Raw genomic sequence first — 70,852 nt, 5'->3', positions numbered from 1 at the left:
GACCGTATTGGATTCTCACTGAAGACAGCGCCATATTTTTTTAGAACCACTGATTATTTGGGATGCGCACAAGTTCGTCTTCCCCCGCGACAGTATATTGCCTGCTCTGACCTCCAAGATACGTGCAGAGACGCCAAACTCTCAGGGCCTGCGTGACGCACGAAACACCGTACTAATTGGCAGTGCGAATGTTGCGCTGTATCTCAGTGTATTAGCGTGTCCGACTCTGAACTGCAGGTTGCCGCATGTATACATGAGTTCGATCGCCAGTGGCGGTGCTGGGCACAGCTGAAGCTCTAGCCTAAACGACAACAAAACAAGAACGACGGCTTGACGACGTATATTGACCCTTTTTGCGGAGCAGTTTGCTCTAGAAGAACGAGATGGCGCTTTCGGCGGTGCGCCATACGTTGCCTGAGCGAATGCGCACGAATACAAAATCGTTACTGCTTCTGCCGCCCAGTTACTGTGCGATCAGCTGTCGGAAATGCAACTGGGTTCGTTAATGCACGGTTCGCTAATGCACGGTTCCCAATTCTTGCTGCAAAATGTGCAAAGTAAAGGGAAGACATGTGCGGTAGCTAGCTGAAAAAATAGTGATTCGCATATTAAAGAATGAAATCAACCTGTGTCGCCACTGCTACATAAGGACCTGCCTGTGTTGTCAGCCCTTTCACGATGCACGGCTTTTCTCGCGGATAAAAAAAAGATAATGCATCCGCCAGCGCTGTATAGCTAACCTCTAAAGAAAGGACTTCAACTCCGGAACGTCGGTACATAAGAGTGAGTACCGCTCGTTACAAAAGGATGTAGCGCCACTTACTAGAATAGTAAATTTCTCGCACGTTATCTACACACATCCACCCCTACTCGCACACAAACTTATGCCCACCCTATCGCTAACGTATCAAGAATAAGTGAATGGGCGCACACTTGAATCAATGTGCAGAAGCATGAGCGACGGCGACGGCACCGACAAGACACGAACGTTGGAAGCTGAACGTTTCGTGACGGTCGACAGAGTAAGCGAGGGACTAGCGATAATACGTCTTCGCTACAATTTAAGCTACCACAAAGTACAGAACATTTACTTTCCAAGCTTTGTGCGCAGTAAGAACAAATATATCGCAGCAGAGCACACCCACGAGCGATTAGGCTGAAAATAAACAATCAGATAGGAGCCACACCGAGGAACTTTACTGAGTCAGAAACAGGAAAAGCCGCTGCTTCAAAATGTTTGCCAAATTAAGAACGAAGAGCACATTGATTCTGATACAATTCATAAGCGGAAAGTTTGGACAGCTTAGAATACATTTCTAGCCCCGCTTTTAGTGCAAGCACCGCATACGCTGCTCCCGCCGTTTGGACAAGGCGTAATGAGCTATGAAAGCGCTTACATGTCCTCTGAAGCTGTGGCCAAAGCTTCGTGTCCTCCACACAGTCACCGTCTACGAGATGCGTCGAAACGGAGGTTTGCTGTGGCGTCACGCGCTTGCATTGTTAACACGGAGGCAACGGGGGCGGCTGAGGCAAGCAATGGGCGCGTCACCACGTGATCAAACATGGCAGCGCCCACGGGAGCGCCGTGAAAATGGTCAATAACGGGAAAGACGGCCAGACGGACTGGCATGCAGCAAACCCAGCTTTACCACGCTGTCGTAATGGTAAAAAAAAAAACAGGGCTGTCGCTGCATTACGTTGGCCAATAACGCTGAAATTCCGTAACCGGAACCGCCAACGCGAAGCTGCGCCAGTTGGCTGCTGGAAACTGGCGACGCCGCTATATATCTGCAAACCCTCCATGCTATTAGCCTTCGCGCGCGGTCCCTCTATATGAGCACTTGTTTCGTTTTACTAGCGTCGCATTACCAAAACATTTGCCGAGAGGCGCATTTATTATCATATATTGGGCCACACCTCCTATCCCGAAGCGCGCCGCAGCCTCCCATGGGAGCCCGGCTGTACTGGCAATCGACATGGTCGGTAAGCTTTGGATGAAAAGCGGTCCACAGCCAACTGTGAGCGACATCAAAACGGGGGTTATAGGAGTTGCGATCGAACTGTGACTAGGGGTTTGGAGAGGATAAACACTATTAAGAAAAAAATGCCTTTTGAAATAAAAAAAAAATAACTGACAAGCTTTATTTTATTCAATGAAAATGTAACTCCCAATTAGTTCTCAATATAGAGATGGGATGCGCAAAGCAAGGGTGATTGCCTTTTATTTTACTAACAATAAGAAATTTCTTTTATTAGCATCCCTGGTAGAAAAAGCAGGCATTCACCCCGCTGCCGAAAAAACGCGCTCGTAAAGTTCTGCTACACCATGCCTCTCTCAGATGTTTTGGTGTTTTGGTCGTCAGTGTGATTTCTTAATTTTGGTGGCGCAAATTGTACGCTTGCTGAGCGCGGTCTTTCTTAGGTGTGTCACATTGTGAGTCGGTGAAAGGCTTTCATGCGGAGTGAGGGAGGAACACCGAAAAGTGTAGGTTTCAGCGGTCTTCGTGCGACTGCTGTGACCCACGTGCTCACACCTGAGGAGCACCTGAGGTTACCCAGTGTATCCATTGGGTACGTCCATGCGACGAGTTTCCAAACGAGCAAGACTTCAGCTCACTTGTAAAACGTTGGTTATTTTCTCGTGCGCTTCGTATTTTCCGTCCTCATCATGACACGTTTTGTGCGAATGATTGATTGATTATTTGATTGATCGATCGATCGATCAATTGCTTGATTGATTTGTCGTAGCCGTTTTGTCACATTGCACTACAAGGTAATTGAACGCACAGCAGGTTGCGCGGTGTGCACAACGCCAGGCAAGTTACTGAGTTATGTCTCCACCAAGGTTTGTGCGCATGCATCTTTCCTACGATCAAAAAGGCCAGAATATAAAGTTGTCTTCCAAACAAACATCACCTTTTTTATATAAACTGTAAAACAAGCTGTACCAACCGGAACATACATTGACGCTAAACACAAATCAAAATCATTCCCACCTGCCCGCTGAGCAAAAATTAAAAAACGGCATATATTCATGACAGATATGCAAAACCGAGAATAAGCTTTTTAAGTCTAAGCAAAAGCTTTTAGCAGCAGCAATTTTTAAAATTGCCTGTTGCAGACAGCACAACCCCTCGATCTAAATTACTCGTTGAGGCGGCCATTACTCCTACGCGAAATGGAAATGCCTAATCGAATAATTAGCATAATTATGCTAAATAACTTTAATGTAATTATTTTAGACCACATGTTCAAATCTAAAAATTATAGCCGGTGAGTTCGCAAGGCGTATCCACTTGGAACGAATTCTCACCAGTTTCGAGATATTAATTTTCGAAGTTTCCGAAAAAAATGCATTGACGTTCGACTTACTTTTTTACACAAAACGCTCTTTTAAGCATTGAAGCACAAACGGTACTGTAATGCCAATGTTAATAGTTCATATCTCGAAAGTTAATATCTCGAGCCTGGTGCAGTCGAGAGAATTTGTTTCAAGTGGAAACGCCTCCAAATCACGCTAGCTACATTTCGTTGATTAAAAGCATTATCATCATCATCATCAGCCTATTTATGTCCACCGCAGGACGAATGCCTCTCCCTGTGATCTCCAATTACCCCTGTCTTGCGCTAGCTGATTCCAGCTTGCGCATGCAAATTTCCTAACTTCATCACCCCACCTGGTTTTCTGCCGTCCTCGACTGCGCTTCCCTTCTCTTGGTATCCATTTTGTAACTCTAATGGTCCACCACCGATCCATGCTATGCATTACATGGCCTGCCCAGCTCCATTTTTTTCGTTTAATGTCAACTAGAATATCGATTATCCCCGTTTATTCTCTAATCCACACCGCTCTCTTCCTGTTTCTTAACTTTAGGCCTAACATTAAAATATGTGCCATAAAATCATTCATATGGTACATTATTTATGTTAATTATTTAATTAAGCATTTTAATTTCTCGTCGCAGAAATGGCCGCCTCATCGAGTAATTGAGATGAAGGGTTAGTATTGGGTTAGAATCTCAAACAGGCAAATTTTTGAAATTTGGTCCAGCTTAAAATAAAAAAAAGCGTTACACCTCGTTGTAGTATGTTTCTATGTTCGCTAGTCTATCTAGTCTCTGAGCTACCTTGTCTCGGTTATCCCGCGCTCTTGGCAGCTCTCCAGTTAATTACTTTTCGTGCTGCTTTGCACGCAGCGTGCCTATCACCGCGCCTCTGGCTTCCTTGTCGTGGCGCTCAGATACTCTGTTTTCTTTCGTGGTGCCTCAGCTTCTCTTGAAGGTCGTGAAAAAGGCTAGGAACGGCCTCAAAAATGCTGTCGCATTAATTATAATATATGAACCCGTACTCTTGCCACGGTGGCAACTCTAAGTGTGTTTACATCGAACAGTGCGTGTTGTCCGAGCGTATACCTACATCGGACGTAACTGTGGCCAACTTAGTATTTTTTACAGTCCTTGTGAGCAATGCTTAGCATCACTTTCTTATTGATGCTGGCTGAGTAATTAAAATGCGTAATTAGCTTGTTGTTAAATAATCGATTCAGACGCAAAATTTCTGATGGAAAAGCTACGGTGGCCTGTTGAGAAATATGCATTCAATGCGATCCACTGGCAATACGCACTCCAGCTTGGTTTAGGTGTTTAGGCCTCCCAACAAAGACGCGCGACATTTGAAGCATACAACTAGACGCTTGCGTGCAGCGGCATTTGTGCACTCATGCAAGTTACGGATGAGCAGTCATTGTTGCAAGTGAAAGCAATTGTTACGAGGAAACGGCCACGACCATCGCTTAGGGTGCATTCTGGCCATCCGCCACCACAATCTGCTCGGCCTTTGCAGTGCGGCAGTAGCAAAAATGCTGACAATGCCTCGAAATTTGACATGCGCCCCTGATAATTGACTTTATAAGGCGCTGAACTGCTTGTTTTAGGACTTGGCACGAGCGAGCTGAAACATTCTGTAAAGCGTGCTTTCCCCTAGAAAGCATCTTATTGCGGGAAAGTCAACTTTCGCAGACGCATCTCGCTGACACACGAATGCTCTTGAGACACCGTCTAGAGAATGCTCTTGAGACACCTTTTAGCGCAGGCGGCCAGCCAATAAGTTTGAATTTGAACGTATCATGGAGGCATATGCTGTCTTCCGTCAAAACTCGAGACTTTCGCGTTGTATTTTTCTACGCACACGTAAGAGTATATTTACACAGTCATAGTAAATGATACTATCAATAATATCAACTGCGGCCCTTAGAGACAGTCCATAAGATGTGCGTCAGTCGGAGGTACTAACCACATTGTGCCACTTTTTGAAGAGTCTGCACTTTAGGCACATTATGGCGTCTGACTGCTGAAATTTGCACAAGGCGTCTTTAACAAAGGATGTGTCAGCTAGCTCATGCCAAGACTTAAAAAAAAATTTTGGTGTGTGCTACGCGAGTACAACCAACTCATTACTGTTTACTGTCTTATTGAGAAACTCGAAGTATTTCTTATTGTGAGCGTAGGTTAATACTACACAAAAAATATTTAACCAACATTTATAGCATCCATTCACAAGGCCTTCAATAGAGGCCGCATTAGCGAGAAATATCCAACTGATTTCTTACCATGAAGATAGCTGTTGTGGTTTTATTTTTTCGGGGCTCCAAAGAGAGCGCGCGAAATCTGGAAAAGCACCATGTGACTCGAACACCATGTGACTCGAACAAATGATCAACACAGTTCAAACATACTAAATAGGCTGGAGTTAAAAAGTAAGGTTTTGAGGTGAAGACTACGACCGTCGTCTCGAATGCCATCGCCATCCGCCTCCATAACCTCCTAAAAAAAGAAAAAAAAAGCTGATTTGGCTTCAAGAATTATCAAGCCCTATTTATCGCTATGATCCTTGGCTCCTCTTGCACCATCAATTCGGTAGACAAATTATCGTGGCAAAAGTGGAAGCCCGGACCGTTGTCATCGATCGGTCCATTTGCTTACGGCCTATTCATACATCCTACCTACGTGCAGCATTGGTAATCGGTTCAAAGCATGTTTGAGGAGATTAATGTCCCCGCGTGCAAGCTCCAAGCCACGTGGTAGTTCTTCACGTTTAGTGCACTTTCTTCTAAGACTGTAAAAAAATAAAACCGCAACAGATGTCTTCCAGAAAATGAATGAGTTGAAATTTTCTTTATTAATACACTCAATAACTTCTCCATTGAAGGTATCGCCTTTAAATCAATACTTTAAATGCTAGCTAATTAATATTTTAATTATTGGCTTAACTTTATAGTCTATATATACATGTATATATATATATATATATATATATATATATATATATATATATATATATATATATTGCATTATCCTAAAAAGGACAGTCAACAATTCTGAGTTGGATGTATTCAAGTGGCGCACACCCAGTTTGGTGATGCAAGTTAGCTGTAACTCCCTGCATAAAGAGATGTGCGACCCGTCGCTAGTATATACTTGGTCCTTCCTGGCGGGCGCGTGAGTCCCCACTTCTATTTCCACAAGGATTATTTACTCACAGCAAAGGATCTGTATTAAGCACGAAACGCTTCTTCGACCTATTATAGGACACGTTTCAGTGGGTGCATCATCAGTCCAATGAAACTGGCTTGCATTCCAATGAAAGTTCTTTGGAGATCGAAGAATTTCAATTCAAATAGCGACGCAAGTAAACGTGCTCAGTGAATGCCACAATGAAGAAATTTACTTTGTGCCTCACTTCAGCAGGTGGTTTAGAACAAAGGCCACATTGGCTAGCTGTAGCCTGTAGACCGACACCCTAAACGTTTAACTAAGTGCAGCCCCTGAAATAACCATGGTGTGAAAAGTGCACACCGCAGGCTCATGGGGGGTGTAAGACGTGTTGGCACAATCTCAGAGAGAACAACAAATAGTTTTATTCCGCAGATAGTGGCGGCTGTGTAGGAGCATTTTGCACTCCATTAAATGACGAATTGCTGAATGTACATATTCATATATATGTACTTCGACCAGTCGGTGGACGACAGTACTGTGCAGTGCAGGGCATGAGGGGATGACGAGGAGAACATTGAACACATTGTGCTCCGATGTGATCGCCTGTGCCCTCGTCAACCAGAAGGCACCACACTTGATTTTTTTTTTCAAGATCTCAGATGCTCATTCTAGTACGCAGTGTCGAGATGACAAACACCGAGAGAGAACGCCACTCGTCTCGCGCGCCTTATGGCTCGAATTTCTGGCCGTAAGCAATATTCTTGGCGAATAATGACTATAATTTGCACCGCCTATTGTAATCAGGTGTTATATGTCTCACCTGGTTATATGTACGTTTCTGGGCCAGACTTCGTGTTTCTTCTTGTGTGTGATTTTTTAAAGTATTTATGCGTTTGATAGTGTTTTATGCGACATCTTTTTTTATTCATGTAGCCTTTCTTTTGTCCAGTGTCGCCTTGTTCTTGCATCTTTCATATATGTTATTTCTGTGTGAAAAAATTAATAGCCGTCCATATTTAAAGGTGCCAATATCTCCATGAATAACAGGTGTACTAGGTGTTTCCTCGAAGACGGCCAAAAAACATTGGGATCACCTGGGGAAAATAGCAGAATTCTAATCCTTGAGCTGGATTACACGAAGAAGCGGAGGCTATTTGCGGGATAAATGTAAATGCATCATCGGATCATTCTTAAAGCTCCCTAATTAGTTTCTAATTGTCTTATGACACATATTGCAATTTATAAGTTGTAGTCGGTGAGACTGCAAAGCATATCCACTTGGAAAGAATTCGCAGGATGACATAAGTTACGAGATATGCACCGTCAAGCTTGCGGTAAATTAAAGAAAAGGGGGGGGGGGGGGGCTTTACGCATTGAAGCCCAAATGTAACAGCACCACCAATGTATTTCTTCACACAGTTGGGGAATTAATATATCGAAACTGGTGTCATCCCGATAATTAATTCCGAGAGTATACGCCTTGCGGACTCCCCGGCAACAATTAGTAAATTGCTATATGTGCCGTAAGGTAAATAGTTAAAATCTTAATTAGTGCCTCTTATTAATTAGACAATTATGCATTTAGATTTGTTTTGCAAATAATGTCCGCCTCTCTGAGTAATCTAACTCAAGGACTAGAACTGATCTATCTGCCACAAGTGATCTTTATAAAAAGAATTGGCAGTCCTCGCAGAAACACCCAGAATGAAGAAGAAGCATTCCTTCGCGGACCAGTTCCTCAAGCAGTGCATATATTCCGAAGACCGTCACAGATTTGTTACGGGCGGTTACCGCGAAAAGGCAACTAATCACGGTAGCTCGCTAATGTCATTCAATGGGGTGTTCGACGCTTATATCTACTTCCGGATATGCGATATACCTGCAATTTTTGGCACTCCGCATCATGCCAGATGAGACGTCAAGAACTCCACGCTACCGCGGGCTTATAACATCCGCTTACTGCCATCCGATGCACGGGAAGTTATTTCGGCCCGTTAACTAACAAGCAAAGAGAGCCTTCTACGAGGGCCTCATTGTTTTTTTTTTGGGGGGGGGGGGGGGGGAGGGTGATAATTAACACACGCACCATATATGCAATTACCTCTACTTCATTTGACACTCCCGATAACGCAAAGTGTGCGTGCCTCTTCCTGTTCATTACACATGCCGCTGCATTTTTACCATTTGTTCATTGTCCTTCATTAACTACAGCGGCGCGAAAGGACGACGTACTTTTTTTTTTCGCCTTGTCTTGCGTGTGTGGTTGTTCGGTCTTGTAATAATAATAATAATAATAATAATAATAATAATAATAATAATAATAATAATAATAATAATAATAATAATAATAATAATAATAATAATAATAATAATACCAACAAATAAAAGAAAGTAGGAGAAGGAAAAGAGACGCGGATGCACATGGGATGTCGTACCAACAAGAACGAATCGCAGCGCTCGTTAGACTCCTTGCTCTTGCGTTGCTTTGGCGAATCACAATTTGCATAGTCCAAGCAAACCAGGGCTATGTACTTACGCTTCTTTGTCGTTTTGTCGGTCGCCACACTCTCTGGTATCTGTTCTTCCATAGCGCTGCACTGAAATACACCAGAAAACGACCACGCGCACTCAAGAACTGTGATAACCGAGTGAGCAAATCAACTCTCGTGTAGCGACGATTGTGGGCAAAAAAAAAAAAAGAAAAGAAGAAAACAACAGAGAAACATTAGGGAGCAAGTTAGTCTTCGTGAATCCCTAGGGCTGCTTAGTTTATCGAGATGCCCTTTTCTCGGCCAGGGAGGGTTGGACACTCGCGATGTCGCGCAGCGTCGAACAGGAAAGGTGTCGGCATCGGTGGGTGCATCAGTGATAATTTCTGCATCCAAAACCGATATCAGGAATAAGGGTTGCTCGGGAGCAGCTTAACCAAGTTATTATTCCAAGTGAGCACGCTGGCCTACTTTAATATGCATGTGACATTACGGCAGATGTAATTAAGACAGTTCTTGGTGCCATAGTTCAGGCACGCATCTGAAGAAAAAGAGAGAGAGAGAGAGCGTGAGGAGGTGGCAGAAAGGGAGATAGGCATCGTCGGCACGCGTTCAGGAATTTACTCTCCGGATTTATTTTATTTTGGGCTTGATTATGTAACAATTACTTTTATGTTAAAGCGAAGCTTTCTTTGCGAACTGTCGTGAACTTGCCTGACCGTCGCTGCTGGGTGCTGCTGTGTTGCCGAGTAGCTCACACTTGAATTAGGTGCCCGATGGTGGGATCGAACCTCAGTACCCGAGCACAACAGCCCGATGTTCTAGCGATATAGCATCAATCATACGTATAATAACTATCGTGCCGACGCCGACTAGCCCTTAGAGATGATTGTCACGTGTGTCACTTTGCGTAGCACGGGTGACGCACAAATGAAACGGGAAAATTTAGAGCATTTGATTAACCGCCCAACTTGAGCTTCGCGTCATATAGATTCCAAGATGTGCATTGGATATGCTTGTTTTTGTTTTTATTTGGTGGCCACCGGGGGCGGTATCGGCCACTCGGCTGAACGGATAAGGAATGATCAGAACCGGAGGAATAGAATCTTTACAAAATACGGCCTACTGTTTTACACGCCAGAGCCTGAGTCGTTGTGAAGTGCTTGCCAGGCCCACACTGCTGCTTATTCGCTTGAGGGAAAAATTCATAAGAAACTGCGTCTGCATGCATTCAACACGACGCTATTCAGTTTTTTTTTTTGTTCCTTTATTGACCATTTCGACGTCACTGCACACTCAAACAAGGAATGTAACAACGTTCTTGTCAAGAATCAATTCAAGCAGCATGTATAGAGATAATTTTAAAAAAATTCTTTACACTTGTGTCACGCAAACGCTGTGATTCTTCAAAGACGATATGCACCATGAGTAATCATAGCACACCTGGGGAAGTAGCGGAGACGCAGTTGCGAATTTTTACAAGCACAGGTAAAAAGAGGGAGTAGGACATGATTGGAGACAACGACAAAGAGTCATTCCGAGCGATGGCTTCACGAGAAAGTTATGTCGCTCGTCTTTTTTCTCTGAGCTAGGCGCGGTTTCGGGAACGCAGCTAACCTCACCACACCTCCCTAGTTTCATTCGGTAAACCAGAGAGAACGATCCCGACGAGAGAACAAACCGATAGGTGGGCTCGTTTCCCGTCGGCGTTACTTTAACATTGCATTGTTTACCTGGATTTATTGTGATATAGAATGACGTTGCAACGTCAGCGAATCGCTAGCTGCAGTGAATTACATTGGGCTGGATACGCTTGATGTTGCTTCATGCGAATATGTGTCCCGTTTTGCTCATTCGCACCACGAGAGATTATAGTGTAGACCAGGGGTGCAATTCTGGACATTGGATATCGTCGAATTCCTTCAGGTTGCAGGTTGTCAAATTCTGTAATGGCGGCATTTTGAGCCAATCAGAGAGGCCGTAGCAGTCCTTTGGGCCAATCAGAGCTGAGAAGATGGCTGATACGACATTATGGCGGAATTTGACGATGTCCAGAATTGCCATCCCAGAATCTGTTACTCTTTCACGTCTGTTTAGCGCATGCGCACTTAATCTCTACCAACGTTACCAGCTGTCGGCAGCAGCCTGCGCTAGGCTGGCAGTTTGATGACGGGGCAGCTGACGTCAAAGCCATGGCGAGCGAACACTGGCAACAAGCATGCGATAGGAACGTCCCAGCGTTATGGCGGTTCTTTCATTCTTTCCTGCGGTTCCCTACAAGACATGGCTGCTCCCTCGAAGCACCGCAAATTCAGATTTGTAGCAGCTCTTGCGGTAATCACCGTGCGCCGCTTTCCTCACTATCGCGTACTCGGCCTAGACTGAGAGGAAAAAGAGGAGGACGCTTGAGGAAATCACCAGGAACGTGTATACAGTGGCGGCAGTTTAACACTTCAACACGGCAGTTGACACTTCAGGTTGGTATTATTGGTTGAGAGCGGTCTATGGGCTCATGCTGAAAGCTCCGGTTACTGGAGTGCAATTGCGTCCTGTATCAATACTGTCACGGAGGCTATCCTGTTCGCATATGCCTGGTGATGGGAGTGAAGTGCCTTAAGCGAAGCGCTGTAAAAGCGAAGTGAGGTCACTGAGGCTTTTGACATTAGCCGAGCTAAAACCACTGTCGCACTGTCATCTTTAACAACAATGAGGTTTCATGGCGGATGCCTTAAAATGATGGCTGGTAGAGTTGACAGCTGGGCGAGAGTTGGTACGTATACATTGCAGCCAGCAGTTTGTATCAAGGCTAATAGAGAAGATAACTGCACGAAAAAGTTAAACACACATAAGGAAGAAATCACGGAGCAAAGTTGAGGCAGTACACGTAACGATTAGGCCGTAAGAGAACGCATCCTTCGAAAATAGACGAGATTCACTGGAGCCTTTAGTCACTCGGCTCTTTCCTTTCGTAAGTACAGCGCACACAGTTCCCTCATGATTAAAAACCTTAAATTGAACACAAACACATCCACATGAAGACCGTGTAGTGTACACTATACATTTAGCAAGCTAAACGTCTTTAAGAGCGGTGTAAGAACACGGATAACATTACCAGCCTTTACATTGACACTAAAATCCAACTGCGGTTCAAGTATGCGATAGCGGGGTGAGAGCACCTCTCGGCGCTTTGCCACGATGCCACGTAGCACAGCGCCGTAAGCGCACACTTTGGTCTCTCTGAACAGGCATGTGTTGGTTCTTGTGCCTGGTCTTGCCACACGCGCAGTGACAGTCAAACGCGTGGCCTCTTCATCCCCCAGTGAACACGCACGAAGAGAGCAGAAAGCAAGAGAACATGTGGAAAAAACATTCGTGAAAGACAACCGTTAGAGTCCTTGCACTCTCAAAGTTCCCAAATATCTACGACGCTTGGTGTCGCACGTCATTCGACGGTACACACACGTACGCCAAACCCCTTCCAACTTTCAACTTGGCACCATGAGGGCCGCAATACTGCTTTAACACTGCTTTAACACGCACTGGGTACGTTTTCCGGCACGCCCTGAAGTCACTGTAGCACGACATTCCTCGCTGCGTCTCTACAGCACCGGCTAATGAGTGTCATAAGTGGAACACACGCACGCACACACATACTCACGCACGCACGCGCAGACACATCAATGTGTACAGTGAAACACCTGTGACGCGTCAGTCGAACAGGCCGGGCACTTTTCTTAGTGCGACACCAGGGCTCAAGTTCAGTGTCGAAGATCGGTGGGGCACGGCCGTTTGATCCACGGCGTGCGGTCGTCTTTGGAGTGGCGCAGCTGTGCGTCGGCGCTGCGGTCATCGGGGTGGTTGCACCCAGGTTCAGTCAGCGCCGCTGGAGGTAGTGCAGGAAAGCCGGGGACGCCGTAGTCCCGTCTCGTCATCTTCCCTGATTCACGTGAGCCAGTCAGATTTCGCCGGTGGCTCCATCACACCTGCGTGCTCGCTTTGAGCTGCGACGAGTTCTTGAAACTGAGCCGGAACGAGTGCCGCATGGACACTATAATGGTCGAGTTGTTGTCTTCCTGCTCGTACGAGGCAAAGCGGCTTTTGGGAGACTTGTAACGGTGACCACCGCAGGTACAGCGAGTCGCGAACTCACGCTTGAAGCGCTCCTGTGGATACGAAGGAGGGAGTGGTTGGGAAGGGTAGCGAAGGCAAAAAAAGAAAGAGCGACATATTGGTTGGGTTCGCCGAACACAAGAACAAATGAAAAGTGCAAGGTTCCGTCAGGTTGAAGGCAGCGAAAAAGAGGCAACCGCTTTTCTAATATAGGGCGTAAATATGCTGCCCCGCTTCCTTTGATAGCACGCGAAAACCATTTCTGGATTTTAACGTTGCACGCCATCGCATAAGGCGAATACCGCGAGCGGAATATGTTGGTAGAGTGCTCAAGGCTGATCGACTGGCCGATCTATTTGGACGAAAGTGGAAATGTCGGCACCTATTCTGCCGATGGCTTCTCCACAAGCACTGAACTGTTCAGTGATTAAAGGATGACAAAAATGAGGTGACATGAGAGCATTCCGGAAATAAGCGACGATATGCCGATTCTCTCGTAACATACATAGTTACCATATTTCGTGCTTCCATTTCGTGTTCAAAATTACCGAGAGACTGTAAGATAGCCAGGCCATGTGAGACTCTGTTTTAAAGAAGGGAAATCATCTTTTTTTTATTTTTAGAAAAGTATCGTCCAATCTCAACAACGTGAGTTTGCTGTAAACTAATTCAGCACATTATTGCAAAAAGCATCAAATAAGGTTCTTCCGCAGAATAGTATTCCAACGAACTCTAAGCATGATTTTAGAAAAGGATACTCCAGAGTTACACAACTAGTCATGGTAACTCACTATTTTGATCTTCTATTGATAATAACAACCAAATTGATTTAATGTTTCTAAATTTCAGTAAAGCTTTTGATAAGGTACCTAACGATAAACTAATACTTACGCTCAGAAACTGTCTTTTCTGAATTACTTACTTCGACCAAAAAACAATATAATAACAATTACAGGTCAGAAACACAACCAACTTTAATAATAAGAGATGAGGAGCAATGGGAGACCCGGATGTTCCAATGGTAGCTCGAACCCGGATGTTCAAGCAAGACTAGTCCAAATGGCTGAAGACGCCGCTGTGGCCCAGGTTCTAAAGGGGGGAGGGGGGAGGCTTCTAGTCATTACGCCCTCCTCTAACCACATTTTTGGCAAAATAAAGTCATTTCTCTCTCTCTCTCTCTCTCTCTTGGATCGCAGAATTTAACCGATCGCGAACAGTTTATGGGCTACACTCGGTCTATGGGCTACACTCGGGCTACACTCAGTCTACCTTCCAGGCACATCTGGTAACCGCATGCCAGTGTATTGGGCCCTTAATTTTTCCTGTTGTATGTCAATGACATTGGTGATTTTGTTAAGCCAAATGTTCAAATACGACTATTTGCGGATGATTGCGCTTTGTTTAATGAGATAACCAGTATTACCGACGAAAATGACTTGAATGACAGCCTGAATAACATTTTGCATGGGTGCAAACAGTGGCGGATCACCATAAATGTAGAAAAAGTGTTTCTCTTCACATATCTCTTAAGAAAACATCACTCTCTTATACTTGCATGTTATGCTTTTCCACACTTAAAACGAGAATATTTAGGGGTCACCCTGGTAAGCAACCTATCCTGGAACTTTCATGTTAATATAACTGCCTCCGCGTTTCGTAAACGTTTATTTTAAATACAAACCTAAAGAAGCTCCACCATCTGCAGTTAAACTCCTAGCTTATTATTGCTTAATTCGAACGAAGCACGAGTACGCCTGTATTGCCTGGGACCCCTAGCTCAGTGCAACATAAACAGCCTTGAACGAATAAAAGGCAGGCTGTGCGGTTTGTGTACAACAACTGTTCGACCTTCGGCTCTCCTACACAACTAATGGGATTTCATGACCTTCCGTTACTTGAATTGCGTAGGAAAAATTACGGCTGGAATTTATTAAGGCGAAAGCCTTATATGTCTCATCGTTCAGTCGACCTTCAAAGTCCTTGAGCGAAAACGCGCTGACGACACAAAAGGTACAAAGACTATCATCAACAATGGCTCATACCTCCGTGAGCACTTATACCCCCGTAAGCAAGCAAGATGTATCATTAAGATGGGTTATAAAGTGAAATAAGATGAGTGATAAAGCGAATTAGGATGGGTGATAAAGCGAATTAAGTGGATAACTAAGCGAATGAAGAGGGATGACTAAACGAATTAAGTGGATGACTCAGGCAAGTTAAAGGCAATAGAGTTAAGATTGATGACTAAGCGATTTAAGAGCATGACTAAGCGGATTAGACTAATGAAATAAAGAGGATGACTTAGTGAATTAAGAGGAAGACCAGCGAATTAAAAGGAAAAGCGAAGTAGACTAAGCGAATTAAGGGGGATGGCTAGGCGAATTAAGATGATGAGTAAACGAATTAAGAGGATGACTCAACGAATTAAGAGGGATGACTAAGCGAAGTAGACTAGGTGAATTAAGGGGACAACCAAGTGAAATAAAAGGGATGACTAAAGGGAATGTGTACGGCATGTATCCGTCTTTAATGCGTCGGCACTTGGGCTTTCGCCTTCAAGTCGTTTTAGGGATAACATAAGAGACCCTGTGAATTTCTTCCCAACTAATCAATAACAAGATGGCACTCGACCCCTCAATGTATAAGTCTACTAATGATGAGACCATCGAAATGCTCTACCCCCTATTTTGCCCGAACATATTTAAATATTCATTTCTTCTGCGCCCCATCATGACTGGAATCTCTTTGCTTCGTGACAATTGTATTCGCACTTGTGTACTTTTGGTTTCACGTTTTGTTCATTGTATTCTTTTGCTTATTTTTGTCCTTCCTGCATATACCTCGTGTGCGCAGTGTGTATTAAATAAGCACCAAAAATAATAAATCACTTTTTTTTCAAACTTGCGTCATGTTAGCCACACGTTCCGCTATTGCAATATTTGCAGTAAGGTAATTAGTTAAAATCATATTTAGTTTGGTAATCAGTCAATTGTGCATTTCGATTCCTCCTGCAAATATTGTCCGCCTCTCTGAGTAATCCAGCTCAAGGACTAGAATTGTGCACACTAAACATAGTTACGCATGTCACTTCGCAGCCCTTGCCTTAGTTACGTGACGTCGAAAGAAGCGCGAATATCGAATGTGTATACTTGCGCGATACACAAGCCGCTTAAGTAAATGAGTATTACTTTTTATGTCATTTAATATATGTCATCTGGTATATAGTACTTCGATCCAACGCACTCAGGTGGCGCTGCCGAACGGCCTCCGCCGTTTTAGCAGCGGATAAACCAACGGAACTAAAGAAGGCGCCAAAAAAAGATATTTGTTTTTGACAAATGCAAGGGAAGCGCATTTTATTGTCTTATTAAAATGAACATAAATGTCTAGCTTTTTATTGTTACTTCTTAAGCCTAGATCTTGTTGTTTGAGGGCAAAATGCTGCAGGCGAAATGCTGCGTACAAGCCAGAGAAATGATAGATCGTCTTTTAATGCATTGTAACACCCTTTAGGCCCGAACAGACGAAGTGAGGACAGGGACCTAAGAAGCACTGGGATTTTCAGAGCCAAATGAATATGATCGTTAACACCTGCAATATTTTCGTTCGCTTGCTTTCTTATGTTAGTTCGGAGGGAAGGAGTCACTGTTGATAGAAGGGCTCTGCTTACTGTAGGATTATAATCTCATCTACTTTAGTTAGTAAGTTCTTTAGTTGGTAAGTTAGTCAGTTAGTTGGTTGGTAAGTTAGTTGCAACCAGCTATGATTGTAATGCGCGAAAACAATGGTGTAACATATTACGCGAAGCTTTAAAGGTACACTAGTCTGTAGGATCGTTACATTTTCGGCGTAGATTGACGTGCTGAAATTGTAGACACTGAACTTCAATTTGTGTTGAATACATGAAACATGTACGGGCTAATGATGATGTCGCGTGGTCTTTACCCTGCTTCCTCAAAGTTACAGCGACCATCGACCTTTCACAACATCAGTATAGACCTGACTTTCAGTTTAAGAGCCAAGCATTTCCATTACTTTAGAGCGTGTAGAGAACATGGATACTTAAAGACTTTACAACCATCCCTAAAGGTTTATAAAGGGTTCTTCGCCAAATGAAGCCTGAGATGAAAGATAAACTTTTAAAGGTTGCTGAAGTAACTTGGTTCTTTTTTTAGTACAGGGGACATGACATTAAAGTGGTGTACACCGAATCACCGCACACTGCACAAGTAGGCCTCCCCCCCTCTGCCTCTCCTAAAGAAAATTAAAAAAATAAAAATTAGCGGCACGTGAATGGCCTAGTCTAGGTCGACAAAGTACGACTTCATAAAATATTTCTAGTTGGTTGCAGCTTCGCAGACTGACGGAGGCTTGACAGGTTTCTTTCCTTTTAAATTATTTTAATCCTGTTGACTATTCTTTTACTGCATTGCTAAGGAGACTGCTGAAGTCTTGCAGGCTCACGCCTAATACCTCTGCTTCCGTTGTAGCAATTGCCTAACGCATCTCCTCTTACCTTCTCTTTTACACCAACGTCACTGGGTTCTTAACCGAAACTTACTTCTTAACCGGCAATTTGGCATTTCATACAAAGGTTCCGAACTTTGCTCAGTAACCTGCTATTACTTCCTTCAAAGATTAAAGTGCCTTCGATGCACCCTTACAGAATCTATAAGAGCCACTTTTTTTTTCTACGGGGCCCTTCTGTATGTTTTTCTAAAGCCGTCATTATTGCGACACAGCTCTGCTGCAAGAATGATCGCGTCTCTGGGAAGGGTGACGCTATAGGCCCACATTTATTTCTCACCACTAACTGGTCTAGCATAGTTCTGCCCATGGAGGGAGAAAAGAAATGGAAGGGGGTGGGTGGAGGGGAGGGGGTGCGTTGCGAGACGCTGACACTGAAGCCAAACCAGTCGGCCCAACACGTGAACGGCACGTCAGAGCGCGGGGTAGGTTTTAGTGCCCCCGATCCGTACGTGTTCCACACGCTCTGCAGGCAGAGCAGCCGAACGAGTGCCGCCTCGATGTCAAAAAAAAAAAAAAAAAAAAAGAACTACCGGAAACCAAACGCTCTTGGCCAGTGCGCCGCGACTCGTAGGTCACGTGTTGGGCCGACTTTCCGAGGGAAAGAAAAAAAAAAATGACTCGACATCCCGGCCCTACGAAAGTGTATGTCCAGTGAAGCTGTTGCAAAACCGCCACTACAACTGCTGATGCAATGCTTTATTGATGGTTCTTATGCTTGTTTTGAGCTTGTTCTTTATTGAAACGCACGCTGTTCTGCACGTTATATGCGTGATTATAAATGTATGCACTGTTCGCTTCACTTTGCTGAGTGCTTGTAGTCTCTGCATTACGAGGGGGATGGGCCATTGTTTTTTTTTTTTTTTTTTTGCTTGCTTGCTTAGGGGGTTATGAACCATTTCTGATGATGATCATTTTTTTTTTCACGGACAGGACACGAAAAATGCTGACCACCGAGAGGCTAGCAGCTTCGCTGTGAAGGAAACGAAGGGAATGGCTTCAGGGAGAGTTGGCTTGCCAAGGCAGGCTGCGTGACCTAGCACTCCGTGCTAGTTCAATTCAGTCATCCATGATTCCGTATACATCCTTTATAAGCTTCTGTATAGTATTTCGATAGTACTCCGAGGAAGTAACTCAGTAATGATTCTATCGCTGTTTTATTGTTGGGAATTTTTATAGGTGGGAATCGCAGTTTGCCGCTTTTATAGATTTCCAGGGAGCAAAAGCGGACGCGCAGAGTGCAAAATTTTCCAAGAATATAGCGATAAAATTGTTGGCGGTTATTTTTTTCTACCTAGAGTACGCATTAGGCACGAGACTAAATCTGACTGTGACCTGACAAGGGCGTAGCATGCATGTTTCTTCTGAGCTCCACGACTTTCGGGAGAGGAAGATGTTGGCATATTGCGGCTTTTATCTGGAAGCTTTAGGTCGGTGCAAATTCCCATTTCCCATTCAAATGAATGTGAAACGCACAAATGCTGTTATGAGACAACCGCTGGACCGATTTGAATGAAATTTGTTGAAACTGAGAGAGAAGCTGAATTCTACGCATTTCTCACGCATTATATTATTTAGGGCCCCGCGAGGTATACGATGGATGCTACTTTAGATCTTGTTACATGCGTAGATCATGACAGGAGCTGTGAGAGAATCACCATTGCAGTGTTTCTAGACATAAAGCGTGCATTTGACACAGCCCGCCACAGTCACGTACTGCATGGGTTAATTCAGTTGGGTATAGTTGGCCGAACACCGAGATAGATTGCGGAATTCTTAAGAGACAGGGAAATATATATTGAAACTGCTGATGGCAAAAGCACAGAGCATAAATTGAATCAAGGCATTCCACAAGGTAATGTGCTCAGTCCATTTCTATTTAACTGTGTTATGGCTGAATTACCCCATATCTTGCCTGCTACCTTGAATTGTTCACTATATGCAGATGACTTGTGCATATGGGCATCTGAATCGAGTACTCAAGCCATTCAGCAAAAGTTACAAGCTGGCCTAACAATGATTAATGATTTTTTGAAAAGTAGAGGTATGATTATTTCACTTAAGAAAACTTCTCTACTTCCTTTTACAAGGAAATTCCTGAAGAGATTCCAGCTGATGCTACTCTCAGCGTTTGCAACTTGTGCGACTACACAAGTTCTTGGGTAATATTATAGACATACGGCTATCATGGGCTCCTCAAATAATATCATTAGAGGAGAAAGTCAACTCCCTAATCAACAACGTTTGTCGGTCAAAGACGATATATGGCCTTTGAAGGTAAGCCTTATTTAAGATTTTTTTAAATGTTTATCAACATGTGCACTGTATATGTACAGCGATTATGTTCGTGTCGATGTAAAGGGTTGGATATATTAGATTGTACGCGCACTCTTTAAAAGTTTTATTGAGAAATTTACTAGTAAAACAGTGTTCTTGAGGCAAACGATTAGTGGCAACCGTAATGGATGCTGCCATTTAAGGCATATGTGAATCGTGTGAAGAAATCGTGCAACAATGGAAATGTGCCCAAGCATGTCTCGGGGGCAATTTATAGTTGTAATTGATCTCTGTTCGTTGCTGTGCCATATTGACTTTGAGGGCTGGCATTATTTTTTTTTTTTTTGAAATCGAAACCGAACTTACTTTAGACGGTGCACTGACCTACTCTTCGTTTATGTTTCGTTTTAATAAAAGTGCTAAGCTTCTAACATAACGTTGCTTTTTACTAATCGCACGTATATTTTTCATGCATATTTGGCAGAAAAAGCTACTACTGTATGTTTGTTGGATGTTAAATTTATCACGCAACTCTGTTTTATTCTGCTTAAAGAAATCTCCTAATGCTGAACTATAACTGGTACCGTGACTAAATCCAAACAAAGGATTAGCCCTGCACTAAGCTAAACCTTTCACCAGAGAGCTCTATGCCCACCGGAACACACGCCGCTATTAGATTTCAGTTGCGATCATTTGCACACAAGCGCCGGCTCTCTCTCTCTCAAAAAAAAGAAGAAAACATTTAAGGATCATCTCTAAAAGAAGGCGCTTAGAACGAGGGACAAAACGAAGATCGCAGACAGGACGCATGCGCCGTTTCCCTTCTCAGCCTTGTGCCTCGTTTTAAGCACCTTTTCATTGATGAACCAGTAGTGATTCACCTAGTTTGCTACTGTCGTCAATGAGTTTCGGAAGCCTCGTCTATATAGCTAACGGGTTGCCGAAAACATGTGTTACCCTGCATACTAGCCGCAGCATAAACACTATAGCAATCGCTGCAGGACTGGGTTCATTTGAACAGTGCTCTCAGTGCTACAGGCTGAACTTGTACCTGAATTTACCGCTGATTCTCCTGGTGGCGAAATCTGGCTATGGTGAAATAGCGCAGAGTTGTGCCACCATTTTTGCACTCTTAGAGGTTACAGAATTGCTTAGACTGAATGAAAGACGCCGGGAGACAAAAAAACTAACAAGTGAACTGAATAGTTATAATCAGACAACTCTACAAAATAAAGAGACAGCAAAGGAGTTGCGCCTTTTTTTTATAGAATTGGAAATAAGGTATAGAATAGGAAATAATCGTTTTATTTTGTTTTGTCAAATCATGTAGTATCTGTGTGCAGAAGACATATCAGATGGGGAGTTATCGTGGTTTTCGTGACGTCGCGTGACAGACAGGTGAAGTGCGGGTGGGCCGAAACGTTTTTGACCAATCGTGGAGGGCTGTTAGCAGAATTGGAATAGAAACATTTGGAAGAGCTTTACGTTATAGCGCCCCTAGTCTCCAAACTGACACCTTAGGCACTCAGCAGCTTCAATTAGACAACTAGAACATGTATTTAGATAGATAGATAGATAGATAGATAGATAGATCGATAGATAGATAGATAGATAGATAGATAGATAGATAGATAGATAGATAGATAGATAGATAGATAGATAGATAGATAGATAGATAGATAGATAGATAGATAGATAGATAGATAGATAGATAGATAGATAGATAGATAGATTTACGTGTGTCTGCCAACAGCCCAGAGGCGTCAGGTACGGTACACAACGTGGTGTACAAAATATTTGCAGCAAACAATAAAGCAATATTTTGAGCATACAGTGAAAAAAGTAAAAGTACCACTGTTATGTAATATAAGCAATATACTAACTTCGCCCTGATATAAGTCGATACCGTCATCAAGGACAGATGCCGCTAGAAAACTTCGAAACTTCGCTGCACCACCTAGACTCTTCTTTCCGCCTTCGCCTCCCAGCTGGACTCTGGCGACGCGATAAACTGCTGCTTTGTCGAATATGGCTAGAACTGGCTTTTACGAAGTCTCGCTTTCCGCATCGGACGGGCCGACGACGACTCGTGTGATGACAGTGGTAGCGAGGATACTCCTCAGCGCCTCCTCCGTTACTGTCCTCGCTACAATTTACAGAGACGATCGCTCGAAATCGCGATCGCGCGCTTTGATCGAAGACCTTCAACGCAGGAAACCATTTTAGAATGCCGACATCACAAGCCATCGCAGCGGAGGGTGACGAGGAGGGCACTGTTGCAGTTTTTAAGGGCAACAGACTTGGACAAGCGGCTGTAGCCTGAACGGATGTTTATAGTGCTACAAGTACCCCTGTGCTGTGCGGTGATAGTATGCGGTGACAGTATGTTGTGATAGTGACCGACTGTGATGTGTATCTGTGCTCCCTTTCGTTCTGTGTCTCTCTCTACTTTCCTATCACTTTACCTCCCCTCTTTCCCCAGTGTAGGGTAGCAAACCGGATCTTCCTCTCTAGTTAACCTCCCTGCATTTCCCCTTCCTTCTGTCTCTCCTCTCGCCATGATATAGTTAGGATATTATGAAGCAGAAATGAAAGCACAGATAAACAGGTACATATAAAAATATCACTGTGTAAAAAACACTGTGTTGTCAGTTTGTTGCCTAATAGTGAAAAACTGAACTGATGAACTTAAGTGCCTGAGTTTAATCGTTCGCACACACAACCTCCGCCAAGAAGTATAAAGCCCCGGTGAGATCAACGTTCTTGTAGCAAACTTTGTAAAATTGTAACTCTGAAGGCACTGAAAATCGCTGTTTACGTGCGCGGACTGTGGCTTGTGGGCCAATCAGGGTTGCTTGGCCGCACGCATGGTATATACTACAACTGCTTCAATTAAAAAGCCCGAATTATTTATTTATTTATTTATTTATTTATTTATTTATTTATTTATTTATTTATTTATTTATTTATTGTTGATGTGCTTCATTTTGCCCCGCTTGCCTTCTCAGTTTGCGCGAGGCATTGGGGTATAATTAATGAGGCATTTCTGATTTTTTATTAATATTTTATACCTTCATCACCATCATCAGCCTATATTTTATGTCCACTGCAGGACGAAGGCCTCTCCCTGCGATCTCCAATTACCCCTGTCTTGCGCTATAGCGTATTCCAACTTGCGCCTGCAAATATCCTAACTTCATCATCCCATGTGGTTTTCTGCCGACCTCGACTGCGCTTCCGTTCTCTTGCTATCCATTCTGTAACTCTAATGGTCCACCGGTTATTCATCCTACGCATTACATGGCCTGCCCATCTCCATTTTTTTTCTCTTAATGTCAACTAGAATATCGTCTATCCCCGTTTGTTCTCTGATCCACACCGCTCTCTTCCTCTCTCTTAACGTTACGCCTAACATTTTTCGTTCAATCGCTCTTTGTGTGGTCCTTAATTTGTGGTCGAGCTTCTTTGTTAACCTCCAAGTTTCTGCCTCATATGTTAGCACTGGTAGAATGCAATGATTGTACACTTTTTTTTTCAACAATAGTGGTAAGCTCCCGGTCAAGATTTGGCAATGCCTGACGTATGCACCCCAACCCAATTTTATTCTTCTGTATATTTCCTTCTCGTGATCAGGGTGCCCTATGCGTAATTGATCTAGATAAACGTACTCTTTCCAGACTCTCGAGGCTGACTGGCGACCCTGAATTCTTGTTCCCTTGCCAGGGTATTTAACATTATCTTTGTCTTCTGCATGTTAATCTTCAATCCCACTCTTACACTTTCTCGGTTAAGGTCCTCAATCATTAGCTATGATTCGTCCCCATTGTTGCTGAATAGGACAATGTCATCTGCAAACCGAAGGTTGTTGAGGTATTCGCCGTTGATCCTCACTGCTAAGCCTTCCCATTCTAAGAGCTTGAATACTTCTTCTAAGCATGCACTGAATTGCATTGGAGAGATTGTGCTCTCCTTGCCTGACCCCTTTCTTGATAGGTATCTTTCTATTTTTCTTGTGGAGAACCAAGGTTGCTGTGCAATCCTTGTAGATATTTGCCAAAATATTCACGTATGACTCCTGCACTCCTTGATTACGCAATGCCTCTATGACTGCTGGTATCTCTACTGAATCAAATGCCTTTTCATAATCTATGAAAGCCATATAGAGAGGTTGATTGTACTCCGCAGATTTCTCGATTACCTGATTGATGACATGGATATGATCCATCGTAGAATATCCCTTCCTGAAGCCAGCCTGTTCTCTTGGTTGGCTGAAGTCAAGTGTTGCCTTGATTCTATTGGAAATTACCTTGGTGAATATTTTATACACTATAGTGAAACAGCCTAATGGGTCTATAATTTTTCACTTCTTTTACGTCTCCCTTCTTATGGATTAGTATAATGTTGGCATTCTTCCAGTTCTTTGGTACACTTGAAGTCGTGAGGCATTGCGTGTAAAGGGTCGCAAGTTTTTCAAGCATGACGTTTCCTCCACTTTCGATTAAATTGACTGTTATTCCATCTTCTCGTGCCACTTTTCTCCGGGTCATGTCTTGCAAGGCCCTTCTAACTTCATCGCTAGTTATAGAAGGAGCCTCTGTATCCTGTTTATGACTACTTCGAATGAAGGTAGAATTTATACCTCATGCTTCGACTAATCACCGTGTCTCTATGTTTCCTACCGCGAAGGCAAGCACCCAAGGAAAAGGAACATTAATATTTTTGCTCTTTAAGCAATAAAAGCAAGACATACATATCAGGATTGCTGTCTCGTTTTTGTCACGCCCTTTGTCCCGTGAATGATGAACAACATCGCTCGCTTATTGCGCACAGTCGTCATCGAAGTTTCCCCTCTGGCGGCAAAACTTTTGACAAGAGCGCGCAGTCATTATCTCGAGACCGAGGGCGCATTTGGCCCGGGGCAATTTAAGACCTCGATGTGGACGCAAAATGTACCTTAATAAATATCTGACACACCTTGCGCTGCAGACAGCTCAAGAAAGTGCATCAAGCGGAGGGAGAAAGCAGAAAGAAAGAAGAATGCACATAATGGCCGGTATACACATAACTTGCAGACAAGGGTCCCCTGAAAGAGAAAACAAACTTTGCGCACGCTTTGGTTGGCGTGCCAACACCGTGTGCCACATAAATTATCGTGGTTTAGTGCAGTCGATTCCGTTTTCTTTCATCCTTGGGCAAACATGCAAGTTTGGAAAGGAAGCTAAGGGAAGCGCCGTTCGTGCGTGTTGCATGAGGAAAGAAGGCAGGTTGGAAAAGGGAAGTCTGCACCGTTCACTGCTTGTTTTTTTGTTTTGTGTTTTTTTTTTTCGCTGGAGTCCCTCCTAGCGATCCACGTACCTGTGTGGTTTGCCCGACTATAGCCATCCTGTGTACAGAAAGAAGCCGCGCTTGCAGGCTCAAAGCTCGCCCTCACCTCTCTCTCTGCTAGGTTTGCGGGGAATGATCTGGACAGAGAAAAGAGCCCGCATGGGCAGAGGTGGCGTTACAGGAAGGGAAAACCATGCTGCGACCAAAGGCGACCTAAGAGCGCCGACGTGCTTGGTTAAGAGTAGCAAAAAAATAAAGAAAACAAGACAGGGAGAAAGTGGGAGCGGGGAGAGGTGGGGGGGACAGGAGAAGCAGCTAAGGAGGACGGAAGCATCGCACGTTCAGTTCTATTTGTCAGCGCTAACGACATTATCCAGTCGTCGCCTGCGTGGCCCGCCGATTGTTTTTGCATTAGCTCGCCGCCGTTGGACAGTTTCTTTTGCGTCCTTAAGTTAGTGCTCTTCGCGGGCGAGTCCACGAGAACCACAATCGTTCTTTCTTTGTCTGTTCTTTGTTTTTCGTAGACAATCGGGCACTTTGGTGGACGATCGAGATTTTTCTTGGTTTTTCGCGCAAACACTTATTCGTTTATCAGGAGCTATATTGCTCCGATACTGCGACCCATGTGCGCCAGTCTATTTGCCACCGTCATTAGGGTCATCACCAAAGTAAAGTTGCAAAGGCCAGACGTTTCGATCCGTTGCTGTACGTAGTCGTTTGCCATCGTAAAAGGAGATTCTAGTTCCACATAATTCGAACTGGAGTTAGGGAGGCGGCACTTTTCCGGCATTTTGCAGACATTGTGGGCACCGGATGCCACCAAGGTATGCGCTCTCTGTTCCTCATTCGCTTGCACCTTTCGTTTTGCTGGCCCGATCGGTCGGGTTATGTTCGAAACGAATTTCTATTTTACGTAACAAACGCATCTCGCACATACATATATTCAAGCCCCGATTAGTGACAGCGGTGAGTCTCAGGCACGTGTCGCAGGGTACCAGTGCTTTCATTCGTTCAATGTCACTGTTTGTGTTAGAAAGGAAGTTCGCGCGCAACTTCCATTCATAGCAACAAGCGCCCGCCAATAGCGAGGGCGGAGGAAAAGCGATAAAGATAGCAAGTTCTTCAGTGAAACGCAGAGAACTGGGCCGGCGCGTACATAACCGCCTGTAATTGCAGATAGAGGGATCGGGTACAGAAAGGCCTATAGGGGAGTAGTATGAGGCTGGAACACGGAGATCTTATTTCGAAAGCGGCCAGATAATGAGCAAGAAGTTCGTGTACTAATAAAAAGCTGTGAGAATTCGGCCCCTGAAGTCGAATTCACATTCGCTATGGTGATTGGCTGGTGCCTATTTCCTACGCGCCACTCCTGGATTGCGTACGAACTTTCTTGCGAACACGGGCTCGGAGTTACGAGCAGGATTGAAATTACCCTTGCACTATGCAGGCAGAATATAGACACGAGGCGAGTATTTTTCTTGCTACAAAATTGAATTTGTTCACAAACCTTTTCTTACGTAAGAGCCGTTCCTGAATGGCCAACGTTTAGGCGTCCTGGCTGACTGCCTTCATTGTTTCGTATTTTGGACACCCCGATTAGCTGGCGCCAGTTCTTAAAGGGACCCTAAAGAAGAGCACTAAATCTGCTTAGATCGATAATTTATATTTTGAACGCTCCTTTTTCTTCGTTAATTTTGCGATAATAGGTTGAATATTAGCAGAGAAAACGAAGTTCAAAGCTACATTTATAGAATTTTACACAAGAACCCCAGCGCCAGTCCTCCTAAGACCTCTTGTACAATACATTGCACATTGCCCTTCTACATTTTTTATAATTTCACTCGCAAGTGGTTACGCAAAGTATTCATTCCGGGTATAAAGTGTACGGCGCTTGTGTAACAGTGAAGAAGTGGTTTACTCGCATTCTTGTCATCCGCTTTCGAGGAATTTCACACTCAATTGACCTAGACTGCTGTGTCGTCCCATACGGCCGAAAGCAAACTCGAGGTGTGCTTAGAAATCACTAAGATTGCGTGGAAATACCGGACGCGCCAGTCACATGGCAATGTACTACACGTAGTTCCATATTCATCTCTACGTTTAAGCAATGAAATGCAGTTTTTACCATAGCAAACATGAGGAGATGAGGAGATGTTCACGTACATGGAGACGCAGTTTTTGGCATCCAACCGTGGTACTTAAATTTAAAAATATATTTTTCAAGCTCATTACATAACAGTAGACAATAAAAAACCACCTTGAAGAGCGATTATATCACATAGTTGTGTTCGGGTCTCAGGAAGATATACCTCAGTGTGACGTCACGTATTTTCCAAGTATGTTAACGCATTCGGGCCGCGTTGGTCACAATGTAGTCCATTTTCACCGATATGAAGAATTAACTAGACCCGAGCAGACTCCGTCAAAATCCATGACGTCACAGCAGGCGGGTGTGGGAACCTCAAGGAGGGGTCGCCACCCATCTTTCTTCCTTGCGACTTTTCTGGCTTTCCACGTCTCCTCTCGAAGTAAGAGTGGCGTTTGTTTTAGGTATTGCAGAAGGGTTATTTACTAACGCAGGTGAAATATTTTTTTTTTCTCTTTAGGGTCCCTTTAAGAATCGCTCACATGTACACGAAATGATTTACCAACGATTACGGGTCCAGCACATGCCCCTATTCAGATGAATTGTGTTACGTGAGTGCGTTTTTTTTTGTGTGTGACTGGCCAGCTAAGCGCCGCTGTTCGATGAGAAGCGGTCAGCGCGATGGCGAGGTGAAAGCCAGAGCACAAAAAAAATCAGGAGTCGCGCCTGTACGCAGGGGAAGTTTGCTGCCTTCAGCTCAACACCAAAGCGGTTTGATACTCACAGTGCGAGACAAGTCTGGGCTATCGGGCGGGCTGATCATTTTGAATAGATACTATACAGGGAGCTTTTTTTTTAGACAATACAAATTCTGTAATAAAAATGCCATAAGCACAGCGAAAATGGCCTTCTTGAAGACGAGTTCCTATAGGCGAGCCGGACATGCATTACCGCTAATAACGTGAGCGTCAGAAGACAAATGAAAAAAAAAACTTAGCGGACGCTTAAGCTTCGCCTTTAATAGTGGAACGCGATTACATTCAAAGATCCCTGACTGCTTCTCACGCTATTCCCGGCAACTGCAACTTTTGCAGCCGTAATGTTTACCTGGATACGCCTGGCGGCGAACGCCATGCATTTAGGCGAGCTCTCTTATCTTCGTCCGCACGGCGCTCGCCGCCGCTACTCAAACGGAGCTCAAACGACAGCTTCAAAGGGGTTCTAACTCGATAGCGTTTAGGGCCCCGTGTCGCAGAAAATCCGGCGTCGGCGTCGGCATTGGCACCCGCGGCCGAGAAAATCATCCCCAACCACGCAGGTCCTCCAAATATATTTTATATACCACTAAAGTTGCTCACACTTTGTGTTGCATTCTTTACGAAGTTCTTCCTCGGAATTTTGAGAGTGACAGCCCACAAACAATTGTCACGCAACTAAACGCCGACAGCGCATGCCTTTTATGCTAAATCTTCTCAGGCTGAAATGTTAAAGGTGCAAACAATAAAAGAAGGCCGGCCCAAGAAAGAGGCCGCGTTTCTACCAGAAAGCACGCCTTCGTGCATAGTGTTCACCGCCAGCGTTTCCCGGTAAACATTACGGTTACATAAGCCGCAGTTGCCGGAAAGTGTGAGAAACAGTCACGGATCTTTGAATGCTATCGTGTTCCACTCTTGAAGGCAAAGCTTAAGCGTCCTCCAAGTTTTTGTATTTCAATTTCCGCGTAAAAGGATTATGTTTTCTCTTATATCGAAATTACAATTCGACGCTATCAGGTTTGTAGTGTAAGTCGTGCATTAAATTTTTTTGCCGCATTTTACTTCGAGAAATTCCATTAGTTCAGTAACGCCTATGCGCCACGCGGAGGGCCTGCGTGGGTCGGGATGCATGGTTCGGGGTGGTTTTTGTCATACGGACAACGCCACGCACACCGGACTTTCGGCAACACGGGGCCCTTAACGGCGTTAAAAAGAATTATTAATGAACTTTTTTATTAGTGCCTTAAGGGCAGTTGCTAAAATGAGGAAATTGAAGGCAGTCACATTTCAATGCAACCTAATTTTTTTTATCCTGAAAGTCGCACCTCATTCGAGATATTTATCATCGAATTTCAACAGTAAATCCAGGCAACATCGACACCGAGCGCCGCGGGAGCGCAGTAAAGGCGGCCCCGCTATCATATCAGACCGAAACGCCTCGTGACGACAAGTGCGACGAAGTTTGAAACTGAATGTCTCGGCCAGTCGCGGCACCTACTGATATGCCATGCTTTGCCTGGAAAGCGTGTACGGCTGTGTTTCGGGTCAACATTTGCCACGGCATGCTATCATTCAAACTTCGCCCCACACTTGTATACGGGGCGTTGCCGTCTGACGCGCAGCGGGACGCGCTCAGTCGCGATATTGCCTCGATTGAGCTCTGGAATTGGTGATGAAAATCTCGTATCAGGTGCTATCTTCAAGATCTTTAAAAGACAGGTGTGCACGGAAAAGTTTCACTGCCTCCAAATATGCCATTTTTCGATGGGGGCGAAATGCGAAAACACCCGTGTACTTAGATTTAGGTGCACGTTTAAGAACCCCAGGTGGTCCAAATTTCCGGAGTCTACGGCGTGCCTCATAATAAGATTGTGGTTTTGGCACGTAAAAACCCATAAATAATAATAATATGCCATTTAGACAACTGTCCCCAAGGCACTAAAAAAAGTTAACTAATTGGTTTTTGTTATTTAGACTTCTGAAGCTCACGTTATTAGCGGCAAAGTAAGTCCGCCTCCTCAATAGGAACTCGTCTGCAAAAACGCCATGTACGCTGCGCTCATTAGTTTTTAATAAGAAACATGTATTGTCTAAAAAAATACACTCTGCATATACTGTCCGTTGCTCATAAAAAAAGTGGGACAGTAAAACTAGGCTGCTAGAATTGTCATAGGTGATGCAACCTGACATGCAACTAGTGCTTGCAAAAAGCTTGCATAAAGCTTGCATAAAGCTTGCATGCAACTCGGCGCAAATGTTTGAAACAGCAAAACACCTGGAAGGAAGCGATGAGTGGTACTCACGTTGTAGATCGCATAAATGAAAGGATTGTAGCAGGAGTTACTCATAGCCAGCCAATGAGTACAGAACCATATGATGTTTATGTACTTGTACCTGCATGGAACATGGAACGCAGTGGTAGATTTAGATGATGCAACACACACACACACATACACACTCGATATAGTCGACCTGACAATGGTACACGGCACTTAACGAGGCTTTAATGGCCATGGTACACTTGCAGCGCGACTTCGAGCTTGGATCTGCGGCACAATGTCGGTTTGTGGAAAAGCACCACCTGCGCATTGCACGTTACGAAAGCGCTGCTGGTACGTGTTTCCACGGTCCACAGGCCTTAACAAAATTTTGTGAATAGCTTTATTGCGTACGTGCTGCTTGCGCGCATTTATCTGGTCAACGTGTAGGCCATAATTTTCACCCAGCACCTGGATTAGCATGCCAAGCGATCATTCAGGCTAAGATCTCGCGCTTATTGCTAAAGTCTGTATCATCCTCTCTCTGTCTTTTTTAGCAAGGCTCTCAGTGCGCATGCAAACCCTTGGCAATTGATCATGGTGATTGATGTTCTCGGTGTTGCCTCCCTCGGCATCAGTGAGCCCTCTGTTATTCTGTACAAGAAATGACTTCACTTGTTCGACGCACTGCTATTATTCTAGATTTTTCCTTTGTAGGCATGGCATTCTCATCTGGTTTTCCTGATACTGTGGGGCGCAGGTGTCCGTATATAGGCCCTAATGGCGGCAAAATAAACTCAGTCCGTAGCAGCGCATTTGTTTCTTATATGTGCCCTTACGGCTGCGTTCGTCCATATTGTACGTAACATGTCTTTTGTTCAGGCACCGGATTTGTTTGCGCAGAATCTGCGTGAGTGGCCATTAAGAAGAAAATGTTCCGAGACATATAACATACGAGGACATGAGAAGTGCTACCTGTCGGCCAGGAATGCGCTTAAAAGATACCGATGGGCTAGTTGGTGAGCCAGGAATCAAATCCAGGCATATTTCCCTTTCTCATGACAAATACATGTAATATACTATGTGCAGAGTGTCCAACTATCATGCACCAAGATTTAAAAATCTGCAAATGCCACGTAGATGAACAGACCCAAGGTGATGTTGTTTGCCGTCGCTTGGAGATTGCATTCAGCCTCATTACATTATTAGTCTTTAATAATGATTCAACTTCTCAAATATTATAATTACATGAAGAGTTTCAATGAGAAAACTAGAATGCAACATGAAAAACGCCCGATACAGCTTTCTGTTGCGCAGTAGGTGCTACATAAAAGTGTTTTTCCGAGCGTGAAAGAAGCCCGCGAATGCACCCAACGTGCCTCGAGCGGCCAGTCGCACGGCAATTTTGCGTGTATTCGCGGGCTCGATGGTCCGGGAAGACGTTGGTGCAGTCTTCAGGGTTTGGGCTCGATGGGAACGTCCGGTACATGAACGCAAAAGCACCTCCACCAAATGTCACGTTGTAGTGACGGAGAACAATTACAGGAGCACAACGCAACTCACGGAACTAAGTACTGATTGGGTGAAGTTGTGTCCATTAAAACAAATAGCACTCGGAAAAATGATAGCGGAGAACCCACTTGTCGATCGCCGAAATCTAATCTGCGGGTCTAGCGTGTCTGCTTTTATACACGACTCGTCGAAGGTTCCAGCGTAATCGCGGGTGCCCGCATGCCTTCCAGAAAGCACTGCACAATTCGTGTCGCGCGTACAATCTGATGACGAAAGGTTCTGTGACAACAGACAACGGATAGAGCCAGCGATAACATTCGAGATACATCAAATACAGGAAGGCGCATCTTGCGCTGGGCGATAACTTTGAACGTTTGTTAGCCGGTGAAAGACGGTCACCGAGAAAAGCACGCGTGGCAGTAGTGTAGCGGACAAAGACGAAGTTGTGTGCATTGCAAAAAAAAAAAAAAAAAAACGCTTTTCTTGAGGTGGTTGTATCTGCCGCTGTCGCAGTTCACAAACGCAAGGAATCGCTGAAGTCTGCTGATCTTTTAAATTTTACATTGGTGTCCTTTTTTTTCAATTTTAAGTGATATGCAAACTTTCCCGGTTATCGCCTTAACGGTTTGGCATAACACAGTGCTCATGGTGTATCTTCGAACACACAAGAAATAATAAAAAGCTGTAAGAACTCACTCACTCTCTCAAGAAACCAATCAATTTATTTGTTGCTCGAAGAACAAGATTTGATAGTGTGCTGTAATGTCGGTTCAAATGCACAAAGATGTCGTAATTGTGCAGCTATACCGCGTGTGCCAGCTAACGTTAGCCAAGCTGTGCAACGAAAAAGGATACATATATATATCAGTGAAGTAAAGAGTAACAGGAGCCGGCACAGAAGTAGTTCAAAAAATAGAAGCACGTAGGAAAACCATAACAAGACTTTACTGACGTTTCGGCCGGGGTCCGGCCATCAAATCCGTCGGCTACTGTACATATATATATATATATATATATATATATATATATATATGTAAAAACCGCGGTGCACTATAAAATTATAACAACTACGGTTTTCGCTTGTCAGCGTATTGACAAACGAACATCGTAGGTCTTAAAATCGTATCATGCACCGTGTTTTCTAAATATTTTATTTGTCGTTGAATAGATTGGCTAACGTTAGCTGGGACATCCTATACAGGTTGTTTCAACGAACACTTAAAAAAATACTTAAAGGTTGCCTGTGCCAGATAGCACCATTCTAGTTAACTTTACGGACGCGAAAAATTGAAATGCATAATTGACTAATTAACAGGAAATCACTCATTCATGTTTAACTAATTAACTTATGGCCCATATTGAAATTTACAAATCCTAGGCGTGGAGTTCGCAAGGCGGATATACTTGGAGGGAATTGTCAGGATGACACCAGTTTTGATATAATAATTCCCGAACTTTGCGGGGAAATGCATTCGCGTTCCACTTACTTTCTTAACAAATTGTCGTTTTATGCATTTAATAACATAACTGGAACGCCAATGCATTTCTCCGCAAAGATCGTGAATTAATATTTCGAAACTGGCGTCATCCTGATAATTCGTTCCAAGTGGATCCGCTTTGCGAACTCCACGGCTAGAATTTGTAAATTGCAATGTGGGCTTAAGTAATTAGGTAAAAACTTGATTATTGATTTTTTGTGAATTAGTCGATTATGTACGTCACTTTTTTGTGCAAGTAATGTCCGCTTTTTCGAGTAGACTAGCTCAGGAACTAGTATTATCCTAACTGCCACAGGCAACCTTTAAACAATTTTGAAAGTGTTCGCTGAAACACGCTGTGTATGAAAAAAGCCCGGCTTTTTAAAGAGAAATTTGGTTAAGACTCTCTAATAAAATTGAAGTATTTCGCACTAAAGCTGATCGGCTCAAGCACTAATACTGTGCCACGTTGTGAGATTTTTTACTACACGTATTGTGAATTACGCACAATCAGGATATGACGTTCTAGATAGGGGTGCGCACTTACTTGTCAATCTTGGGGAACACTTCCCGGAGAACATTGTAGAGCTGGTAAGGGAGCCAACAGAAGGCGAACAGCGCCACGATGACAAACAGCATCTTGATCACCTGCGTTATAGAAGGAGATAACAGATCGATGGATTCACTCAACGCCTCGAAATAAACAAACATGAATCAGACGATCGTTCGGGCAGCAAAGGTTCCGGGACCTTTGCTCCCCCGAACGATCTGTCGTCTAAGCGGCTGAGAGAAGTACACCGAGCATACCGTTGAGAGCTGAGAAGGATGGACAGCGGTGCAGAGTGTGCCTTCAAGTGTATTTCGGACAAGCGAAGCATGTGGTTACAACAGGCGGGTTTCGCTTATGTCTCAAAGTTATACCCTCGACTGTGAGAAGCACAGCAATTGAGAACTCTGAACCCAATGCGACCTACCCCTCTGCCCCGACCCCCTCCTCCGCCCTTCCAAGTCTCTCTTATATGAACAGAGATCACCGTGCCCAATCGTTTTTCGTGTTCCATTCTCACCGCAACGTGGTCTCCACGGTTCTCCCAAGAATCGAGCGGTGCTCAGCAGATGAATGTCATAACTGCTCAGCCAGAGGGCCTGGTATTATAGTATACTTTGTTGAAGTGTCGCAGAAGAAAGTGGGTTGAATCGGGAAAGGCATTTTATTTCTCGTGCTGGAACGTGACATAGCGATCGACGATGGTGATATTGTATCGATTCTGCTTTCCATCGATGCTGTGAGCCTACGCTCACAGCATCGTAAATTATTAAATTAGAGCCCGCCACGAAAGCGCAAGATAGTGAGCAGGCAGGCAGGCAGGCAGGCAGTGAACTTTATTTTAGGTCCTGAGGAGCGACTCCGAGAACCCCTTACGGGGGAGGAGCCACCTGTTCAAAAAATATAAAAAATAAAAAAGAACGAAACAAGGAATCAAAGAAAGAAAGTCTTACGTACAGAATTATGAACGTTGGTATTTGCATTTAGATTTTAAAAAAATAGTAGAAAATGAAGTGCCGGACATTATACGTAATGCTACTCCACGTTTTATCTACATTTCATTTGAGTAATGAAACTTTGACTGGTCGATATGCCTGAGCATCCAGTCATATGCAGGCATACAGCGATTATCAGCGCAAAAGTGTTTTGCATAGGGAGTACCTCGGGCACAAACAAAAATATTATACAGTTCCCGGCGCACAAAGCAGCTAGCAGACAAGCTACAACAAAAAGAGAGGGAGATATTCATATGATATTTTTTTCAAATATTTAAATGAATGGGCTAGCCTCGAAAGCACAGCGTGTTCTAATCTGATACGACACTGGAGCCATTACCACGCTTGCATTATAGTACTCTCCTACGGAGCGCCGTGTATCCCGAGTGTAAAATGGTAAATACTTCGGCATGTAACTTGAACAAAGACCTTTGCTCTTTATCCATATCTTTTCGAGCAAAGCGAAACTTCGTCCGACGAACCGCTACTTCATTCAGTTTAACCCCAGCTTTCGCAGCGCGCGTTGTTACTTTTCTGCGACATCACTGCTTACGCTTATGCATACAGAAATGATTTGTGATGGCGCACACGCCGCGTTCACGCTGGGCACGCATTATAAAACCTCGCCAAGGGCTTCGCGCGACACAAAAGAGGAGCTTATACAAGAACCACTTTTGCATACTTCGCTCGCAAAACCACGGCATTTCGGCCCACTCAGGATACCGAAAGAAGCGCAATCTGATTCGTAATCGTATTGTTGTATGGGCGGCCCCGCAAGAGCGGAGCATATACGGTAATCTAATTCCGCTGTTTTCGAAGCACCCGTGCTTTTTTTTTTTTTGTGTGTGTGTGTGTGGCACTTTTCCGGTCGCAATGTCGTGGTGTTCGCGAAAGAAAAAAAAAAAAATAAGCGCTCTCCCCAGGACAGCGCTGCTTGCTCGCCGCAAATGGCATATACTGCCGTACATCCCCAGATTAAAAATCTGCCTGGCTTTTGCTCAACGAAATGCCGAAGCGAAATCGTTATATTTCGTGAATCGTGATGATTAAAGCAGCAGTTTCTGCCGCAGCCTTACCCAACTGGTGCTTAATCCCCTTTCACGTATAATGATAATAAAAAAATTGTCCCCCCCCCCCCAAAAAAAAAAAAACAATTTCAAAAAAAGAAGGTTCGGTGTATGTCCCACTTCTGAGAAGGCAGGAAATGAACGCAAATTATGCGTCAAAACATTTTCCGAATGGGGACTTTAATCTTTGGCACTGAACTGTTCAAGCCGTATAGACTAACGCTCCCCTCAAAGCAAGCGGCCAATATAGAAAGAGCAATAAAAAGAAAAAACAGCGAACTAATAACTGGAGAAACAGGAGTGGTGAAGAAACGCTGTTTCTCTCTGCTCTTCCAGCAACCGGTCTTTGTGGGTACCTATAAATGAGTGGCGCGGATTAAAGCCTGACAGAGTTGTATAGCGACGATTATTGTGGTCTTTTGGAGCGGGACGGTTCAGTCGGCTACATATGCACACTGCGCTTAAAAGTGAAGTCCCTAACGCCGCTTTTAATACATAGCATGAACGGCACTAATACGTTACTCGGGCGGTCGGGCATGATGGTATATAGCGCCAAAGAAACAGCATATAGTCTATACTCTGGTGAGGTGGCGAGGACCCAGTTCAAAGTTCTCCAGCTTTGAACGGTGGCCAGTCAAGCTTTCTTGGTGCACAGTGGAACATCCAGAATGGGAAACGTAGGCGCATTTCCTGTCGGGTCATATAGGCGCGGATTCTCCCATTCGTGCTAAACAAAAACGAGGGTGAGGAGACAGCGCGCGAAAATATCGCGACAGTCGATCGAACATGCCATAACGCTCCAAGGCTGCCGGCATAATTGAAAAGGCACGCGTGCGCCCCATTAAAACGGCAGTGTCGCTTTGAAGCGTCATTAAAACTGTGACTGTATGTATTTGGTTTTCATAACCCGGCAGTGGCACGTCGCGAAAGACGTATATATAGCGGCAATTTAAGCCCACCGATACCGCTAAGTCTGTATAGCCCAGAGTGTACGTATATTCACGCGTGAAAGATGGCCAACTTTATAGGCGCCCAGGGAAGCCGACCCTGTCGCTTCTACGCGGAGCGTCGCTGCCGCGACCACTTTTTTTTCTGCAGCGGCCACTGTATATACACTGCCGTCTATGCTGCCTAAATTCGTTAAACGACTCCAGATTCCGTGTGCTACAAGTGTTTTTGGCAATATGCGTCCCCAAGAATGCGGCGCGCGGTGCGCCTAACGAGCGTCGTCCCATTTGCGGCGGGTTTCCAATTCCCACGTGAAAGCGTTGCCCCTGCTGGTAATGAAACAAAAGCGCCCTCGCGACCTACCCGCGTGCGACGAGACTCGGGCCATGTACCGTCACGCCTGGCGTGTATACATGGTATATATATATATATATATATATATATATATATATATATATATATATATATATATATAAAGTTACCCAGTGCCACTGCAGACTCCCCGGCATCGCAGAGTCGAGGCACGTCCGTGTATTTGAGCGGCCGCCGCCGCCACAGAGTGCCGTTTCACTCACTTTTCAGGTGCGCGGCTAGTTTCTTGCCCAGAGCGGATATTGCAGTGTTCCTCGGGTGAAACAGGGGCCGGCCGTAGTGCACCCAGTGCACTCGAAGACGGGAAGCGGTGGCGTCCCCGTATACTCGTGCTCCATCGAGGCGGAAGAGAGCACTTAACTCAATGACTGCACGTTATACCAGCCGATTGCGGACGGCACGTGGTCAACTCTCAATGCCGCAGTATATATACTGCACTGCATGCCGTTCCAGGGCGGGCTATATACTGCCGCTCTCTGCTACGATTTCGCTCGGGTTTATTCGTTGACGCCGCCATGAGGGGGGGAATAAAGTATCGTCGAAGAGACAATATCGACTACAGGCAAGTTTCCCCGCAGCGACACCAACGCCGATCGTTCACCTTGCGGACAGATTCGAACACAGACGGTCGCGTCGTGTTACGTCGGAACGACTGGCACGCCACCCGCATAATTCTACAGATTTCCAAACAATTGACAGCGGATAAACAAGCACAAAAGTGTCCACGGGGGTAAGTCGTGCAATTTTTCTTTTCGCGTATAGCTTCTTTTCACCCAACTTGAGCGGTAAATTGAATTTTGCATGTGCTATGGGAAAGCTCTGTAAGCCTCGTACGTATACAGACAACCCGTTCGCTCACTGCTGCCCCCTATCAGGATGAAGCGCGCTGAACGAAGACCGGATCGCAAACAATCAGGCATGCTTACGTGCGCAATGCTGTTGTTTTAGCCTGTAAATGCGACAACATGTATTGGCCGCAATGGAACAAGATCGTGAGTATTTTCCATGATTTGTATGCGCAGTCTGTAAGGCGGTCGCGTCTCTTAAGAACCACAGCAGTAATAGTTAAAAAAATAGCGGTATCTAAAGGGCGCTTTTTGGATGCAATTTCGCATTAAGCACTTAGTTTATTCCTTTGTACTTCACACGCTTTCGCAAGCCTTTATACTCCTAGCACGTAAATGTCGCCCAAACCACCGCAAATTATCATTTGGAAAAGTATGCTGTTCCCCTGCTAAGCGGCGCTCAACGATTTTCCGCCACGCAACGAAAACAAAGGTCTGGAACGAGCTGTATAAAGTTTGCCGTTTTGAACACGTGCAATAACGTGAAAAAGGTACAACAGAAATACCGCTCTGCCTTGTTAAAGTGCCTGTAGACGTGGCGAGACGTTTTGCTACTGCATACAAAGCCTTTCTAAATGGTTACAGAAAATATTGCGGCAATGTTTCCGAGGGAGAGGAGCACAAAAAAAAAGGAGTGATCGTCTGTAGACACATGCATCTACCAAAGAAGTAAATGCTCTCGGCACAAGGAACGCTATGAGCGTGCTCTGCATTATATAAAAAAAGTCAGTACTCGTCTTTTATTTAAACATATGTAAGCACAATGGCTGATGTAGTGCCCTGAATTAGGCGTGTATACCTCAAGCTCGGTATTTTAGATCTTGTTACTGACGTTAGAAACACACTTGGCTCAAGTTAGCGAATTTCTTCCACGTTTTTGTCTCTTTTTTTCGACGCCTATGCGAGAGGCGCAGACAGGTGCAGTAGACACTCGCCTTGATGTTTCCACAGTGGGGGAAAAAATACAAGCGTGTTCAGCGTCGGATAGTTTCTGGAAATTGCACTCGGGTCTACAAACTGCCGTTTTTTAACCAGTTCACGTACTGCCGTTCAATATCGCTCCGAGAAACAAGAAGAAGAGTACCGTACCGCAATGTAAGCAAACCGTCAACGAAGCGCGCCGACACGTTCACCAAAGCAAGGTTTTTTTTTTTTTTTCACAAAGGCGGTGCTCTTAATTATATAGACGCCTGGCGGAGGTTGTCTAGTCTACACTGTGCAGAAGTAAAGCACAATATTTTGCTGCGACAGCAGTTAAAGCTGCAGGGCCGCGATTTTGTAGCGATGCCTTCCACTCGATTCTATGCCACTCTTGTAATCCATACCGTTCACCGCCGGCTGATCTTATTGAGAACGCGGGCGGAGCGCCGGTATGACCACTGACGAAGCGCGCAACGCGCGAAAAGGAATATAATCGGAGAAGGCATCGCTACAAGATCGCGGCCATGTATTCACAGGACGGACCGTATAGCTGATTTACTAAGCGGGCAAGCGTGGCGTATACGTAGCTCTGTGCAACCGAATCACGTCGCGCATAAGGGCGCTGTATATAGCCTGCATAGCTTCTCGAGGCACAATTTGCTGCAGCTCAGCCACAAATGATGCGCTTTCGCGGAGTGAACTTGCAGTTTCGTCCGTCCATGCTAAGACGTTCGCGGGCTTTCATATATCCAATCACTTCGTCACGGTTTTCCGCGACGGCGTTTGTGCAAACGTCTGCTACAAACAAAGAAATCGCCTAAAAAAATGTCTTCAGAAATGTACTGATGTAAAGGGAATGGTCAAAATTGATTACTAAGAGGCGTAGACTAATTACTGAGCACATCCTCCGTGGTGGTACAGGTTGACTACAGAGATGAGTTGCAGATCTGCTGCCACAACTAGGCTCGTGACACGATCGTGCTCGCTACAGTTGTTCTCCCCTGCAGCACTGCTTGGATACTGCGTCTTCGCTGCATCTATGCGAAGCAAATTTAGGCAACCAAATTTCGTTGTGACAGCCACTCCGTCTGCCACGGCAGCATTTACACAAGAGAGCGAGAGAGAAAGAGAGAGGTAACGTATAATGCTGGCTGTAGGTATAGACAAAACAAGAGTCAGGCTCTCTCACCCAGCAAAGGTGCCTGTGTTGGCCGCTTCCACCAAATATACTGCGCCTAACAAGGCATCACCATCGGCGGTTTCATGATAGGTGCCTTCATCCTCGTTTGCAACGCCTGCGGATGTTCGTAGTTCTAACAGGGCTTACAGTTAAAGCACCTATCGACGAGCGTGGAATTGTTGCAGCTCGAGTTTCCCGGCAAGAACAAAGCCCATTTCGTCCTTCGCCTTAAAGTCGGCTGTCACTTGAGCTTCTATCGCAAGTCGGAATGACGAACTCGTTATTTATAAATTTGTTTTTTTTTTTTTTACTTTCTTCGTTGGATCAGTCGGAGAGATCGTTAGGAGCAACACAAACTACAATCTGCATGTTTTTCTTCACTGACTTCTGAAAAAGAAAGTTAACATTAATGCATACAGCATCGAATCTAGCTAACCGTGGAAAGAAACCAACGCATAGGATGGTTTCACACTTGTGTTTCACGAACTTTTACTGTCTCTAAGCATTGCTCGTATACGTGACTCCAAAGAAGCGAATTCCCGTACTGGTTGGTCCCACAGTGGAAGCACAGCACTATTCTTTTCTCGGCTCCATCCACCTTGCGAATACAACTATCGAGTCACAACGCACATAGCATAAGTCTCACCATAAAACTACCAGCCTCGGTCTGTGAGAGTCCCGCTGTCCAGTAGGCTTTGTGAAAAAATGAAAAAAAAAAATGAAAACTGGAGTACGTGCATTTTCCAGGAGCTTTATTGCCCAGAGCCAAGAGCAAATATCTCAGCCATTAAATGCGGAACGCAAGGATTTCGAGAGAATGGAAGGCACTTTGCAGGTTGGATTTAAAAGTTGATTGTTGTTTTCTGGTTGCCCGTCGACTATATTGTGTGGTTGAGGTAGGGAATTCGCTCTTCTTGAACTTATTTTATCTCTCTCCGTCCGTGCGCGCCAACAATGTCACATCTCACCTCTCGCCGCCAGCCAGCGCTCTCTCTCTCTCTCTCTCTTTCACATGAATCACCTTTGCGAAATCGAGAAAGCCGCTCGTAACATCTTTGAAAAGCGCCCCACTGGACGGTGTATGGTAACACCCCCAGAGAAGAGCAGAGTTTCTCTTCCCGTTTTTTTTTTTTTTTCTTTTTTTTTTTTCGCGCAGCTCTTGTGAAGACGGCTCATATATATTTCCTCAAACGCAACACTTTGGCTCACGTTACGCAGAAACAAAAGAGAGAAAATAAAATAATAGGAAAATAAAAGCAGACCGCGTCCCCCGTGGCCGGGCATTTCGGAGTTCCGTACGGAAACCAATATGAAAGCACGGAGAGAGGCGTGGAGAGGTCGGGTAACGGAGCGAACCTTTCGTTTAGCTCCTGCTCGACGCTCGCTTCGCCGATCAGGAATCAATTTCTTCCCCCGCATCGGTCGCAGTATAGGGGCGCCGTTACACAAGTTCACGACTGCGAGTGACCCGGCACGTGATTCCCGAAGGAATGCGCGCGTGTCGCAAGCCGTCCAGAATGGCGCCCGTCGCTGGCAGCTACAGTTTTGATTCGGAGCTTAAAACTGACGCTGCAGACGAACCAGAAACGAGGATGAAGAAAAAATAATGAAGTTGAAGCCTTCGTGGTCGACCCAACAATGACAGGAAAACAGAAATGAAACGAGAAGAAGAAAACTAGGGGCATGGAAGTGCGCCCTTATATAGCCGGCACTATTTGTCTGGCTCAGGTCCCCTCTATGGCAAAGGCGGGAGGGGGGGATGTGCGCCCGTTTCGACACCCAACAGCCTGGGGCGAGTCGAAGGATACTTATATTCCAACGACAACAGGCTCCCTCTTCTTCGGTGATCTAGCGTGAGCCGCGTATACTACGAAGCAAAGACAAAAAGAAACAGCGACAAAGTTGATAGCAGGATGACTCTGCACTCGGCATGTACAACGACTCGGGGTTGTGGAAGGGCATAGGCTTTGTTCCCGGCCCTCGGTGCGAATCGTTGTCTTGAAACCCCTGCTTTCTATACATAGCGGATGTCTATTCGTATCATTTCGACTTGGCGACCCGGAGGACGAAGAACAGAAGCGGAGCGAACAGCTCTGGGTCTCTCCCCTGCTTTGTGGGTCTGCGCCCGGTCTGGTAACAAAAAAAAAAAAAAAAAAAAACTGGAAGAGGTGCACTAGCTCTTAGATAAAAAAAGAAAGGTTTTAAAGAGGTAGCTGACAGGTGTAGGCCACTGAATTACCATCCATTACTACCACTTTGCTAGGTGTTTATACTACACTTCCGATAACTCAGACATTCAGTAAGTGCTGCCTTTACTAAGCAGTTAGTAGGTTTAACAGACCAGATAAAAGTTAATATGTCCCTTTCACCTAATGGTAAAATTATGCAGTATAGTTGCGGTCTGAATGTGATGTTTAGATAAACTGTAGTTGGATAATTATGGTCGATTAATAGTTTTTGTGCAGCGTCGTGTCTCACGTATGTACAGACTGTACGTTATACAAATACAGGTTTATAACAATGTTTATTTATTGAAATACATAAGTGCGAACTGGTTCAACCTGTGCCTCTAAAGGTTTTGGCTATATATGCTCATAAGCTCGTTCTTAGAAAAGTGTCGTTTGTAGTATCCCGACCATTGTATCATGCGGTACGTTGTTCCCCATTGTCGTTTGTTCTTTTCATGCCTTCAGTCAGACCATCTTTACCGTTGTAGTGCGTACAGCCCCTCCGGGGCCCTCCTTACCGTTCCTAACATCAAACAGAACAAAAAAAGGAAGAAACGATCTGTCATCTTTAGCCCTGCAACAGACCACACTACTATTCTTGCATGACAAACATAGTCGACGCCTTCACGTCTACACGGGTGGTTCGGTTTCCTTTGCAAGCTGAGCAGCTGTCGCGTTTATTCCCGCGAGATCCATCAAATTCAAGACGCACAATGTGACATCATCGACGGCTGCAGAACTCGCCGCCTTCCGTGCTGCTCTAGAGTTCATTATTCATGAACCGTCGCAGGAATAGTCCATTTTCTGCGACTCCATTGCCTTATCTCACCATTTCATCACGGGCCTAATGAAGAATTAGTTTCTCGCAAAAGAATACTTCATTACCACGCAGTCAACAAAGGGCACATCATCGCATACCAATGGATCCCGGGCCATTGCGGCATCCATGGTAATGACCGCGCGGATGAGGCCGCTCCCTCTGCCCACGATGGCATCCATTGCGCAGTAACATATACCACTGTCGAGAACCAACGCAGCTACAGGGCTTCGCTCGTTAGCATGAGAGGTGAGATTGGCTAATGGAACTCGATGGCATTCACAAACACTCGTCTCCATAGTCTGCATCTACAGCCCCGTCTTCCGCCAGGGATATCGCGAGCTGAAGAAACGCTTCGGTGCCGCCTGTGGCTCGGCGTGGCCTTCACAAACGCCTACTCATTTCGCACCGGAATGGGCGACAACCGTATACATGCGAATAGTGCGGTTGCGAGGAGACAATATCGCGCATCTTCTTCGTGAATGTCTTCGTTTCAGTGCCCCTAGGAGAGTACGTTCAACCGCACTAGACAGAATGAGAAATCGTCCTTTGTCGGAAACGATAATCGTCGGACACTGGTCGAGAGCGTCCTCAGCGCAGAAGGCATTAGGCACATTGTTGCGCTCTTTGAGGACAAGTGCACTTAGTGACAGACTTTGAAAATTGTCGCGCGCCGTGCACATCGCAATTATGTACAGTTTTTCTTCGCGTATCTTTTTCGGCCATCTTTAATTCCCTTCACCCCCTTACCCTAGTTCAGGGTACCCAGCCGGTCTACACTGGCATACCCTCCCTGTCTATCACTCTTTTCTCTGTCTCTCTCTCTCTCTCTCTCTCTCTCTCCGTTAAAAGAAAAATAATTCCCTTCGGGGGTTTTACGTGGTAAAACCACGATGTGATTGTGAGGCTCGCTGTAGCGGTGGGATTAGTTTTGACCACCTGGGGTTCTTTAACGTGCGCCGTATATGCGCGGTACACGGGAGTTTTTGGCCTTTCGTCCCCATGAGAATGCGGCCGCCGCGCAGCCGGGATCTGATCTCGCAACATCGTGCTTCTTTCTCCCTGTGCAGTGTAGTCCATTACACGCAACCTAATGTTTCTGTCATGACTCTTGCGTGCCATTAGTTGATGGTGTTATATACATATTACTAAATCGCGGTGCAATGTGGTCCTCGTTTTTCTTTTTTTTTTCGCATACGTATTTAAATAGACTTTTAGAACAGAAGCGACCTATTTCTTGGCAATGGAAGCGCCGCTTGTAAACAAAAAAAGTAGCCATACACTTAATTGGGTAGCAAATGCCACTATACCGGCGCCACTACTGCCTATATGGTTTGTAACTGACTTTGTAACAGTGTTAGTCGTATGTACTACCTCCTCATGGTAGTAATCCAACTAGCAGCGCCATTATTAACTGATCTTACTAGAATCTTAGTTAACTTTGTGACAAGCAGTTACTAAACCGTTTGGTTAGTAACTGACGCGACTTTTTTTTTTTTTTCTAAGAGTGGAGCCTCGGGTGCTTTCAATCGGGCTAGGACGCTTTGCGCAAAAACGCTGAGCGCTCCACAACCGTGGATGCGTTTGTTCTGGCGATCGTTTTAACGATCAGACATACCAGCGTTTCACGGTATCGTTAATCTTACGTTAAGACATGCAGAAAACTGCGGCTGGCTGTCCATCGTCACCCCTGAAGCAGAAACCAGCGCGTCGTGTACAATAAGCGAGTTTTGGCTGCAGGCAACAAACACCCTGTCCTCTAATGTTTAAACCCAGTCGGACAGAGACATAGACAAAATATTCACCCTCTAGATTTTTGAATTAATTAACAGCGACGACGTCTTTCGCACATGTGGCGACTATTACAGGACTTTATGAATCCCTTCCCTCTCAGAGCACACCATTCATCTCAGACAGAAACGACTGCGAGTCGGTGACGACTGGCCGGACGGGGCCGTCATCGCGCGTCAGAACGACTTCAGGATTTACGTTACTGCTATATACTATATACCACGCTCACCTAGTTAACGGCGAAAGCTGATGACCCCCCCCCCCCCCTTCCCCCGTTCCTCCCTCCGTACTGCCGCATTTGGACCGCCGGTTGCATTTAAGGCGCTCCGCTTCCTTTGGTCCCCCGCCTCATTCTGCCCGTGACGCGTGTAATTTCGAAATGATTTCCGCAGGCTTATCATCTTCAGACGAAGGGCGTATCTCGAAGGACTCCTCCGAGAAGCGTCGCTCCAACAAAGACTGTGGGCGTGCCGGCGTTTGGCGAAAGGACACCGGGGTCATTATTAACACAACAGACTGGTGTCCCGACGACGCACCCGCCAGCAATGTAACTCGCGAGTGTCGGGGGCGAGCGTTAATGTTTGATTTCTTCCACCCTCGCACGCGTTAGAACGAAACTGGAGACCTCGACCGTGCCCCTTGTGCCCTTAGGCATGGCGAGCGTGCGTGCATAATTTACGTGTACAAAAAACGCGCTTACGCCGCGACCAGGGCCCAATGCGAGAACGCAAAGGACGCGAAAAAAAAAGAAGTGATGTGTGGTAAGAGAGGAGATAACGAGGGCTCGAGAGAAGGCGCAGATGCGTCCTTGCAGCGAGACCACTAATTTAAGCAAAAAGAACAACCGAAAAATCAAGCAAAAAAAAAAGACCTTATGGTGGGGCTTTGAGAACTTGAATTCAAAGTGAGTTTCGAAAGGAACGCCTTGCCCTGGCAACGAAGCTGGAACAAAGTCGGCGTTGAACGCTTCAAATATGCAGTTTGTGGAAAGCGCACGCATTGTGGGCCGAGATAAAGCTGCATCTTCGCAATATCTCAGCTGTTAATGTAATGTAGTAAAAAGTACATCGGAGATGTACTTTTTTCTTTCGTACCCGTACATTGGAACGATGGAAACGCAGAAGGAAAATAAATATGGAACGCTATACAGCTGGAAGGCATCCTCTGTTTGTGGTATATAGTTACGCACGTATTCTCACCACGTATATATATATATATATATATATATATATATATATATATATATATGATAACTGGCCCTTGTTGCATCGGACGCCTGTGGCATTGTATCAGACGCGCTGCGGCGTTGCATCGAACGCGCAGACGTGCAAGACGGCACCGCGATAGTGATTGGTGGACTTGACGAGTGTTTGTTCTGCGCATGCGCTATAGAGTGTTCTTTTGCGATATATTACCGTGTTACGATGTGATGAGAGGTCTTTGGTTGCTGGGACGCTGCCAGTACGCAGCCGATGGAATAAAGACGTTTCTCAAGTACGTCTCGGCGTCCGTCACAAAAGCCCCATATTGACCCTTTTCGCGGAGCAGTTTGTTCTAGAGGAACGAGATGGCGCTTTCGGCGGCGCGCCATACGTTGTCTCAGCGAATGCGCACGAATACGAAACCATTACTGCGTCTACCCTCCTACTGTGCGATCAGCTGTCAAACTGCATTGTCAAACTGTGTCCAATTCATACTGCGAAATGTGTAACGATAAAGGGAAGACGTGTGCGGCAGTTCGCTGCAAAAATAGTGATTCACAAATTAATGAATGGAATCAACCTGTGTCGCAGCTGCTGCATAAGGACTGCCTGTGTTGGCGCCCTTCGCGATGCACGGCTTTCCTCAAGGATAAAGAAATATAATTCATCCACCTGCGCTGTATAGCTAACCTCTAAAGAAAGGACTTCAACTCCGGAACGTCGGCACTTGGGAGTGAGTACCGCTCGTTACAAAATGAAGTAGTGTCACTTACTGACATTGTAAGTTTCCCGCACGTTATCTACACACTCGCACGAAAACTTACGCCCACCCTATCGCCAACGTGTGAGTGAATGGGCGCACATTTGAATCAATGTGCCGAAGCATGAGTGACGGCGACTACACCGACAAGACGCGAATGTTTGAAGCTGAATGTTTCGTGACGGTCCACAGAGTAAGCGAGGGACTAGCGATAATACGTCTTTGCTACGAGCTACCACAAAGTACAGAACATTTAAATTCCAAGCTTTGTGCGCAGCAAGAACAAATTTATCGCAGCAGAGCATACCCGCGAGTGATTACGCTGAAAATAAACAATCAGATAGTGGCCGCAGCGAGGAACATTACTGAGTCAGAAATAGGACAAGCCGCTGGTTCAAAATGTTTGCCGAATAAAGAACGCAGATCCCGGTTTAATTCATAAGCGGAAAGTTTGGACAGCTTGGAATACATTTCTTGCCCCGCTTTTAGTACAAGCACCGTATACGCTGCTCGCGCCGTTTGGACAAGGCATATTGAGCTCCTAAAGCACTTACATGTCCTCTAAAGCTGTGGCCAAAGCTTCGTGTCGTGCACGCAGTCACCGCCTACAATACGCGTCGAAACAGAGGTTTGCTGCGCCGCGCCGGCGTCACGCGCTTGCATTGTAAACGCGGAGGCAACGGAGGCGGCTGAGGCAAGCAATGGACGCGTCACCACAAGATCAAACATGGCAGCGCCCACGGGAGCGCCGCGAAAAGGGTCAATACTGTTCGCACTAACTGAACCGAAAGGCGTGGCGAAACAAGCAAAATACAAAGCAAATTTTTAAAATGCTATTTGGCAAGTAATGGATTTTTCTCAGCGAGCAAACTGACAACTGAGCTTTTGGTTCATAACAACGCTTTGCGGGGAAAAAAAAATTCGTGGCGCAGGTCGGCTCCATTTACCATCTCCAATCATTTTCGCTTAGACGTCGTAGGGTTATTCTTACATGCATGTCAAATTGTAAATATGCTAACTTTACACTGCTGCTTTGTTGTCTCATTCGTCTGCGCAACTTTACATGTGTATCTCTTTCCTTGCACTCCTCTGTTTTTTTTCTTCTTTCTTTTCGCTCATTGCCACGGAGTAATCAGCACTACCTAAAGGCGTCGACATCTAACTAACTAACTAACTAACTAACTAACTAACTAACTAACTAACTAACTAACAACTAACAAAATAAATAAGTAAATGCTACATGCATTTCGCACACTATGCGCAGCCTTAGAAGTGGAGAGCGCACGCACACGCACACACACACACACACGGCAGGAAAGTTAGGCACAATGCAGCCACGAAGAAAACAAAGGGTCAACGCGCATCGAAAATTCTGATGGACCGCTGTACATTCTGGCCACTCTGATACCCGATTAAGGGACCTTACACTTATGCTTAGGATTTCTTAGGTACTGACTCGGAAAGCGAGAGAAAAAAAATCAGCAGCCCCTAACACCTGTCGAGGAAATGGCGGTAAGCGAAGCTTATCGTGTGTTTCTTCGGTGTTCCTCAGAACGAATAGACCAATCCCACCGGCCATTTTCACGACGCCACCGCTGCCGCGGTGCATGCTGGTACTTGTAGTCATCCGGCCGCTCCAGCCGCCCGGAGTGCCTGTTTCCGAACGATTTTTGGCAATTTTTATGGTTCGTGTAGAGCCATCATGCGATGGGAGGATTTACCTGCTGCGTTCTTGAGTGCTGCAACAACCACATAAGGGACAAAGGCTTTGGATTCTATGTGTTTTCTAAAGAGCGAAAGCTTCGAGAGACGTGGATCCAACGGATTATTAGGTGGTTCTGGTAATACGCAGCGCGAGAAGAAACACGGCGACGAATAGCGGCCGCATTTCGATGGGGGGCGAAATGCAAGAACACCCGTGTACTTAGATTTAGGTGCACGTTAAAGAACCCCGGGTGGTGCAAATTATTCCGGAGTCCCCCACTTCGGCGTGCCTCATAATCAGATCGTGGTTTTGGCACGTAAAACCCCATAATTTAATTTTAATTTAACTTTTTTTTTACATATGTGAGCCTCTTTTATATTTGGAATAATATGTATATTTAGGCTGTTTATGTTCAATTTTTTCGTAATCAAAATCAACTCCGCTCTGTAATGCTCTTGGCTGCTGAGGGTATTGTAAATAAATAAATAAATAAATAAATAAATAAATAAATAAATAAATAAATAGAGTGTCATAGCTTTTTTTTATTATTTTCACCTGCCTCAAACGCAGCATGGCGCTCGGCGGAAGGCACCACGCGAGACCTTCCCATCCGGACGGCGAAACGGATCTGAGGCGATAGCAGCCCGGCGGAGCACGCGCCAACCCCCTTTCCTTCCCTTTCCACGCTCCAAACGACCCTGATTGGTCGCGCGCGTGTGGGCGAGCTTTCCCCCGCACCTGCTCTTTCTTTCTTGTCCCTGGCTCATACCCGCCTATACGATGCGGATATGCGCTACACGTGAGTTTTTGCGTGACCACAACGCCACCGAAACTAGTTAGCCAATACAAGCTTCGATTGAAAAATTTGGAGGACGCTTAAGATTCGCCTTTAAGAGTGGAACGCGATAGCATTCAAAGATCCATGACTGTTTGTAAGGCTTCCTGGCAACGGCAGCTTTCTTTTTGTTGCACCTTCGCCTCGGCGCGCCGCTGCCGAGGAGGCGAGCGCCATCTGGATGGTGTTTTTGCAAGGAACGCCGACCGGGCTGAGCTGCTGTATGAATGGTAGAAATGCTTGAAAAGGGGTTTGTGTTTGAGTTTCCGCCCTAACATAATTATGTTTTCATATATATTCAAATTATACTCGCACGCTATCATACCGGTAGGTTGTGGTCAAGGTGTAGTTTACAATGTTTCTGACAAATTTTACTTTGAGAAATTCAATAATTTCACTAACGCCTCTGCGCCACGCGGAGGGCCTGCGTGGTCGGGGTGGTTTGGCATCATTTTCTTGGCCGCAGACGCCGCACGCCGACACCGACGCCGGATTTTCTGCGACACGGGGCCCTTAACGCTATCGCGTTAAGAAGGAGCCTATGTAATTGATGAGCATGTTAATAATTTCACTTTCTACCTTGCATTGTCAGTTACCTACAGCCAGTTGCGCCAATCTCCTGCATCGGCGCAATGAGATTTGGACGCGCTTTTGCTCTAAGCCGGATGCAGAGAGGCCCCCGACCAAGCGCTCGCGTCAGCTTTCCTGAGAAGCTGTGGGACTGTGGGGGAAAAAGACGCTAATGGGATAACTATACCGGCACCGCCCAGTCATATCACCATCACGGGACATACCCACGAAATGCGGAAGTCGTCGTCGTCACGTACGTGGCCTCGCCCAAGCCACATCTAGGAGCCGATCCGAGCCAAATACCGGAACCCACTCTCTCAAAGTCGGTCGCACCGACGCGCAGTTGGAATAGTAGACAGTTGAAGAGAATCGCCATAAAAGGTTTCGTTACGTGTTCAAAATGCCCATGCAGAATGAAATAAGCGGCAGAAATTATTCGGTCAATTTACGTGATAACACACGTGGTGCGTATTACGCGATGCATAATATGGTGCACGCGGTCTGTATATGGTGCAATGTATTAGGCAGCAGACGTCACTTGCGTCGCTGCCACAATTTTTTTTCTTTATGCGCCTCCGTCACTGTACCTGCACTTTTCTTCTCTTGGTAAGCGTGAGTTGCTATCGCAACCTGCGGCAGAGAAGCGGCGGCGCACTTATTGCTTTCAGGACCGAGGTATCCCTCTCCAACTCCCCCCTCGCTCTTTCGCACACCTTCTCTCGGCGCCTCTTTTCTTGCACCACCTTCGGTGCGAATCAAAGACGAAGAATTCAATTTAGGCGGCGCTATCACACGTGCCTGCGCGTGTGTGTACGATATGGCATAAAAGAGCCGCAGATTTCCTCACTTCTTGTCTCGCTTTCTCGTTTCGCGTGGTGATCTCGAGCTCGAGTTAGCTCCGTAACTTACGACGCGCTGTCTCTGCCGCCTTACAAATCCTCGAGTTAAAAAAAAGGGGGCCCGTGGAATGGCGTAATTCTCTTTTCAATAGATTAGGTCAGTTCTGTGAGAAAGAAGGCGCGCCTTATACCGAGGAAGCCTGGAACGTGTAAAGTCGAATCACTGCAAAGTGTAGGAGGTCTTTCATTCTTTCGCGAATGGCGTTAGGAAGAAAGTAGAAGCAATTCTCGTGCGCATATAGAGTGGTAATCCGCTGGAGATGAAATCTCCGACAGAAGCGATTCGCTATACAGGAGCTCAGCCGTACAGCGTCAGTAGGCAATCTGTCTTTAGGTGTATACGAAAGGCGCGCTTAAAAGACAGATGGGCCGAACGCAATCGTGCTCTGTCGTGTGTGAATGGTTCATTTTCTGCAGGTAGCTACAAAACCCGAACGCAGCATGGCGCCATGTTAATGTATTCTTTTAAACTTAATACACAAGGAAGAAAAATAAATAGATCGAGGCTGTATAGTCCTGTGTCAATTCATAGCACAGTGAAAGTGATGACGACGGCAGGTTAACGGGCTTTTATGTTTATTCGTATGTGTCATATACGTTAATTTTGTGATAACCTTGTAATGATCGACAACCTGGATAATATGGGTCAAACTAGTTACACCATTGCACCTGTGCAGCGGCCAGGTTGGCGCACAGGATGAATGTTTCTCAGGCCCAATTAGCAACATTGATTAACGAAATTAAAGTAAATTCTGAAGTTTTTCGTGTCAGAACCACGATGTGATTATGAGGCACGCCGTAGTGGGTGACTCCGGATTAATTTCGACCACCTGGGGTTCGTTAAGGTGCACCCAATGCAGGGTACACTGGCGTTTTTACATATCACCCTAATCGAAATGCGGCCGCTGCTGCCAGGATTTGATACCGCGACTTGGTGGTTAGCTGCGCAACGCGAAAGCCACTAAGCAACATCGATAACGACCGCCAACAACATCATTTTATTAACAGTTGTCCTTCCAAAGGACACGTAGCTTTTTGGCTATACCGCAAAGCTGGTTGAGACAACAGCATTCAAGTATTTCATAAAGATAAAAATTGCATGTCATAAATATTGTGACTTTTGTGGTTTTATAAACGTATACACTTATAAAAACGTTCGCACCCTTTGGGCGTTATCTTGTGCGATAACGATAATCGTCATTTGCCTTGCTTGCGTTTCCTTTATGGAAAACTCTGCGCTCGCTACATTTCTGTCGAGAATGCTATGTCACACTGATGACGCGCATGTCGTTCGTGACCTGTAATTACCGTCGCGCAGCGTTAAACAAAGATAATGTGGCCAAGATAGATAACGATTATCGTTGTGGGACAGTATAAGCCCGAAAGGGTGCAAACTTTTTCAACGTTGTAAAGGTTGCATGATATTACACGTTGCACAGAATGAAAGTACACGCAAATGTACGCATCGCCATTAGTTTTATAGCAGTTAAATAAACGATTTAGTAACACTTCGCTTTCCCATAGATTCCAATATGTTCGTTGGAGCTGCATATTTGTTTTTGCATATTTTACAAATAGATTCCTGACTGAAATAGGAATTGCCACAGCGTACAGAATAATGGACACTTGCCTCCTACTAGATGGCATAAGGCATGGAATAATAAACTGAACTTATAACAAATAAAAGAGAGAGAGAGAGAGTGAGAGACTACCAACAGCATCTGTCCGCATGATGGAAATCGTCAGCGCCGGCAGAAGCAAGTAGTTGTGGGGTGGAGCGTTAACGGCTTCGTCTGTTTCGCAAGAGGTAAGGAACAAGTTAACCATAAAAAATTAAAGAAATTGGGGGAGGGGGCGCTTGAGGAAGGGAGGGGGACAGATAGAACGAGAGAGGGCTGCAAGTGTGCTCTGTCGCAACAGTGGCAAAAACGTCCGGACGGATGGAACGGGGCAAAGCGAATGATCACTTGGGGTGCGCGGAGCTCAGATTCGGGAGGGAATCCTCTCGGAGCTACATTTATTTCGTTTTCTTCCGCTATCGGGCGGACGTACTTCTGCAGGCGGTCCTTAGAGATCTATGTTGCTCAGATTGCTACAAAAAAAAAAAAAAAAACCCGGCCATCGCCGATGAGTGAGGCCGAGGCAGAATGGAAACGTTATCTCTGCTCGCTCAACTTTCCCTTCTTGCGACGTCCGCGGTGGATGTGCTCTGCTGTCCGTACATGAGATCTCTCGTTTGCCAAAACTTACGCCTCCTTACCACCCCACGCGATGCTACAGTCCTCACCAAAATATTTTGCCTGTTTGCATTCTCCAAAGCGGAGCGCAGCTTCGAGATCTTGCTAGTGCTGAGCAGCGTCCAGGTGGCTGTCGCGGGGACTTCGCTTTGATTTCTCGTTTTGCGCCCGCTTGTCGGCCTCGTTTTTCTCTTTCTTCCTTTTTTCTTCTTTTTTTTCTTTTTAGCAACCATTGCGGCGGCACTGTCGCCTGGGTGAAGCCGGGTCCGAGCAAGTCAAAGGGCGCCTGACGAACAAAGGCTCACATTACGACACGTAAGCGGTTGCCGACGACTACGTTGGGCAAGCCCGGCGCTGTCACAAAAAGGCGGGCGGGGTGAGTAGGTATGGCTACGTTGTATCCATGTTATCATCAACGGAAAAAATCATCTCTGTCCACGCGATGGAGTTAGCGACGCTGGCGAATAGCAGATATAGCCAGGAAAATATGGGTCGGATGATAAGTTGCTGCTAAGTTTCGGATTACCAACCTTAGTTCCCTCTCCGTTTTCTCTCTTTTTTTCCTCCCTCTCCATCTCTCCGACACACGTACGTACACACACAGAGACACACGAAACCATGCACATTCATATACGCACACACACACACGCACGTGAGCAGCGATATGTGAAACTTCCACATTATTACGGGCTGAGCTTCCTGCCTGTTACATCGACAATGCCATTTCCGCAATATACAGCGCTCAGAAGTCGATCAAAAGTCGAAATGATATTAAAAAAAACGCTTCTCCATTGCGTGTAATTGCGTGAAAGTTCCATTTAACAGATGGGCGAATGCGTACAACGGGTCGAAAACTGTGACCCGAGAAACTTTATGGAAGCGTTGCAGCATTTGAAAACGAAGGGGGGGGGGGGGGGTGCGGTGTACTCAGAACAAATTGATCACCGATTGTCTTAGCTTCATCAATTACATTATTTGTTTTGCTAGTTTTTCCTTTTAACCTCAATTTTCTTGGGCAAGTTCTTTCCGCGTGTTTGTGTGCATGCGTGTACTCGTATGTTCGCAGCGCGCATCTCCGTAATCGAACTGAGAAGTCGTGTATCAGGTCGCTGTGGTGGCACACCGTTGCCTCGTCCGAGGCATTAACCAATCTAAATAATGGGTCCGTTGCAGAACAGGGCTCTTTGTTTCTTCTTTTTTTTTTCTCTCTCACTCTCTCTCTTTCCCTCGTCTCCCTCACTTTTACCACCGCGCGGCGACGCAGTGCCAACTTTTTCGCTGGCACGCGGAACAACGCATCGGCTGCATATCGGCAAGCGGTCTCCGACGTTCGAAGCGCGGCATTTTAAGCTGTCTATACTTCCTTCCGCCAGTTCCGGCAACAGGGAGCGCGCGGCACTGATGGTGCTGTTAATTATCCCGCGGACAATAACGGCTGCCCGGGCAGAGCTCATTAATTGCTCGCACCAAAGTCAACCCTCCCCTGCAACCGCCCCCACCGTCTCACAGTGGCAAGGGCACCATCCCACCCACGCTCCGGTAGCTACACACGCTTTCAAAAAACGCTCGGAATTCTTCGCGGAACGTCCCGTTCTCAGCTTGTGTGTACGCAGTCAGTCATAGCTGTTTCTTTGCTTTTTTTTTTTTTTTGTCCTAGACTCATATAGATGTGTGGTGATATAAGATTTTCCCTTCAAATTGGCTTCTATTTCTAGGCAATATTTATCGGGCTGTAAAGTTAATGATCCGGGCCGAGATTCCAATTATTAACTTCTGCCTGACTGCCTCGTAAGAGCGCAATTTAACCGTCCGTCGCTCTGCCCTTGGCCGCATTTTCCTCATGGTGCGTATCCACCGAAGTGAAATGTTTCCTTCGCCGCTTTCCGATAAAAGGACAAAAAGAGACCGGGAAGCCGCTGTCGGAAGTCTTTGCACGACGCGTTACGCCTATAAAAATGTAGTCGTAAACTAAACAGTTGTAATCTACATCATTTTTAAGCCAACGGAGCTTTGCAGCTCAGCTCCCACCAAGATAATTATTTCTTTTCTCTCGCTGACTGTCTCCGCTCCTTTCATGATTGCGGATACGTTCATTTTTGTTCAGTGTAGCACGTGCCGACGCACGCTATACTATACAGAAGCGACTATGAGCCGCCACACTTGTTTCGATTATATTAAAGCGATACCTTGCCGAAAACCTCACACACAGAAAATAAAAAGCGGATGTGCGAAATTCTGTAAGCAGGCTTTCCCACACAGCTAACTTGCCCTAACCAAGATGGCCGCTTTTCAGCCAGTACCAATGTTAAACCCGAGAGACAGCGTTTTCGAAGCGGGGATAGTGGCGGTGGAGGGAAGGTAGCAGGAATGGTGTCAGCAGCCCGCATGTTGACACCTTAATTACGATTCTAACCTGAGGTCTGCCAACTTGTTATAGGTAAAACCATGTGTGTGAGAAAGCCTGCTTGCGGAATTTCGCATATACCCTATTGGGTGTCCGTTTGCGGGATCAGTCTCCCAGCACAAGAGCCCAATGCTTTAACCGTTAGGCCTCAATCGCACACGTGAACTTCTCTCGTGCAAACGCCAAGTGGCTCTTTGAGACGACTGGCGCGCATTCGTCGCGTCACGTAGCAAGCGTACGCAAAGTACAACCGAGGACGCGGCATTTTTTTTTAAATTACGCGCAGACGCACGAATGAAAACGGCGAATAATAGTTGACCTTACCACTGTCTTTCGCGTAGAACTTATTCTCTCTGCTTACACCTCCACTCACCGTTTTTTCCTCGACAAAAAATAAAAGAAAGTAATGGACTACCTTGTCGACGTCTTACAGTTCTTTCTCTGTCTCTCTCTCACACACACTCGAACAGTTTGCATCCGCATGAACTGCTCTTTGCATTTTGGCATGCTTGTGAACGCTAATGTATCGTAAACATTGCGTGACATTAAAGTTGTTACCTGTACGGTGCACAAGCATGAACATTGCTTAAGATTGCACGCTGCATAGAATGGCAACAAAGGCGATTGTACGCATCGCATTTAGTTTTGTTGCATTTATTTGCCCGCTTCACGAAAGCTTCGTTTCACGTAGATTGCAACATGCGCGTTGCATCGGCACAATTTTTATGCAACCGTCTCTGTCTGCCTTCCTTACGATAGGTATTTTGGACACGTGACTAGTCATTCGAAGCTGGGACGCTGGACATTTCATTATCGCAGTTACTCCTGTGAATGTGTCCGTTCCTGAGCCTAAGGCCAGTAAGAGTATGTGTCGAGTCTGGCCAGAAGTGGCAGACGAGCAAAGTGCGAAACATGTACCTATCCCCTGTGATGTAATGGCGTTCGAAAGCAGTCCTTTTTTTTTTTCTAACGCACTGCGCTTGAATGTATTCTTATAAATCGAGAAAACAGGCAACGACTGTCTCCAAGCTGGCTTGCGCTACAGGTGCGCAGAGATTACAGAAGATCCGTATATCTAAAGCTGGCGTTCTGAACCGCTTAGTCTGTCTGAATCCGATTTACGGATCTGTTCACCCTGTTTCCTTTAAAGTATAATACATATCCGTTCACCAGACGAAGCATTAAGGCATAGGAAATTGAAAATTTTCAGCGTGAGCACCCCGCTCCTTCCGTCATTCAATGTCGTCTTTGTAGCGCAATGTTGAGTACTGCTAGCACAACGTGTTGACAATCTGCAGATGCCGAGCATTCCATACCCAGCGCACCACAGACCGCGGAAGGGCCATCCTGTGCCGCACCTTTTTCTTTTTTCTTTTTTGTTATAGACCGCCTGCAACACACACACGGGCAGCCAGAGACGTGTGCAAGAGTAAGAGCAAGAATGTGAAAATCCAGACTGGGGATTACCCGTCTTCCACGGGTGAAACAATGTGCCGGCCCAAATGGAAGGATGGTAAAATTCTCTCTGAGAAGGTCAATAATCCCTTGTCGAAAACGGGGCGATGACCTGCCGTCTGTTTTCTTCTGTGCGGCGCGTGTATGACTTGGCGTTGGCGTAGTAAACTTGGCCAAGCAACAGCGGTGAGAATAGTCGGGGCAAGTCAGCGAGCGAAAACAGTCGTAACTCCGGCGCTGGGTGCAGTTCCACGATGATTAGACCGAGCCCGCTGCTACATCAATACGAGCACTGCTCATAAAAATCGTGGCCCGAGACCAAAATGACGAAAACGAAGGTATGCTATTTGTGTTTCTTCTTTTACTCACTCTCCATCTAACAGCATTTTTCGTGCAGTACTGAATTTCGAGCCTGCATATAAGGCTACACCAACACCTCTTCCTCACATCCCCACGTCCTACTCTTTTTCTTTTTTTTTCACAATGATGCAGCGGGAAGAAATACTCAGTCACCAGCTTCTAATGCCTTCTAGATGGTAGGCTTGTGAAGAAACAAAAACAACAAAAATGTTGCACGAACTCTCTTAAAGTGATGATGCCAATATAGCCGACAAGAACCCGAGTTTCATCCGCCTGCTCTGCTTCTTTTTTTTTTCTTTCCCCCCCCCCCTTTTTTTTTTATTGTATGCCCTGTGCTTCTTTAAAGTATTGATGTCGCGGCTGCGTGGTCCTTTCTATGATCAGGTTGATGTGCGAATACGGATACTGTATATACGTGCACATACAAGAAATTATGTGGACTCGTTGCTTCGGGCATCATTAAAACGACATCCGGCGTCATTGATGAAACTGAAAGTGTTTCTTAAAGCTATCAGGCAGAACAAACAGTCAAAATGCGCCCAATGGCGTCATAATCACGGGCTCACTTGCTTGTGTGGTTATTGTAAAAAATGACCGACTCCTTTCATTGCTTTCTAAGCTTGCCTGTCTACATGACAAATTAAATAAGAAAACTCGAATAACGAAATAGCTCGTGGACAAGTGTTACGTCTGGTATAGTGCCGACCTGCAAACAGAAAAAAAACAGTTCTATAAAAACAGCTTTTGAGAGACGTTGAAAGCATGTTGAAAGACCGACTCTCTTCCAATTCTAAAGGAAGAAAGTCGGTCAAAAGCTTACTTTTGAGTTTTAACGCATGATAGTTAGATAAGAATCGAAAATAAAAGAAATAAAAAGTTATCTGATGCATAAGACACTCGCTGCTCCAAAGTTTGCGTTCTATCGCCCGAGCCCACGCACTGAGCTAGGTCACTCTACATTAAACTTTCTTGGCACCGATACAAGCGAGTGCGGAGATAACTAACAAGTAGGAAGCTATAGGCATTGATCAAACACAAAGCTCCGCACGTTGCCAAGTGTTCCAGCAGGCAGAAAACGACACGGTAATGTATCCACTACGAAACACTGAAACTCCCCTGTGACATCGCATATACAAGGCACTTAACCCAAGGCACTTAACCCAAATTGTGACAAAGCGTGCGACATCAAACAGCCGCTTCATGTGCTCACTATTACACACGGAAAAACAGCAGTCGGACTCGATGACTACTACACAGCCTCGAATGATCAATGAAATCATCTGCATCCGCACGGGTCGACGCGGGCGGACGCCGGTCTGTACAATGCAAATTTCCGCACTTCATCCTGTAGCGGGGGCTAAGGGGCTTTGAATAAACTTTTTGATTCACCGGTACGCAACGATCTATAGTGTCTACATACTCTGGGCGTCGTGTGCAGGGGCACCTTGGTCAACTCCTCGCCAGTTTCTTGGGGAAGCAGACAAGCGCGTATGCTTAGGTGGACAGAAAGTCATTTCAGTATCTTTCCATATCTGGAGATGTCACTTTCTTCTAAAAAAAAAGAAGAAAAAAAGTCCTGCCTTTCATTAATCTCTTTTTAACGAAAAGTTTGTTATCTGGTTCATGACGTGGGGCAGATTGCTTGCACACTCAGTAATGCCAAATAAAGTTCATGACATGACAAGAACTTTATTTGAGTCCTGAGGAACTGAGATCTAGGCGAGCCGAAGGCTCCCCCAGATTAAGTCGGTGGCTCCGCCCATGATGGGACCGGGAGACCAATGCCGCCGCGATGTCGTGGGCCCTCTGGACAGCCTGGAGTTGTATTTGAAGATTGCTGCTCTTGAGGGATTCCTCCCATTGCTCTTTCGTGATGGGTGGAGAGGCGTTAAGGGCTGGGCACACCCACAGCATGTGATCAAAAGAGCATGAGTCATGACCACATTTGGAGCACGACTGTGAATGGTCAGGGTCTATCCCGTTAAGGGACCGGGGAGTGGGATACGAACGGGTTTGCAGAAGTCTGAGTGTGCTAGCCTGAGGTTTGTTCAATTTGGGGGGGGGGGGGGGGGTGGAAATGTCCTCCTGTCGAGACAATAATACGAAACAATTTCGTGGAAGGTATATAATGGATCTGTGTGGATGTTGACCTCGTTCCGAGCCTGGCTACCCCCGACAGCGCGGTACGTGAAATCGCGCGCTATCCGGTGGGCCTGCTCGTTAGGATTACATCCGAGCGGGCTAACTGAGGCATCTATATGGGCTGGGAACCACGAGATGTGGTATCCTCCTTCTCTTCTCTCCCGAGTACTTTGAAGTGCTTTGTTCACAATATTGTTCGCCTCTTCAGACACGAGTGCGGCCGAGAAGGATCTAACTGCTGTGCGTGAGTCCGAGAAGATGATAGGGGGAACTTTTGCGCTGTGAAAAGCCAGAGCGATCGCCGCTTCCTCTGCCACATGTGGAAACTTAGTATAGACAGAAGCTGCATTAAGCAGGTTGCCCTCCGCGTCTACAACCGAGACAGCGAACTTATCCCCACTGTCATATCTGGCAGCATCGACAAAGAGGGCCCCTAGTTTGTGCTGATTGATCTTTTTAAGGATCGACTTGGCTCTCGCGAATCTTCTACCCTCGTTATGCACTGGGTGGATGTTTCGTGGTACGGGGTCAACCGTGACGCGAGTTCCGGCTTGCTGGGTCAGGCTAATTTTGGTCCCCGGTTCATGTCTGGGTTGGATACCCGCTTCTTCTAAAATTTTGATCCCTGGCTTAGAGGATGACAATCTCATTATTTGAGCAACTGTGTGAGCTTCTATTAGCTCATCGATAGTGTTGTGGAGTCCTAGCTCCAGCAGCTTCTCGGAGCTCGTGGACTGCGGAAGGCCGAGCATGCGCTTGATACCGGTTCTGATTAGAGAGTCGAGTTTGGCCTTTTCCGCCTTACCCCAATTAAGGTACGGCGCGATGTAGGTAACATGACTTAAGAAGAATGCCTGGTAAGCTCTGAGCAGATTGTCCTCTTTGAGACCGCCTCTCCGATTTGAGATGCGGGCTAAACGTCTTAGGACATTACTAGCCTGTCCAGTGAGCCTGTTGAGGGCCGTCGAGTTACAGCCCTTAGCATCAATGTGCAGACCTAGAATCTTGATCGAGTCCATCCTTGGTATGGGATGTCCATTCTTAGCTCGAATTTCTATCGGCAGAGTTTTCAGAGGCTCAAGGTTTCTGACCCCTTGTCGGGACTGTCGGTATAAGAGTAGTTCTGATTTAGCGGGGGAGAGTTCAAGGCCCGTGCTGGAAAGAAAGTTTTCCGTTGCCTCCAACGCGCTTTGTAACGAGTGCTCGAGCATGGCAAGCGAGCCGCCCGGCTCCCAGATCGTGATGTCGTCTGCATATATGGCGTAACCCACGTTTGGGATTGCATCGAGGCAAGTGGAGAGCTTGTGCATGGCTATATTAAATAAGAGTGGGGAGAGGACCGAGCCCTGCGGGGTGCCGCATTTGCCTAGCTGGTAAGGCCCTCCCGAGACCGTGCCTAGTCGGAGGTGTACCTTGCGATCCGCGAGGAAAGATTTGGTGTAGTCATGAAAACGCTGACCCAGGTTAAGAGAGGAAATCTCTGTTAGAATGTGTCTATGCGCGACCCTGTCGAAGGCCTTGCAGAGGTCTAGTGCAAGGATCCCTCTCACGTCACGAGTCTTGTTATCAAAGATTGCACTCTTAAGCAAAAGCATAGCGTCCTGTGTGGACAACGCCTGTCTAAAGCCAATTAGGTTGTGTCTAAAGAGCTCCTTGTTCTCAATATGCTCAGTAATCCTGTTGTGTATCGCGTGCTCCGCAACCTTGGCGATGCATGATGTAAGGAAGATGGGCCGCAGGTTGTTTATATGTGGGGGTTTGCCTGGTTTGGGTATGAGTACCACTTTTGCGGTACGCCAGTCTATCGGGACCTGTCCAGGTTTCCATACCTCGTTTATTTCGGCCGTGACTATCTCGATTGCCCTATCATCTAGATTCCTGAGGAGTTTGTTCGTGACTCCATCGGGTCCCGGGGCTGATCTGCCATTTAGATTGAAGAGAACACGTCTGATCTCTGATACGGTGAAGGGTTGGTCTAGATCAGGTGCCGAGAGTCCCATGTAGTTTACATCTACCGGGCGATCTCCGTCTTTGGCGAGGGGGAGATAGGTATATGCTAAGTTGTTGGCTAATTCCTTCTCGGTGAGACCGCTTGCGATTTGCTTATTTATGAGCCTATCCGTCGCGAGGCTAAGGGTACCCTTAGACTGTTTATCGTTGAGTAGACTTTTCATTAAGCTCCATTTGCTACCTCTTCGCATACGCCCGTCCGTTTCGGTACACGTCTCGTCCCATTGCTGCCGGGCGAGCTGTGCCGAATAGGACTCAATCTCCTTGTTACGACGCGCGATTTTCGCTCTAAGTCTACGATTAAGCTTTTGGGTCTTCCACCTGGTTGAGAGGGCGTGTTTTGCCTCCAGAAGGTGAGCTAGTCTCGAGTCCATTTTAGGAACCTCCAGATCCGTAGTGATTTCCTTGGTTGCTTCTTTAACTGCCTTGTTGAGATTCTCTAGCAGATCTGCATACATCTCGTCTGGTGGGGCTGTTTCTGCTCTGATTTTTCGAAAGAGATCCCAGTCCACATACTCATATCTGGCGGGCTGTCTGAATTTGACACGCAACAGAATTTCGAGTATGTGATGGTCACTGCCTAGCCCCTCCTGGAGGTTGTCCCACGTGCCTTCGATACCTCGGAGGAAGGTGAGATCGGGAGTCGTGTCTCAACTAACCGAGTTACCGGATCTGGTGGGGAGCCTAAGGTCTGTTATAAGCATTAAGCCGAGCTCTGAGGCGTTGAAGGCCAAGTTCGTTATATTTGTACTTTTATAACCGTACTCCCAATCCGTATTGGGGGCGTTAAAGTCACCCGCAACAACGAGAGGTGTGTTGCTCGCCGCCCTAGTCACGGTGCCTAGTAACGTTTTGAATTCTCTTTTCCTATCCGATGGCGCGCTGTACACATTTAGAATGAAAACATTAGTCTTGCTTGTTCTGCTGGGTATGATCTCTATTAGCTGAGCCTCGAGGCCCGTTTTGTACGCGGGGACCTTGTGCTCAACGAACGAGATGTTTTTTTTTCTGATTAGGGTAGCAATACCTCTGCCCTTTTCTCCCCTGTATGCTATCGTGCGGTACCCCGAGAGACAAATTTCTTCTCCACATTCATAATAAAGTTCAATTGTATAGTTTTTATTAACGACAAATAAATAAATCATACGTCTGTATAACTACACCTCCTACCATCATAATTATCATCATCATTGAACTAATTTATGTCCACTGCAGGACAAAGGCCTCTCCCAGCGATCTCCAAGTACCACTGTCTTGACGGTAAATAATTTTGACCTGGTGGTCAAAATTATTCCTTTGTTATCCTCCAAGTTTCAGCCGAATATGTTAGTACTGATGAACTGCACTGGTTATGTAGTCTTCCTTTCAGAGATACTGTATAGCCGATAGATCGCTTGCCGACAGCTATACTATATAGGGCTTCCCCTCGCAATATTTCCCCATCCTTTTCCCGTCCCCCAGGGCAGGGCAGTCAACCAGGCTCAGTTCTGGTTAACCTCCCTGCCTTTTATTTATCCTTTTCTCTCTCTCTCTCTCTCTTATACCTCTTTTAGAGGGGTGCCTCATACAACGCTACCTTTGCTGATTATGAACGAGAAGCCTGGAAATCGAGGTGCCCAATTTTTGTTAGTCACAACCATGTGAAGCCAACAAATAATGAAGCCAAGGAGAGGACAGGGGAATATATTTGTAGATTTTAATTAAACTTTAGAAATGATAAGCTAAAGGGAAATTAAAGCGGTCGAAAAAAAAACAACTCATTGCCGCCAGTGGGAGTCGAACTAACAACCTCCGCATTACGCGTGCGTTGCACTGCCAATTCTGCTACCGCGGCGGCTGTTTCCACATCCACATTTTCGGGTAATTATGTATGTGTACTATAGTGTAATCATGGGAGTGTTAGCTAGCGCCACTCATAGCCATGGCGGCGGAGTGGAACATCCTTTTGACCTATAGGCGTCACGTAGTACGTAACTTTGGGTGCAGGCAGCTGACCAATTATATGGGACAGCTTATAAGGAACAGCTTATATAAGACTACCTTTGAAAAAAGAAACAGGTGGTACGGAAAGACGGCAAAAACGTTGCCTGATCGATCCCGCAGCCTCCAATGGCCGCAGCTCCCGATAACTATAGAAGCGGGAACACCTATTCTAGCGTTGTCTCTCTTGTGGAACTGCTCAGCGCTACATCTTGCGCACGGAAAAATGAGAAGAAACTGCAGTTTTTTTTAAGAGCGCGCCACTCAAGTATGTGGGCTCAGACGCGCATGTCAAATGGGAATGAAGAAGTTCACAAATTATCCATGAACCATCCAGCGCCCGAGTCAAAGATTTCGATCGTTGTCAACAGAGCAGAGCGCCCTTTATTCTCGAAACACGGCCGAGGGAAAATAGCCCTTAATGATATAGATCGCCTTTATGCACATGGCTTTATTCTAACTGGTACCGCTGAACCCCACATGTAAGGTCAATAGGCATTATTCAACAATAAAGAACCAAGAACAGGAGTGGAGGGTGGGGGGGGAAGAAGAGTTTGTGGAAAGAATAGGTAGGAGAAAATTGTGAGGAGGGCTTCCTTGCTACAGTGGAACTGCGATTGGGTGACCGCTCGCCCGATTCTGCAAATGCCACCGATTTAAGAGACCGGAGACCGTGCAAAGTGCTCGGCTTTTTCGAAGCGGGCGCCCTTTTTTGTCCGGAAGGCAAGTACAAAAAGAGAACGAGAGCGAAGACGATATAAGAACGCGAACACGAATTTTTATTCTTCAGAATTGCAGCGGCCACGTTTTATGCCCTCATGAAGACAAACGACCGCGCATGGAAGATTGGATCACGAAGGCTTACGATTGCGTTTGAATATACTTTTTCGAGGAAGCGACACGAACTTTTTAGAAAAGGTCCCGCAAACATCTAGCGGCTTTTCGCCCTTGTTTTTTCGTGCAGCGAGCGCACCGATTTCTCCCGGCCTTGTTCCACGTGGGCAAGGCCACTGCGAAGAAGGCACAAAAGAAGTCGCCGCCTTTTTATAAGCTTGCCTCTCTTTTCCCTCGTTGCTCTTCCGAAAAGTAATCCGGTCTGAGGAGCCCTTCGCGGTCGGCTCGAGCGGAAGCCATAGCAGTATAGAATATTTGATTTTAAGTCATGAAACTCTCCTTCACCCTATAGTGAGCAGTTTCGCGGAGGGGAAACCTACCGTCCGCCAAAAATCAATGCGAATCCAACAAAGGCTGGTGGGAATCCATCAGAAGCCATCTGTCTGCTAGCAATAAGCCAGGGTAAAAGAAAACAGCTCCAGGAAAAGGGGGCTGAGATCGAACCCAGACCACGGTGCTCAGGCAGAGCGCGAGCGGAGCAATACCGACCTGGAAGCAGGCCTGGCGGTTGACATCTTCCTTTTATGTTACATAATAGTGTCAAACCAGGCCTTAATTTGACATGACAGCGAGCTGCGCCTCAACAATGGGACGGCGAACGAAGCGGGCATCACAGGCACTGTGCTCCACGCACCATTTTCCTACCTATTTTCCCTCCACGCACCATATTGCCTTGGTCGTACGACTTTTGGCACAGACAACGCTCTGGGATGACTTGCAGAGTACGCCGCTGTGCACGTCCAGTGCACGGTACGTGCACGTGCATTCTGCAGGACACGCATTCCTATGAAGCGGACTTGGCTGCTTGGTTCTCAATTAAAGACATACCTGCATGCGCTAGTGTTTGTGCTGCGCACCGTTGGTGTCATCATGGAGAACACATATATCTGCCTATATAGGTGTGATTGCACTGGTGATTGTTGTAGTGTTTCTGCACGTCGCATAAATTTTCATGATCGGCTACCAATACGCACTCCTGCATTGTATAACATGTATAGCAGTGGTCGCATCTTTCTGGCGGTCTTGGCCAGGGCATATGCCAAGTACGCCAACTCTAAGGACCCATTCACACTTGCGCCTAGGTGAGGTCGCGCGACCAAGTTAGTCGCAAAGCGACCAGTCGCAAGTAGTCGCAAATGGTCGCTTTTCTCGAAATGTGACCGTTTCGGGCCAGTCGCTCACTGCTCGATTTTTCAGTCGCGCGACCACAGTCGCAGAACAATTGAACCAATCAGATGCGAAGGAACAGGACGTCCGTGTACGCTGACGCTTATCTTACGCGGCGATGACATTTCAAGCAGACGTGAACGGCATATCGTGAGACATTTCGGTTTAGCGACTCGTCGGTCGCATTTGTGCGTGTGAACATCGTTCGCCTTGAGTAGCTTTCTGGTCGCCAGTCGCAATCGGTCGCGCGACCTCGCCTATATATAGTCGCAAGTGTGAATGGGCCCTAAGTCCTTCAGAGAATATCAAAACCCACGATCTGTGCTATGAGAATGTCTCTTTTTGAAACATGCCTTGGGCTTTGTTCGGCATCTGAAAAAGTATATACGGAAAGTCTATTTTAACGAAAACGCCAGTATGATTGCGCTTTCTGCCACCATCAGCCTCTGGCGTTCGCTTATCTGAATGCCAACCGCCGTAATCATCAACGCTCATGCTAACCAAAGAAAAAGAAAAAAAGAAAAGCTGCGAGAAAAGCGTTATGTGCACCTTTCGGTTCACTCACACATTCATGGTTATCAATTTATGGGGACATCATATAGTTATTGCGCATTGGGAATCCCGTCCTCGCATGGTACGCGGCACAGGCGCACATGTAAGGTGCACCCGACTGCATAGACTAAACCTCTTCGCTGCCACTCGCGCCTTCGGCCGGGCTGCACCGACGCGAAGCATCTATTCTGCGTCGGTGGTGCTTGGGAGTTGCCTTCACGAAAGCATAATCAGCACTAATTGGCATGATTGACGGTCCTGCATGCGATGTCTGCGGCTGCGAAGATAACATTGAACACCTATTGTGCCACTGTCCTCAATTTGACATAGAAAGGTAATCAATGTCCAATGCATTGAGGCGACTAGATGTTATTTATTTATTTATTTATTTATTTATTTATTTATTTATTTATTTATTTATTTATTTATTTATTTGGTATCTGCATCGCATTTGCAAGCATTACAGCACGGGGGTATATAAATCACTACATAAATTGTGTTCAATTCAAACACACAAAGCGCGGTTAAATTCATCATTGGACTCTATACCTACAGTATTCGACGTAAGAGCATTCCAGTTCGACAAAAAAATGGATATCGCAAGGCGTCAACTTTAAAAGGAAGTACATAAAGTTTCAAGTTATGGCCACTTCTGCGCGAAATATACGATGGCGGCCTAATATACTTTGCTCTGCCAATGCCTGTTTTAGAATAATATATACTATGAAAAAATTTGAGTCTATGGCTCTTTCTTCGGTCCTTTAAATCCTGTCATTGAAGTTTACGCTTGCGTTCAGTGATACTGAGGTCTTTATTGTAATTTCCCAATACCAATAGGACTACCCTATTTCGGATTTTTTCAAGTAAATCAGCTAACTCGCCAGTATACAGGTCCTTTAAAAAACGAACGTCCAATGAGCGTACAGACAGCACTGGGACACCATCCCTACGGATGATCGGCTCAGAAGGCAGTGACGGCACTTTCGTGTTTTCTTTTTTTTTTTCTTTTTTTTTAAACCCGCCGCGGGGGCTCAGTGGCTAAGGCGTTGCGCTGCTGAGCACGAGGTCGCGGGATCGAATCCCGGCCGCGGCGGCCTTATTTCGATGGAGGTGAAATGCAAAAACACCCGTGTGCTTGCGTTGTAATGCACGTTAAAGAACCCCAGGTGACGGTGATAAGAACTTTAATTGGTCCTGAGAAACTGTGGCCAGGGGGAGCCGAAGGCTCCCTCAGGTCAAGTCGGTGGCTCCGCCCATGATGGCACCGGGAGGCGAAATGCCGTTGCGATGTCGTGGGCACTCTGTACTGCCTTGAGCTGGATGTGGTGGTGGTCGCTTCTTAGGAACTCCTCCCACTGTTCCTTTGTGGCAAGTATAGAGTTTTCTACGGCTAGGCACAGCCAGAGCATATGATCAAAAGAGCATGAATCGGCTCCGCATTTGGGGCACGACTGCGGGAAGCGATTTTTGAAAAGATCAGGCTTGTGCGAGTGCCTTTCATTGAATGTGCTGTACGCTCACGTCCATACTTTCGCTGCATTCCACTTTCTCTCTCTTCTTTTTATTCCCCTTTCTCCCTTCCCCCAGTGCAGGGTTGCCAACTAGACACTTTTCTGGTTAACATCCCTGCCCTGCCTTCTAGCTTTCTTTTCTCTCGCTCTCTCTCCTTTAAGAGCACTCGGTAAATGCGATGCCTATTCATGAACTGCACAACATGATCCGTTCACATCGTGAAATCCCGGGTAGTGCGCGTACAGTTGTAGGTCAGGGGACAACGAACGTTGGCGTGATATGGCGACAACGTTCGAGTTCTATGGGAATAATGCGCTACATTCAAGGTGCCGTCGAGTGAAGCCGAACCACAGCCAGAGTTTGTGAAAGCTGGTTTAGAGCGCATCAACCGCTCTCATGTGCATATCAGGCGGTTTCCGTGGGCGCGTTCATTCCCACTGATACAGCAGTGTCCCGAAAGTTCTTCAAATAGCACGGTTTCAAGCTGGACTGATGGCCTATACACTTGAAATTGGAAGCGAGAACGTCAGAAAGCAACTACGGAATCGGCGTCAACGTGTGTCGCAATGCTTTGTGCCTTCGAGCGTTGCGAATCCCACGCGACAGAATGTAAAATCTGCTCGGTGAAATACTTCGTGCCATCGCTAAGCGTCACTCATTTTCCGGTTGCACATTCGAAACGTTGACGCATGAAAAGCATGGACATACTAAATCAGAAATGGTTCGATGTGGGATACTTTTTTGCACATAGATACACAGACACAAAAGCATAAGAACAATAATTCGAGACTTGTTTTACGCACAAAGCCACAGATGTCATGTGTCAACAGTATGCGCTATTCTCATCCATCTTTTAAATCCGTCGCCCCCCCCCAAAGAAAAAAAAAAGTTTTAGAAAGAAGCAATAGAAATGCTGCTCGCGCTTTGGAGGAGTGACTTGTCGCGATTGGTACGATTGATCGAAGTTGGTCGATAACGACGCAGAAATTGTACTACAGAGTTTTTTTTTTTTTTTTTCAGTTCAGGAAACGCCACTCTTGGCTTCCTCTCCATCTGCCAGCGCGCGCACGCCTGACAATGAACTTTTGACGGTGAGCGACTATACAGGAATTTTTTTTTTGACAATACACATTTTTTAATAATGAAAAGCTTTGTAAAGCATTTTTAAACGTGAAGAGAGAGATGCAAGAAACAAGTCGCGAAACTCGCCTTTATCAATGCCGTCTTCTGTGGTCTGTCACTTTCTCCCTAGATGACAGCTCGATTCCGCCCCAGAAAAGTGAATTCAAAACCATGCGATTCGTTCCGGCGTGGAGGCACGCGCACGGGAGACTGCATTCGTACGCGATAGATCGAACTCTAGTCTTGGACCTCCAGGTGCCTTCCGTGGCATCTTCATGGCATTGGCCTCCTGTGTATATTCAGCGAGAAGTTTCCCTTAAGAGCCACGTGCCGAGTACTTCGCGTGCTGGCGTCTTCTCGTCTACCACAATATTTTTTTTCGGCGACGCTAACTATGGCTAAGCAAACCTAATACAACAAAGCCAAACCGACGGCATTCAGCGTATCCGGTAGAACATACTGTATTAACAATCACCAGCATATCGATCACGAATTACTTCTGTCTTTACGTCATTGCGAGGACGGGAAAATCAATTTTTTTTCTAAACATTTGCTTTTAGACAAAACACGCTGTTATGAGCGTAGAAACCGAGAAAGTACTGCACATAAGGAATCTATATTTATACTTTTGGAAGCAAATAAACGAAATATAAAGTAGGCTTTAGTGTCACTTTTGGTCCGCGTATACTGCTATTGTGCAGGATTCCGTTGCTATACTTTACGCTCCTTTTATTATATCGTACTCGATTCTTCCCGTCGTGCAGCAATGTCGGTTTTACGACGTGATCAAACGAGACAAGAGCTAGGTTTCCACACCCGAACTTATACAGCTCACGAAATATAGCTGAAATTTCGTGTGAAAGGTAAACTAGAGTAAGCGACTATAATTTACTTGGCACGTAAAACAAAACAACTGTTTTTTTTCTTGTTTTTGTTTTTGTTTTTATTCGTTCTTTTGTTTTCTGTCGTTCCGATGGCCAGAAAACTTTGATGAGGGCTGCTTTTTTATTTAGTCGAATGCTTGGTACAGTGCGGAAATGTTTCACTGTGTCCTGCCTCCCCCTTTCCTTTTTGTTTCGCAGTGTCGGCCGACCCGCCGAGCGACATCCCGTCACATCGCCGCCGCCGTGTCGTTTATGTGCGTCGCGGAGAAACGGTCTGTAAGCGATCAACTTGGCAGCAGGAACATCTTGTCGTTGTCCCGCAAAGCCGGTTGTTACACCGAAGCCGGCGGCGCGCAGTCAACACGCAACACGCACATCTCCCTACAGTAGTCGTGACTGCACCTTTTACCGTATATAAGTGTACTGACATGTCAGACTGCGGAGCATAAGTTGGGAATAGAACCAAGGAGTGTGCTGCAAGAGGCGTATACGCAAATAAGAACCTGTACAGACAACAGGACAGACAAAATTGTCTGTCCTTGTTGCTCCTGTATACGCATGTCTCCTCGCACCCGTCACCAATACGGTACTTTATTCACCTACTAGCCCTAGAAGAAATAATTCTAAGAATCCTGTGACTTGCAGTAAACTTCCGTGCGACTCGCTTTTACGTCTGTCATTTCTCGCGTGACGGGACATAGAAAATGACTATACTTGTCGTGAACACAACCCCGAGAAAGACGCACTGGCAACCTCTTCGCCCCTTCCCTGAGACGTGCCAGTATTTCTTCTGCGCGGACAAAGTTTAGCATAGAGTGAGCCTCTGCCTCTGCCCTACGTTTTTATTTGTTTTGATGAGCCTACCGCGCCTGGACACTGTCCTGGATTCGCCCCTGTCAGGACGGTCTATAGATATATGCACTGCGAAGTCTCACTCAATTGGCTTCGCTCGCAAGGATGTGAATGTGTTAAATATTCTTCTAATTTTTATTTCTGTGGCAGCGTATGTCGGTCGTAACATAGCTAAGAAATAGTAATAAATAGAACGCTTCGTCTCTGCTCGGCTTATAGTAGTTACTTCGAAGCTATTTGTATTACGCCAGTATACATACGCTCCCTGCTGAATCTTCCGCGTACAAG

At 45.8% G+C, this 70,852-nt stretch overlaps 1 protein-coding gene across 1 annotated transcript; it reads right to left on the bottom strand.

Annotated features, from left to right (window-relative positions):
• Nucleotides 1-10,242: 10,242 nt before the first annotated feature.
• Nucleotides 10,243-33,959, bottom strand: LOC119436805 (neuromedin-K receptor-like). The gene is made up of 3 exons (XM_037703794.2): nt 33,859-33,959; nt 30,367-30,457; nt 10,243-13,146 (listed from the first exon to the last, which is right to left on the bottom strand). Exons 1-3 carry the CDS (start codon nt 33,948-33,950, stop codon nt 12,961-12,963), a joined length of 369 nt encoding a protein of 122 aa, XP_037559722.1. The 5' UTR covers nt 33,951-33,959; the 3' UTR covers nt 10,243-12,960.
• Nucleotides 33,960-70,852: the final 36,893 nt, after the last annotated feature.

The sequence above is a fragment of the Dermacentor silvarum genome, chromosome 1, assembly GCF_013339745.2.
Source record: "Dermacentor silvarum isolate Dsil-2018 chromosome 1, BIME_Dsil_1.4, whole genome shotgun sequence".
Classification (NCBI taxonomy): domain Eukaryota; kingdom Metazoa; phylum Arthropoda; class Arachnida; order Ixodida; family Ixodidae; genus Dermacentor; species Dermacentor silvarum.
This window is presented reverse-complemented; position numbering and strand designations above follow the sequence as displayed.

Excerpts from the sequence above, each read along its gene's own strand:
- LOC119436805 (XM_037703794.2), bottom strand. The coding sequence starts at position 33,950 with ATGCTGTTTGTCATCGTGGCGCTGTTCGCCTTCTGTTGGCTCCCTTAC. Across the intron at positions 30,458-33,858 it reads GTGTTCCCCAAGATTGACAA|GTACAAGTACATAAACATCA; the intron begins GTAAGTGCGCAC and ends TGTTCCATGCAG. Across the intron at positions 13,147-30,366 it reads TCATTTATGCGATCTACAAC|GAGCGCTTCAAGCGTGAGTT; the intron begins GTGAGTACCACT and ends TCGTATCCACAG.